The sequence below is a fragment of the Rutidosis leptorrhynchoides genome, chromosome 11 (assembly GCF_046630445.1).
Source record: "Rutidosis leptorrhynchoides isolate AG116_Rl617_1_P2 chromosome 11, CSIRO_AGI_Rlap_v1, whole genome shotgun sequence".
In the NCBI taxonomy this organism is placed as follows: domain Eukaryota; kingdom Viridiplantae; phylum Streptophyta; class Magnoliopsida; order Asterales; family Asteraceae; genus Rutidosis; species Rutidosis leptorrhynchoides.
This window is the reverse complement of record NC_092343.1, coordinates 14616620-14688708: the sequence shown is the minus strand read 5'-3', so window position 1 is coordinate 14688708 and position 72089 is coordinate 14616620.

The following is a 72089-nucleotide window of genomic DNA, read 5'->3' as shown; positions in this document are numbered from 1 at the left end:
AATGGACGTCAGAATGGTGTCACTAACTATTTCATGTATTATTTCTTTAATTATTTCATTGGTTTCTTGAATTGATTCAATGCTTTCAACAAGGATATTTTTTTACAGTTTTAATTTTACTTTCCTAGATATTAAATCTCGCATAAAAGTACTCATTTTAGTGTGTAAAATAAATAGACCTTTCATGTATTTTTTTGTCAAAATACTCTTATTTTTTCTAAATTTTCTGAATGAACCGGTCTAGATGAAATTGTTTAGTTGAAGCGGTTTGACTGTGAATGTGGTTTTGTATAAAATGGTATGTGAAACCTAGTAAGAACGAGTAAAATTAGCCTAATACTAATATTTAAATGGATGTCAGAATAGTTTCATGAATTATTTCATGTAATATTTCTATAATTATTTCATTGGTTTCTCGAATTGATTCAATGCTTTCAACAAGAATATTTTTTTACCGTTTTAATTTTACTTTCCTAGATATTAAATCTCGCGTAAAACTACTCATTTTAGTGTGTGAAATAAATAGACTTTTCATGAATTTTTCTGTCAAAATACTCTTATTTTTTCTAAATTTTCTGAATGAACCGGTCTAGATGAAATTGTTCGATTGAAGCAGTTTGACAGTGAATGTGTTTTTGTATAAAATGGTATGTGAAACCAAGTAAGAACGAGTAAAATTGGTTCAATACTAATATTTAAATGGACGTCAGAATGGTTCCACGAACTATTTCATGTATTATTTCTTTAATTATTTCATTGGTTTCTCGAATTGATTCAATGCTTTCAACAAGAATATTTTTTTACAGTTTTAATTTTACTTTCCTAGATATTAAATCTCGTATAAAAGTACTCATTTTAGGGTGTGAAATAAATAGACTTTTCATGAATTTTTCTGTCAAAATACTCTTATTTTTTCTAAATTTTCTGAATGAACCGGTCTAAATGAAATTGTTCGTTTGAAGCGATTTGACAGTGAATGTGTTTTTGTATAAAATGGTATGTGAAACCAAGTAAGAACGAGTAAAATTGGCTCAATACTAATATTTAAATGGACGTCAGAATGGTTTCACTAACTATTTCATGTATTATTTCTTTAATTTTTTCATTGGTTTCTCGAATTGATTCAATGCTTTCAACAAGAATATTTTTTTACAGTTTTAATTTTACTTTCCCAGATATTAAATCTCGCGTAAAACTACTCATTTTAGTGTGTGAAATAAATAGACTTTTCATGAATTTTTCTGTCAAAATACTCTTATTTTTTCTAAATTTTCTGAATGAACCGGTCTAGATGAAGTTGTTCGGTTGAAGCGGTTTAACAGTAAATGTGTTTTTGTATAAAATGGTATGTGAAACCTAGTAAGAACGAGTAAAATTGGTTCAATACTAATATTTAAATGGACGTCAGAATGGTTTTACGAACTATTTCATGTATTATTTCTTTAATTATTTCATTGGTTTCTCGAATTGATTCAATGCTTTTAACAAGAATATTTATTTACAGTTTTAATTTTACTTTCCTAGAAATTAAATCTCGCATAAAAGTACTCATTTTAGTGTGTGAAATAAATAGACTTTTCATGAATTTTTCTGTCAAAATACTCTTATTTTTTCTAAATTTTCTGAATGAACCGGTCTAGATGAAGTTGTTTGGTTGAAGCGGTTTGACTGTGAATGTGTCTTTGTATAAAATGGTATCTGAAACCTAGTAAGAACGAGTAAAATTAGCCTAATGCTAATATTTAAATGGACGTCAGAATAGTTTCATGAATTATTTCATGTATTATTTATATAATTATTTCATTGGTTTCTCGAATTGATTCAATGCTTTCAACAAGAATATTTTTTACCATTTAATTTTACTTTCTCAGATATTAAATCTCGCGTAAAACTACTCATTTTAGTGTGTGAAATAAATAGACTTTTCTTGAATTTTTCTGTCAAAATACTCTTATTTTTTTTATATTTTCTGAATGAACCGGTCTAGATGAAATTGTTCGGTTGAAGCGGTTTAACAGTGAATGTGTTTTTGTATAAAATGGTATGTGAAACCAAGTAAGAACGAGTAAAATTGGCTCAATAATAATATTTAAATGGACGTCAGAATGGTTTCACTAACTATTTCATGTATTATTTCTTTAATTATTTCATTGGTTTCTTGAATTGATTCAATGCTTTCAACAAGGATATTTTTTTACAGTTTTAATTTTACTTTCCTAGATATTAAATCTCGCATAAAAGTACTCATTTTAGTATGTAAAATAAATAGACCTTTCATGTATTTTTTTTGTCAAAATACTCTTATTTTTTCTAAATTTTCTGAATGAACCGGTCTAGATGAAATTGTTTAGTTGAAGCGGTTTGACTGTGAATGTGTTTTTGTATAAAATGGTATGTGAAACCTAGTAAGAACGAGTAAAATTAGCCTAATACTAATATTTAAATGGACGTCAGAATAGTTTCATGAATTATTTCATGTAATATTTCTATAATTATTTCATTGGTTTCTCGAATTGATTCAATGCTTTCAACAAGAATATTTTTTTACCGTTTTAATTTTACTTTCCTAGATATTAAATCTCGCGTAAAACTACTCATTTTAGTGTGTGAAATAAATAGACTTTTCATTAATTTTTCTGTCAAAATACTCTTATTTTTTCTAAATTTTCTGAATGAACCGGTCAAGATGAAATTGTTCGGTTGAAGCAGTTTGACAGTGAATGTGTTTTTGTATAAAATGGTATGTGAAACCAAGTAAGAACGAGTAAAATTGGTTCAATACTAATATTTAAATGGACGTCAGAATGGTTCCACGAACTATTTCATGTATTATTTCTTTAATTATTTCATTGGTTTCTCGAATTGATTCAATGCTTTCAACAAGAATATTTTTTTACAGTTTTAATTTTACTTTCCTAGATATTAAATCTAGTATAAAAGTACTCATTTTAGGGTGTGAAATAAATAGACTTTTCATGAATTTTTCTGTCAAAATACTCTTATTTTTTCTAAATTTTCTGAATGAACCGGTCTAAATGAAATTGTTCGGTTGAAGCGGTTTGACAGTGAATGTGTTTTTGTATAAAATGGTATGTGAAACCAAGTAAGAACGAGTAAAATTGGCTCAATACTAATATTTAAATGGACGTCAGAATGGTTTCACTAACTATTTTATGTATTATTTCTTTAATTTTTTCATTGGTTTCTCGAATTGATTCAATGCTTTCAACAAGAATATTTTTTTACAGTTTTAATTTTACTTTCCAAGATATTAAATCTCGCGTAAAAGTACTCATTTTAGTGTGTGAAATAAATAGACTTTTCATGAATTTTTCTTTCAAAATACTCTTATTTTTTTCTAAATTTTCTCTATAAACTGGTCTAGATGAAATTGTTTGATTGAAACGGTTTAAATGTGAATATGTTTTTGTATAAAATGGTATGTGAAACCTAGTAAAAACGAGTAATATTGGCTCAATGCTAATATTTCAATGGACGTCAGAATGGTTTCACGAATTATTTCATGTATTATTTCTATAATTATTTCATTGGTTTCTAGAATTGATTCAATGCTTTCAACAAGAATATTTTTTACAGTTTTAATTTTACTTTTCCAGATATTAAATCTCGCGTAAAACTACTCATTTTAATGTGTGAAATAAATAGAGTTTTCATGAATTTTTCTGTCAAAATACTCTTATTTTTTCTAAATTTTCTGAATGAACCGTTCTAGATGAAATTGTTCGGTTGAAGCGGTTTGACAGTGAATGTGTTTTTGTATAAAATGGTATATGAAACATAGTATGAACGAGTAAAATTGGTTCAATACTAATATTTAAATGGACGTCAGAATGGTTTCACGAACAATTTCATGTATTATTTCTTTAATTATTTCATTGGTTTCTCGAATTGATTCAATGCTTTCAACAAGAATATTTTTTACAGTTTTAATTTTACTTTCCTAGATATTAAATTTCGCGTAAAAGTACTCATTTTAATGTGTGAAATAAATAGAGTTTTCATGAATTTTTCTGTCAAAATACTCTTATTTTTTCTAAATTTTCTGAATGAACCGGTCTAGATGAAATTTTTCGGTTGAAGCGGTTTGACAGTGAATTTGTTTTTGTATAAAATGGTATATGAAACATAGTATGAACGAGTAAAATTGATTCAATACTAATATTTAAATGGACGTCAGAATGGTTTCACGAACTATTTCATGTATTATTTCTTTAATTATTTCATTGGTTTCTCGAATTGATTCAATGCTTTCAACAAGAATATTTTTTTATAGTTTTAATTTTACTTTCCTAGATATTAAATTTCGCGTAAATGTACTCATTTTAGTGTGTGAAATAAATAGACTTTTCATGAATTTTTCTTTCAAAATACTCTTATTTTTTCTAAATTTTCTGAATGAACCGGTCCAGATGAAATTGTTCGGTTGAAGCGGTTTATTCTAAATTTTCTGTCAAAATACTCTTATTTTTTCTAAATTTTCTGAATGTGTTTTTGTATAAAATGGTATGTGAAACAAAGTAAGAACAAGTAAAATTGGCTCAATACTAATATTTAAATAGACGTCAGAATGGTTTCACGAACTATTTCATGTATTATTTCTTTAATTATTTCATTTGTTTCTCGAATTGATTCAATGCTTTCAACAAGAATATTTTTTTATAGTTTTAATTTTACTTTCCTAGATATTAAATCTCGCATAAAAGTACTCATTTTAGTGTGTAAAATAAATAGACCTTTCATGTATTTTTCTGTCAAAATACTCTTATTTTTTCTAAATTTTCTGAATGAACCGGTCTAGATAAAATTGTTTGGTTGAAGCGGTTTGACTGTGAATGTGTTTTTGTATAAAATGGTATCTGAAACCTAGTAAGAACGAGTAAAATTAGCCTAATGCTAATATTTAAATGGACGTCAGAATAGTTTCATGAATTATTTCATGTATTATTTATATAATTATTTCATTGGTTTCTCGAATTGATTCAATGCTTTCAACAAGAATATTTTTTACCGTTTTAATTTTACTTTCCCAGATATTAAATCTCGCGTAAAACTACTCATTTTAGTGTGTGAAATAAATAGACTTTTCATGAATTTTTCTGTCAAAATACTCTTATTTTTTTTATATTTTCTGAATGAACCGGTCTAGATGAAATTGTTCGGTTGAAGCAGTTTAACAGTGAATGTGTTTTTGTATAAAATGGTATGTGAAACCAAGTAAGAGCGAGTAAAATTGGCTCAATAATAATATTTAAATGGACGTCAGAATGGTTTCACTAACTATTTCATGTATTATTTCTTTAATTATTTCATTGGTTTCTTGAATTGATTCAATGCTTTCAACAAGGATATTTTTTTACAGTTTTAATTTTACTTTCCTAGATATTAAATCTCGCATAAAAGTACTCATTTTAGTGTGTAAAATAAATAGACCTTTCATGTATTTTTTTGTCAAAATACTCTTATTTTTTCTAAATTTTCTGAATGAACCGGTCTAGATGAAATTGTTTAGTTGAAGCGGTTTGGCTGTGAATGTGTTTTTGTATAAAATGGTATGTGAAACCTAGTAAGAACGAGTAAAATTAGCCTAATACTAATATTTAAATGGACGTCAGAATAGTTTCATGAATTATTTCATGTAATATTTCTATAATTATTTCATTGGTTTCTCGAATTGATTCAATGCTTTCAACAAGAATAATTTTTTACCGTTTTAATTTTACTTTCCCAAATATTAAATCTCGCGTAAAACTACTCATTTTAGTGTGTGAAATAAATAGACTTTTCATGAATTTTCCTGTCAAAATATTCTTATTTTTTCTAAATTTTCTGAATGAAGCGGTCTAGATGAAATTGTTCGGTTGAAGCAGTTTGACAGTGAATGTGTTTTTGTATAAAATGGTATGTGAAACCAAGTAAGAACGAGTAAAATTGGTTCAATACTAATATTTAAATGGACGTCAGAATGGTTCCACGAACTATTTCATGTATTATTTCTTTAATTATTTCATTGGTTTCTCGAATTGATTCAATGCTTTCAACAAGAATATTTTTTTACAGTTTTAATTTTACTTTCCTAGATATTAAATCTCGTATGAAAGTACTCATTTTAGGGTGTGTAATAAATAGACTTTTCATGAATTTTTCTGTCAAAATACTCTTATTTTTTCTAAATTTTCTGAATGAACCGGTCTAAATGAAATTGTTCGGTTGAAGCGGTTTGACAGTGAATGTGTTTTTGTATAAAATGGTATGTGAAACCAAGTAAGAACGAGTAAAATTGGCTCAATACTAATATTTAAATGGACGTCAGAATGGTTTCACTAACTATTTCATGTATTATTTCTTTAATTTTTTCATTGGTTTCTCGAATTGATTCAATGCTTTCACCAAGAATATTTTTTTACAGTTTTAATTTTACTTTCCCAGATATTAAATCTCGCGTAAAACTACTCATTTTAGTGTGTGAAATAAATAGACTTTTCATGAATTTTTCTGTCAAAATACTCTTATTTTTTCTAAATTTTCTGAATGAACCGGTCTAGATGAAGTTGTTCGGTTGAAGCGGTTTAACAGTAAATGTGTTTTTGTATAAAATGGTATGTGAAACCTAGTAAGAACGAGTAAAATTGGTTCAATACTAATATTTAAATGGACGTCAGAATGGTTTCACGAACTATTTCATGTATTATTTCTTTAATTATTTCATTGGTTTCTCGAATTGATTCAATGCTTTTAACAAGAATATTTATTTACAGTTTTAATTTTACTTTCCTAGAAATTAAATCTCGCATAAAAGTTCTCATTTTAGTGTGTGAAATAAATAGACTTTTCATGAATTTTTCTGTCAAAATACTCTTATTTTTTCTAAATTTTCTGAATGAACCGGTCTAGATGAAATTGTTTGGTTGAAGCGGTTTGACTGTGAATGTGTCTTTGTATAAAATGGTATCTGAAACCTAGTAAGAACGAGTAAAATTAGCCTAATGCTAATATTTAAATGGACGTCAGAATAGTTTCATGAATTATTTCATGTATTATTTATATAATTATTTCATTGGTTTCTCGAATTGATTCAATGCTTTCAACAAGAATATTTTTTACCGTTTTAATTTTACTTTCTCAGATATTAAATCTCGCGTAAAACTACTCATTTTAGTGTGTGAAATAAATAGACTTTTCATGAATTTTTCTGTCAAAATACTCTTATTTTTTTATATTTTCTGAATGAACCGGTCTAGATGAAATTGTTCGGTTGAAGCGGTTTAACAGTGAATGTGTTTTTGTATAAAATGGTATGTGAAACCAAGTAAGAACGAGTAAAATTGGCTCAATAATAATATTTAAATGGACGTCAGAATGGTTTCACTAACTATTTCATGTATTATTTCTTTAATTATTTCATTGGTTTCTTGAATTGATTCAATGCTTTCAACAAGGATATTTTTTTACAGTTTTAATTTTACTTACCTAGATATTAAATCTCGCATAAAAGTACTCATTTTAGTGTGTAAAATAAATAGACCTTTCATATATTTTTTTTGTCAAAATACTCTTATTTTTTCTAAATTTTCTGAATGAACCGGTCTAGATGAAATTGTTTAGTTGAAGCGGTTTGACTGTGAATGTGTTTTTTTTATAAAATGGTATGTGAAACCTAGTAAGAACGAGTAAAATTAGCCTAATACTAATATTTAAATGGACGTCAGAATAGTTTCATGAATTATTTCATGTAATATTTCTATAATTATTTCATTAGTTTCTCTAATTGATTCAATGCTTTCAACAAGAATAGTTTTTTACCGTTTTAATTTTACTTTCTCAGATATTAAATCTCACGTAAAACTACTCATTTTAGTGTGTGAAATAAATAGACTTTTCATGAATTTTTCTGTCAAAATACTCTTATTTTTTCTAAATTTTCTGAATGAACCGGTCTAGATGAAATTGTTCGGTTGAAGCAGTTTGACAGTGAATGTGTTTTTGTATAAAATGGTATGTGAAACCAAGTAAGAACGAGTAAAATTGGTTCAATACTAATATTTAAATGGACGTCAGAATGGTTCCACGAACTATTTCATGTATTATTTCTTTAATTATTTCATTGGTTTCTCGAATTGATTCAATGCTTTCAACAAGAATATTTTTTTACAGTTTTAATTTTACTTTCCTAGATATAAAATCTCGTATAAAAGTACTCATTTTAGGGTGTGAAATAAATAGACTTTTCATGAATTTTTCTGTCAAAATACTCTTATTTTTTCTAAATTTTCTGAATGAACCGGTCTAAATGAAATTGTTCGGTTGAAGCGGTTTAACAGTGAATGTGTTTTTGTATAAAATGGTATGTGAAACCAAGTAAGAACGAGTAAAATTGGCTCAATACTAATATTTAAATGGACGTCAGAATGGTTTCACTAACTATTTCATGTATTATTTCTTTAATTTTTTCATTGGTTTCTCGAATTGATTCAATGCTTTCAACAAGAATATTTTTTTACAGTTTTAATTTTACTTTCCCAGATATTAAATTTCGCGTAAAACTACTCATTTTAGTGTGTGAAATAAATAGACTTTTCATGAATTTTTCTGTCAAAATACTCTTATTTTTTCTAAATTTTCTGAATGAACTGGTCTAGATGAAGTTGTTCGGTTGAAGCGGTTTAACAGTAAATGTGTTTTTGTATAAAATGGTATGTGAAACCTAGTAAGAACGAGTAAAATTAGTTCAATTATAATATTTAAATGGACGTCAGAATGGTTCCACGAACTATTTCATGTATTATTTCTTTAATTATTTCATTGGTTTCTCGAATTGATTCAATGCTTTCAACAAGAATATTTTTTTACAGTTTTAATTTTACTTTCCTAGATATTAAATCTCTTATAAAAGTACTCATTTTAGGGTGTGAAATAAATAGACTTTTCATGAATTTTTCTGTCAAAATACTCTTATTTTTTCTAAATTTTCTGAATGAACCGGTCTAAATGAAATTGTTCGGTTGAAGCGGTTTAACAGTGAATGTGTTTTTGTATAAAATGGTATGTGAAACCAAGTAAGAACGAGTAAAATTGGCTCAATACTAATATTTAAATGGACGTCAGAATGGTTTCACGAACTATTTCATGTATTATTTCTTTAATTATTTCATTGGTTTCTCGAATTGATTCAATGCTTTTAACAAGAATATTTATTTACAGTTTTAATTTTACTTTCCTAGAAATTAAATCTCGCATAAAAGTACTCATTTTAGTGTGTGAAATAAATAGACTTTTCATGAATTTTTCTGTCAAAATACTCTTATTTTTTCTAAATTTTCTGAATGAACCGGTCTAGATGAAATTGTTTGGTTGAAGCAGTTTGACTGTGAATGTGGTTTTGTATAAAATGGTATCTGAAACCTAGTAAGAACGAGTAAAATTAGCCTAATGCTAATATTTAAATGGACGTCAGAATGGTTTCACGAATTATTTCATGTATTATTTCTATAATTATTTCATTGGTTTCTAGAATTGATTCAATGCTTTCAACAAGAATATTTTTTACCGTTTTAATTTTACTTTCTCAGATATTAAATCTCGCGTAAAACTACTCATTTTAGTGTGTGAAATAAATAGACTTTTCATGAATTTTTCTGTCAAAATACTCTTATTTTTTCTATATTTTCTGAATGAACAGGTCTAGATGAAATTGTTCGGTTGAAGCGGTTTAACAGTGAATGTGTTTTTGTATAAAATGGTATGTGAAACCAAGTAAGAACGAGTAAAATTGGCTCAATACTAATATTTAAATGGACGTCAGAATGGTTTCACTAACTATTTCATGTATTTTTTCTTTAATTATTTCATTGGTTTCTTGAATTGATTCAATGCTTTCAACAAGGATATTTTTTTACAGTTTAATTTTACTTTCCTAGATACTAAATCTCGCATAAAAGTACTCATTTTAATGTGTAAAATAAATAGACCTTTCATGTATTTTTTTGTCAAAATACTCTTATTTTTTCTAAATTTTCTGAATGAACCGGTCTAGATAAAATTGTTTAGTTGAAGCGGTTTGACTGTGAATGTGTTTTTGTATAAAACGGTATGTGAAACCTAGTAAGAACGAGTAAAATTAGCCTAATACTAATATTTAAATGGACGTCAGAATAGTTTCATGAATTATTTCATGTAATATTTCTATAATTATTTCATTGGTTTCTCGAATTGATTCAATGCTTTCAACAAGAATATTTTTTTACCGTTTTAATTTTACTTTCCCAGATTTTAAATCTCGCGTAAAACTACTCATTTTAGTGTGTGAAATAAATAGACTTTTCATGAATTTTTCTGTCAAAATACTCTTATTTTTTCTAAATTTTCTGAATGAACCGGTCTAGATGAAATTGTTCGGTTGAAGCAGTTTGACAGTGAATGTGTTTTTGTATAAAATGGTATGTGAAACCAAGTAAGAACGAGTAAAATTTGTTCAATACTAATATTTAAATGGACGTCAGAATGGTTTCAAGAACTATTTCATGTATTTTTTCTTTAATTATTTCATTGGTTTCTCGAATTGATTCAATGCTTTCAACAAGAATATTTTTTTACAGTTTTAATTTTACTTTTCTAGATATTAAATCTCGCATAAAAGTACTCATTTTAGGGTGTGAAATAAATAGACTTTTCATGAATTTTTCTGTCAAAATACTCTTATTTTTTCTAAATTTTCTGAATGAACCGGTCTAGATGAAATTGTTCGGTTGAAGCGGTTTGACAGTGAATGTGTTTTTGTATAAAATGGTATGTGAAACCAAGTAAGAACGAGTAAAATTGGCTCAATACTAATATTTAAATGGACGTCAGAATGGTTTCACTAACTATTTCATGTATTATTTCTTTAATTATTTCATTGGTTTCTCGAATTGATTCAATGCTTTTAACAAGAATATTTTTTTACAGTTTTAATTTTACTTTCCCAGATATTAAACCTCGAGTAAAACTACTCATTTTAGTGTGTGAAATAAATAGACTTTTCATGAATTTTTCTGTCAAAATACTCTTATTTTTTCTAAATTTTCTGAATGAACTGGTCTAGATAAAATTGTTCGGTTGAAGCGGTTTAACAGTAAATGTGTTTTTGTATAAAATGGTATGTGAAACCTAGTAAGAACGAGTAAAATTGGTTCAATACTAATATTTAAATGGACGTCAGAATGGTTTCACGAACTATTTATGTATTATTTCTTTAATTATTTCATTGGTTTCTTGAATTGATTCAATGCTTTTAACAAGAATATTTATTTACAGTTTTAATTTTACTTTCCTAGAAATTAAATCTCGCATAAAAGTACTCATTTTAGTGTGTGAAATAAATAGACTTTTCATGAATTTTTCTGTCAAAATACTCTTATTTTTTCTAAATTTTCTGAATGAACCGGTCTAGATGAAATTGTTCGGTTGAAGCGGTTTGACAGTGAATGTGTTTTTGTATAAAATGGTATGTGAAACCAAGTAAGAACGAGTAAAATTGGCTCAATACTAATATTTAAATGGACGTCAGAATAGTTTCATGAATTATTTCATGTATTATTTCTATAATTATTTCATTGGTTTCTCGAATTGATTCAATGCTTTCAACAAGAATATTTTTTTACAGTTTTAATTTTACTTTCCTAGATATTAAATCTCGCATAAAAGTACTCATTTTAGGGTGTGAAATAAATAGGCTTTTCATGAATTTTTCTATCAAAATACTCTTATTTTTTCTAAATTTTCTGAATGAACCGGTCTAGATGAAATTGTTCGGTTGAAGCGGTTTAACAGTAAATGTGTTTTTGTATAAAATGGTATGTGAAACCTAGTAAGAACGAGTAAAATTGGTTCAATACTAATATTTAAATGGACGTCAGAATGGTTTCACGAACTATATCATGTATTATTTCTTTAATTATTTCATTGGTTTCTCGAATTGATTCAATGCTTTTAACAAGAATATTTATTTACAGTTTTAATTTTACTTTCCTAGAAATTAAATCTCGCATAAAAGTACTCATTTTAGTGTGTGAAATAAATAGACTTTTCATGAATTTTTCTGTCAAAATACTCTTATTTTTTCTAAATTTTCTGAATGAACCGGTCTAGATGAAATTGTTCGGTTGAAGCGGTTTGACAGTGAATGTGTTTTTGTATAAAATGATATGTGAAACCAAGTAAGAACGAGTAAAATTGGCTCAATACTAATATTTAAATGGACGTCAGAATAGTTTCATGAATTATTTCATGTATTATTTCTATAATTATTTCATTGGTTTCTCGAATTGATTCAATACTTTCAACAAGAATATTTTTTTACAGTTTTAATTTTACTTTCCTAGATATTAAATCTCGCATAAAAGTACTCATTTTAGTGTGTGAAATAAATAGACTTTTCATGAATTTTTCTGTCAAAATACTCTTATTTTTTCTAAATTTTCTGAATGAACCGGTCTAGATGAAATTGTTCGGTTGAAGCAGTTTGACAGTGAATGTGTTTTTGTATAAAATGGTATGTGAAACCAAGTAAGAACGAGTAAAATTGGCTCAATACTAATATTTAAATGGACGTCAGAATGGTTTCACTAACTATTTCATGTATTATTTCTTTAATTATTTCATTGGTTTCTCGAATTGATTCAATGCTTTCAACAAGAATATTTTTTTACAGTTTTAATTTTACTTTCTCAGATATTAAATCTCGCGTAAAACTACTCATTTTAGTGTGTGAAATAAATATAGACTTTTCATGAATTTTTCTGTCAAAATATTCTTATTTTTTCTAAATTTTCTGAATGAAATGGTCTAGATGAAATTGTTCGGTTGAAGCGGTTTAGCAGTAAATGTGTTTTTGTATAAAATGGTATGTGAAACCTAGTAAGAATGAGTAAAATTGGTTCAATACTAATATTTAAATGGACGTCAGAATGGTTTCACGAACTATTTCATGTATTATTTCTTTAATTATTTCATTGGTTTCTCGAATTGATTCAATGCTTTTAACAAGAATATTTATTTACAGTTTTAATTTTACTTTCCTAGAAATTAAATCTCGCATAAAAGTACTCATTTTAGTGTGTGAAATAAATAGACTTTTCATGAATTTTTTTGTCAAAATACTCTTATTTTTTCTAAATTTTCTGAATGAACCGGTCTAGATGAAATTGTTCGGTTGAAGCGGTTTGACAGTGAATGTGTTTTTGTATAAAATGGTATGTGAAACCAAGTAAGAACGAGTAAAATTGGCTCAATACTAATATTTAAATGGACGTCAGAATGGTTTCACTAACTATTTCATGTATTATTTCTTTAATTATTTCATTGGTTTCTCGAATTGATTCAATGCTTTCAACAAGAATATTTTTTTACAGTTTTAATTTTACTTTCCCAGATATTAAACCTCGCGTAAAACTACTCATTTTAGTGTGTGAAATAAATAGACTTTTCATGAATTTTTCTGTCAAAATACTCTTATTTTTTCTAAATTTTCTGAATGAACCGGTCTAGATAAAATTGTTCGGTTGAAGCGGTTTAACAGTAAATGTGTTTTTGTATAAAATGGTATGTGAAACCTAGTAAGAACGAGTAAAATTGGTTCAATACTAATATTTAAATGGACGTCAGAATGGTTTCACGAACTATTTATGTATTATTTCTTTAATTATTTCATTGGTTTCTCGAATTGATTCAATGCTTTTAACAAGAATATTTATTTACAGTTTTAATTTTACTTTCCTAGAAATTAAATCTCGCATAAAAGTACTCATTTTAGTGTGTGAAATAAATAGACTTTTCATGAATTTTTCTATCAAAATACTCTTATTTTTTCTAAATTTTCTGAATGAACCGGTCTAGATGAAATTGTTCGGTTGAAGCGGTTTGACAGTGAATGTGTTTTTGTATAAAATGGTATGTGAAACCAAGTAAGAACGAGTAAAATTGGCTCAATACTAATATTTAAATGGACGTCAGAATAGTTTCATGAATTATTTCATGTATTATTTCTATAATTATTTCATTGATTTCTCGAATTGATTCAATGCTTTCAACAAGAATATTTTTTTACAGTTTTAATTTTACTTTCCTAGATATTAAATCTCGCATAAAAGTACTCATTTTAGGGTGTGAAATAAATAGGCTTTTCATGAATTTTTCTATCAAAATACTCTTATTTTTTCTAAATTTTCTGAATGAACCGGTCTAGATGAAATTGTTCGGTTGAAGCGGTTTAACAGTAAATGTGTTTTTGTATAAAATGGTATGTGAAACCTAGTAAGAACGAGTAAAATTGGTTCAATACTAATATTTAAATGGACGTCAGAATGGTTTCACGAACTATTTCATGTATTATTTCTTTAATTATTTCATTGGTTTCTCGAATTGATTCAATGCTTTTAACAAGAATATTTATTTACAGTTTTAATTTTACTTTCCTAGAAATTAAATCTCGCATAAAAGTACTCATTTTAGTGTGTGAAATAAATAGACTTTTCATGAATTTTTCTGTCAAAATACTCTTATTTTTTCTAAATTTTCTGAATGAACCGGTCTAGATGAAATTGTTCGGTTGAAGCGGTTTGACAGTGAATGTGTTTTTGTATAAAATGGTATGTGAAACCAAGTAAGAACGAGTAAAATTGGCTCAATACTAATATTTAAATGGACGTCAGAATGGTTTCACTAACTCTTTCATGTATTATTTCTTTAATTATTTCATTGGTTTCTCGAATTGATTCAATGCTTTCAACAAGAATATTTTTTTACAGTTTTAATTTTACTTTCCCAGATATTAAACCTCACGTAAAACTACTCATTTTAGTGTGTGAAATAAATAGACTTTTCATGAATTTTTCTGTCAAAATACTCTTATTTTTTCTAAATTTTCTGAATGAACCGGTCTAGATAAAATTGTTCGGTTGAAGCGGTTTAACAGTAAATGTGTTTTTGTATAAAATGGTATGTGAAACCTAGTAAGAACGAGTAAAATTGGTTCAATACTAATATTTAAATGGACGTCAGAATGGTTTCACGAACTATTTATGTATTATTTCTTTAATTATTTCATTGGTTTCTCGAATTGATTCAATGCTTTTAACAAGAATATTTATTTACAGTTTTAATTTTACTTTCCTAGAAATTAAATCTCGCATAAAAGTACTCATTTTAGTGTGTGAAATAAATAGACTTTTCATGAATTTTTCTGTCAAAATACTCTTATTTTTTCTAAATTTTCTGAATGAACCGGTCTAGATGAAATTGTTCGGTTGAAGCGGTTTGACAGTGAATGTGTTTTTGTATAAAATGGTATGTGAAACCAAGTAAGAACGAGTAAAATTGGCTCAATACTAATATTTAAATGGACGTCAGAATGGTTTCACTAACTATTTCATGTATTATTTCTTTAATTATTTCATTGGTTTCTCGAATTGATTCAATGCTTTCAACAAGAATATTTTTTTACAGTTTTAATTTTACTTTCCCAGATATTAAACCTCGCGTAAAACTACTCATTTTAGTGTGTGAAATAAATAGACTTTTTATGAATTTTTCTGTCAAAATACTCTTATTTTTTCTAAATTTTCTGAATGAACCGGTCTAGATGAAATTGTTCGGTTGAAGCGGTTTAACAGTAAATGTGTTTTTGTATAAAATGGTATGTGAAACCTAGTAAGAACGAGTAAAATTGGTTCAATACTAATATTTAAATGGACGTCAGAATGGTTTCACGAACTATTTATGTATTATTTCTTTAATTATTTCATTGGTTTCTCGAATTGATTCAATGCTTTTAACAAGAATATTTATTTACAGTTTTAATTTTACTTTCCTAGAAATTAAATCTCGCATAAAAGTACTCATTTTAGTGTGTGAAATAAATAGACTTTTCATGAATTTTTCTGTCAAAATACTCTTATTTTTTCTAAATTTTCTGAATGAACCGGTCTAGATGAAATTGTTCGGTTGAAGCGGTTTGACAGTGAATGTGTTTTTGTATAAAATGGTATGTGAAACCAAGTAAGAACGAGTAAAATTGGCTCAATACTAATATTTAAATGGACGTCAGAATAGTTTCATGAATTATTTCATGTATTATTTCTATAATTATTTCATTGATTTCTCGAATTGATTCAATGCTTTCAACAAGAATATTTTTTTACAGTTTTAATTTTACTTTCCTAGATATTAAATCTCGCATAAAAGTACTCATTTTAGGGTGTGAAATAAATAGGCTTTTCATGAATTTTTCTATCAAAATACTCTTATTTTTTCTAAATTTTCTGAATGAACCGGTCTAGATGAAATTGTTCGGTTGAAGCGGTTTAACAGTAAATGTGTTTTTGTATAAAATGGTATGTGAAACCTAGTAAGAACGAGTAAAATTGGTTCAATACTAATATTTAAATGGACGTCAGAATGGTTTCACGAACTATATCATGTATTATTTCTTTAATTATTTCATTGGTTTCTCGAATTGATTCAATGCTTTTAACAAGAATATTTATTTACAGTTTTAATTTTACTTTCCTAGAAATTAAATCTCGCATAAAAGTACTCATTTTAGTGTGTGAAATAAATAGACTTTTCATGAATTTTTCTGTCAAAATACTCTTATTTTTTCTAAATTTTCTGAATGAACCGGTCTAGATGAAATTGTTCGGTTGAAGCGGTTTGACAGTGAATGTGTTTTTGTATAAAATGATATGTGAAACCAAGTAAGAACGAGTAAAATTGGCTCAATACTAATATTTAAATGGACGTCAGAATAGTTTCAAGAATTATTTCATGTATTATTTCTATAATTATTTCATTGGTTTCTCGAATTGATTCAATACTTTCAACAAGAATATTTTTTTACAGTTTTAATTTTACTTTCCTAGATATTAAATCTCGCATAAAAGTACTCATTTTAGTGTGTGAAATAAATAGATTTTTCATGAATTTTTCTGTCAAAATACTCTTATTTTTTCTAAATTTTCTGAATGAACCGGTCTAGATGAAATTGTTCGGTTGAAGCAGTTTGACAGTGAATGTGTTTTTGTATAAAATGGTATGTGAAACCAAGTAAGAACGAGTAAAATTGGCTCAATACTAATATTTAAATGGACGTCAGAATGGTTTCACTAACTATTTCATGTATTATTTCTTTAATTATTTCATTAGTTTCTCGAATTGATTCAATGCTTTCAACAAGAATATTTTTTTACAGTTTTAATTTTACTTTCCCAGATATTAAATCTCGCGTAAAACTACTCATTTTAGTGTGTGAAATAAATATAGACTTTTCATGAATTTTTCTGTCAAAATATTCTTATTTTTTCTAAATTTTCTGAATGAAATGGTCTAGATGAAATTGTTCGGTTGAAGCGGTTTAGCAGTAAATGTGTTTTTGTATAAAATGGTATGTGAAACCTAGTAAGAATGAGTAAAATTGGTTCAATACTAATATTTAAATGGACGTCAGAATGGTTTCACGAACAATTTCATGTATTATTTCTTTAATTATTTCATTGGTTTCTCGAATTGATTCAATGCTTTTAACAAGAATATTTATTTACAGTTTTAATTTTACTTTCCTAGAAATTAAATCTCGCATAAAAGTACTCATTTTAGTGTGTGAAATAAATAGACTTTTCATGAATTTTTTTGTCAAAATACTCTTATTTTTTTTAAATTTTCTGAATGAACCGGTCTAGATGAAATTGTTCGGTTGAAGCGGTTTGACAGTGAATGTGTTTTTGTATAAAATGGTATGTGAAACCAAGTAAGAACGAGTAAAATTGGCTCAATACTAATATTTAAATGGACGTCAGAATGGTTTCACTAACTATTTCATGTATTATTTCTTTAATTATTTCATTGGTTTCTCGAATTGATTCAATGCTTTCAACAAGAATATTTTTTTACAGTTTTAATTTTACTTTCCCAGATATTAAACCTCGCGTAAAACTACTCATTTTAGTGTGTGAAATAAATAGACTTTTCATGAATTTTTCTGTCAAAATACTCTTATTTTTTCTAAATTTTCTGAATGAACCGGTCTAGATAAAATTGTTCGGTTGAAGCGGTTTAACAGTAAATGTGTTTTTGTATAAAATGGTATGTGAAACCTAGTAAGAACGAGTAAAATTGGTTCAATACTAATATTTAAATGGACGTCAGAATGGTTTCACGAACTATTTATGTATTATTTCTTTAATTATTTCATTGGTTTCTCGAATTGATTCAATGCTTTTAACAAGAATATTTATTTACAGTTTTAATTTTACTTTCCTAGAAATTAAATCTCGCATAAAAGTACTCATTTTAGTGTGTGAAATAAATAGACTTTTCATGAATTTTTCTGTCAAAATACTCTTATTTTTTCTAAATTTTCTGAATGAACCGGTCTAGATGAAATTGTTCGGTTGAAGCGGTTTGACAGTGAATGTGTTTTTGTATAAAATGGTATGTGAAACCAAGTAAGAACGAGTAAAATTGGCTCAATACTAATATTTAAATGGACGTCAGAATGGTTTCACTAACTATTTCATGTATTATTTCTTTAATTATTTCATTGGTTTCTCGAATTGATTCAATGCTTTCAACAAGAATATTTTTTTACAGTTTTAATTTTACTTTCCCAGATATTAAACCTCGCGTAAAACTACTCATTTTAGTGTGTGAAATAAATAGACTTTTCATAAATTTTTCTGTCAAAATACTCTTATTTTTTCTAAATTTTCTGAATGAACCGGTCTAGATGAAATTGTTCGGTTGAAGCGGTTTAACAGTAAATGTGTTTTTGTATAAAATGGTATGTGAAACCTAGTAAGAACGAGTAAAATTGGTTCAATACTAATATTTAAATGGACGTCAGAATGGTTTCACGAACTATTTATGTATTATTTCTTTAATTATTTCATTGGTTTCTCGAATTGATTCAATGCTTTTAACAAGAATATTTATTTACAGTTTTAATTTTACTTTCCTAGAAATTAAATCTCGCATAAAAGTACTCATTTTAGTGTGTGAAATAAATAGACTTTTCATGAATTTTTCTGTCAAAATACTCTTATTTTTTCTAAATTTTATGAATGAACCGGTCTAGATGAAATTGTTCGGTTGAAGCGGTTTGACAGTGAATGTGTTTTTGTATAAAATGGTATGTGAAACCAAGTAAGAACGAGTAAAATTGGCTCAATACTAATATTTAAATGGACGTCAGAATAGTTTCATGAATTATTTCATGTATTATTTCTATAATTATTTCATTGATTTCTCGAATTGATTCAATGCTTTCAACAAGAATATTTTTTTACAGTTTTAATTTTACTTTCCTAGATATTAAATCTCGCATAAAAGTACTCATTTTAGGGTGTGAAATAAATAGGCTTTTCATGAATTTTTCTATCAAAATACTCTTATTTTTTCTAAATTTTCTGAATGAACCGGTCTAGATGAAATTGTTCGGTTGAAGCGGTTTAACAGTAAATGTGTTTTTGTATAAAATGGTATGTGAAACCTAGTAAGAACGAGTAAAATTGGTTCAATACTAATATTTAAATGGACGTCAGAATGGTTTCACGAACTATATCATGTATTATTTCTTTAATTATTTCATTGGTTTCTCGAATTGATTCAATGCTTTTAACAAGAATATTTATTTACAGTTTTAATTTTACTTTCCTAGAAATTAAATCTCGCATAAAAGTACTCATTTTAGTGTGTGAAATAAATAGACTTTTCATGAATTTTTCTGTCAAAATACTCTTATTTTTTCTAAATTTTCTGAATGAACCGGTCTAGATGAAATTGTTCGGTTGAAGCGGTTTGACAGTGAATGTGTTTTTGTATAAAATGATATGTGAAACCAAGTAAGAACGAGTAAAATTGGCTCAATACTAATATTTAAATGGACGTCAGAATAGTTTCAAGAATTATTTCATGTATTATTTCTATAATTATTTCATTGTTTTCTCGAATTGATTCAATACTTTCAACAAGAATATTTTTTTACAGTTTTAATTTTACTTTCCTAGATATTAAATCTCGCATAAAAGTACTCATTTTAGTGTGTGAAATAAATAGACTTTTCATGAATTTTTCTGTCAAAATACTCTTATTTTTTCTAAATTTTCTGAATGAACCGGTCTAGATGAAATTGTTCGGTTGAAGCAGTTTGACAGTGAATGTGTTTTTGTATAAAATGGTATGTGAAACCAAGTAAGAACGAGTAAAATTGGCTCAATACTAATATTTAAATGGACGTCAGAATGGTTTCACTAACTATTTCATGTATTATTTCTTTAATTATTTCATTAGTTTCTCGAATTGATTCAATGCTTTCAACAAGAATATTTTTTTACAGTTTTAATTTTACTTTCCCAGATATTAAATCTCGCGTAAAACTACTCATTTTAGTGTGTGAAATAAATATAGACTTTTCATGAATTTTTCTGTCAAAATATTCTTATTTTTTCTAAATTTTCTGAATGAAATGGTCTAGATGAAATTGTTCGGTTGAAGCGGTTTAGCAGTAAATGTGTTTTTGTATAAAATGGTATGTGAAACCTAGTAAGAATGAGTAAAATTGGTTCAATACTAATATTTAAATGGACGTCAGAATGGTTTCACGAACTATTTCATGTATTATTTCTTTAATTATTTCATTGGTTTCTCGAATTGATTCAATGCTTTTAACAAGAATATTTATTTACAGTTTTAATTTTACTTTCCTAGAAATTAAATCTCGCATAAAAGTACTCATTTTAGTGTGTGAAATAAATAGACTTTTCATGAATTTTTTTGTCAAAATACTCTTATTTTTTCTAAATTTTCTGAATGAACCGGTCTAGATGAAATTGTTCGGTTGAAGCGGTTTGACAGTGAATGTGTTTTTGTATAAAATGGTATGTGAAACCAAGTAAGAACGAGTAAAATTGGCTCAATACTAATATTTAAATGGACGTCAGAATGGTTTCACTAACTATTTCATGTATTATTTCTTTAATTATTTCATTGGTTTCTCGAATTGATTCAATGCTTTCAACAAGAATATTTTTTTACAGTTTTAATTTTACTTTCCCAGATATTAAACCTCGCGTAAAACTACTCATTTTAGTGTGTGAAATAAATAGACTTTTCATGAATTTTTCTGTCAAAATACTCTTATTTTTTCTAAATTTTCTGAATGAACCGGTCTAGATAAAATTGTTCGGTTGAAGCGGTTTAACAGTAAATGTGTTTTTGTATAAAATGGTATGTGAAACCTAGTAAGAACGAGTAAAATTGGTTCAATACTAATATTTAAATGGACGTCAGAATGGTTTCACGAACTATTTATGTATTATTTCTTTAATTATTTCATTGGTTTCTCGAATTGATTCAATGCTTTTAACAAGAATATTTATTTACAGTTTTAATTTTACTTTCCTAGAAATTAAATCTCGCATAAAAGTACTCATTTTAGTGTGTGAAATAAATAGACTTTTCATGAATTTTTCTGTCAAAATACTCTTATTTTTTCTAAATTTTCTGAATGAACCGGTCTAGATGAAATTGTTCGGTTGAAGCGGTTTGACAGTGAATGTGTTTTTGTATAAAATGGTATGTGAAACCAAGTAAGAACGAGTAAAATTGGCTCAATACTAATATTTAAATGGACGTCAGAATAGTTTCATGAATTATTTCATGTATTATTTCTATAATTATTTCATTGGTTTCTCGAATTGATTCAATGCTTTCAACAAGAATATTTTTTTACAGTTTTAATTTTACTTTCCTAGATATTAAATCTCGCATAAAAGTACTCATTTTAGGGTGTGAAATAAATAGGCTTTTCATGAATTTTTCTATCAAAATACTCTTATTTTTTCTAAATTTTCTGAATGAACCGGTCTAGATGAAATTGTTCGGTTGAAGCGGTTTAACAGTAAATGTGTTTTTGTATAAAATGGTATGTGAAACCTAGTAAGAACGAGTAAAATTGGTTCAATACTAATATTTAAATGGACGTCAGAATGGTTTCACGAACTATATCATGTATTATTTCTTTAATTATTTCATTGGTTTCTCGAATTGATTCAATGCTTTTAACAAGAATATTTATTTACAGTTTTAATTTTACTTTCCTAGAAATTAAATCTCGCATAAAAGTACTCATTTTAGTGTGTGAAATAAATAGACTTTTCATGAATTTTTCTGTCAAAATACTCTTATTTTTTCTAAATTTTCTGAATGAACCGGTCTAGATGAAATTGTTCGGTTGAAGCGGTTTGACAGTGAATGTGTTTTTGTATAAAATGATATGTGAAACCAAGTAAGAACGAGTAAAATTGGCTCAATACTAATATTTAAATGGACGTCAGAATAGTTTCATGAATTATTTCATGTATTATTTCTATAATTATTTCATTGGTTTCTCGAATTGATTCAATACTTTCAACAAGAATATTTTTTTATAGTTTTAATTTTACTTTCCTAGATATTAAATCTCGCATAAAAGTACTCATTTTAGTGTGTGAAATAAATAGACTTTTCATGAATTTTTCTGTCAAAATACTCTTATTTTTTCTAAATTTTCTGAATGAACCGGTCTAGATGAAATTGTTCGGTTGAAGCAGTTTGACAGTGAATGTGTTTTTGTATAAAATGGTATGTGAAACCAAGTAAGAACGAGTAAAATTGGCTCAATACTAATATTTAAATGGACGTCAGAATGGTTTCACTAACTATTTCATGTATTATTTCTTTAATTATTTCATTGGTTTCTCGAATTGATTCAATGCTTTCAACAAGAATATTTTTTTACAGTTTTAATTTTACTTTCTCAGATATTAAATCTCGTGTAAAACTACTCATTTTAGTGTGTGAAATAAATATAGACTTTTCATGAATTTTTCTGTCAAAATATTCTTATTTTTTCTAAATTTTCTGAATGAAATGGTCTAGATGAAATTGTTCGGTTGAAGCGGTTTAGCAGTAAATGTGTTTTTGTATAAAATGGTATGTGAAACCTAGTAAGAATGAGTAAAATTGGTTCAATACTAATCTTTAAATGGACGTCAGAATGGTTTCACGAACTATTTCATGTATTATTTCTTTAATTATTTCATTGGTTTCTCGAATTGATTCAATGCTTTTAACAAGAATATTTATTTACAGTTTTAATTTTACTTTCCTAGAAATTAAATCTCGCATATAAGTACTCATTTTAGTGTGTGAAATAAATAGACTTTTCATGAATTTTTTTGTCAAAATACTCTTATTTTTTCTAAATTTTCTGAATGAACCGGTCTAGATGAAATTGTTCGGTTGAAGCGGTTTGACAGTGAATGTGTTTTTGTATAAAATGGTATGTGAAACCAAGTAAGAACGAGTAAAATTGGCTCAATACTAATATTTAAATGGACGTCAGAATGGTTTCACTAACTATTTCATGTATTATTTCTTTAATTATTTCATTGGTTTCTCGAATTGATTCAATGCTTTCAACAAGAATATTTTTTTACAGTTTTAATTTTACTTTCCCAGATATTAAACCTCGAGTAAAACTACTCATTTTAGTGTGTGAAATAAATAGACTTTTCATGAATTTTTCTGTCAAAATACTCTTATTTTTTCTAAATTTTCTGAATGAACCGGTCTAGATAAAATTGTTCGGTTGAAGCGGTTTAACAGTAAATGTGTTTTTGCATAAAATGGTATGTGAAACCTAGTAAGAACGAGTAAAATTGGTTCAATACTAATATTTAAATGGACGTCAGAATGGTTTCACGAACTATTTATGTATTATTTCTTTAATTATTTCATTGGTTTCTCGAATTGATTCAATGCTTTTAACAAGAATATTTATTTACAGTTTTAATTTTACTTTCCTAGAAATTAAATCTCGCATAAAAGTACTCATTTTAGTGTGTGAAATAAATAGACTTTTCATGAATTTTTCTGTCAAAATACTCTTATTTTTTCTAAATTTTCTGAATGAACCGGTCTAGATGAAATTGTTCGGTTGAAGCGGTTTGACAGTGAATGTGTTTTTGTATAAAATGGTATGTGAAACCAAGTAAGAACGAGTAAAATTGGCTCAATACTAATATTTAAATGGACGTCAGAATAGTTTCATGAATTATTTCATGTATTATTTCTATAATTATTTCATTGGTTTCTCGAATTGATTCAATGCTTTCAACAAGAATATTTTTTTACAGTTTTAATTTTACTTTCCTAGATATTAAATCTCGCATAAAAGTACTCATTTTAGGGTTTGAAATAAATAGGCTTTTCATGAATTTTTCTATCAAAATACTCTTATTTTTTCTAAATTTTCTGAATGAACCGGTCTAGATGAAATTGTTCGGTTGAAGCGGTTTAACAGTAAATGTGTTTTTGTATAAAATGGTATGTGAAACCTAGTAAGAACGAGTAAAATTTGTTCAATACTAATATTTAAATGGACGTCAGAATGGTTTCACGAACTATATCATGTATTATTTCTTTAATTATTTCATTGGTTTCTCGAATTGATTCAATGCTTTTAACAAGAATATTTATTTACAGTTTTAATTTTACTTTCCTAGAAATTAAATCTCGCATAAAAGTACTCATTTTAGTGTGTGAAATAAATAGACTTTTCATGAATTTTTCTGTCAAAATACTCTTATTTTTTCTAAATTTTCTGAATGAACCGGTCTAGATGAAATTGTTCGGTTGAAGCGGTTTGACAGTGAATGTGTTTTTGTATAAAATGGTATGTGAAACCAAGTAAGAACGAGTAAAATTGGCTCAATACTAATATTTAAATGGACGTCAGAATGGTTTCACTAACTATTTCATGTATTATTTCTTTAATTATTTCATTGGTTTCTCGAATTGATTCAATGCTTTCAACAAGAATATTTTTTTACAGTTTTAATTTTACTTTCCCAGATATTAAACCTCGCGTAAAACTACTCATTTTAGTGTGTGAAATAAATAGACTTTTCATGAATTTTTCTGTCAAAATACTCTTATTTTTTCTAAATTTTCTGAATGAACCGGTCTAGATAAAATTGTTCGGTTGAAGCGGTTTAACAGTAAATGTGTTTTTGTAAAAAATGGTATGTGAAACCTAGTAAGAACGAGTAAAATTGGTTCAATACTAATATTTAAATGGACGTCAGAATGGTTTCACGAACTATTTATGTATTATTTCTTTAATTATTTCATTGGTTTCTCGAATTGATTCAATGCTTTTAACAAGAATATTTATTTACAGTTTTAATTTTACTTTCCTAGAAATTAAATCTCGCATAAAAGTACTCATTTTAGTGTGTGAAATAAATAGACTTTTCATGAATTTTTCTGTCAAAATACTCTTATTTTTTCTAAATTTTCTGAATGAACCGGTCTAGATGAAATTGTTCGGTTGAAGCGGTTTGACAGTGAATGTGTTTTTGTATAAAATGGTATGTGAAACCAAGTAAGAACGAGTAAAATTGGCTCAATACTAATATTTAAATGGACGTCAGAATAGTTTCATGAATTATTTCATGTATTATTTCTATAATTATTTCATTGGTTTCTCGAATTGATTCAATGCTTTCAACAAGAATATTTTTTTACAGTTTTAATTTTACTTTCCCAGATATTAAATCTCGCGAAAAACTACTCATTTTAGTGTGTGAAATAAATATAGACTTTTCATGAATTTTTCTGTCAAAATACTCTTATTTTTTCTAAATTTTCTGAATGAACCGGTCTAGATGAAATTGTTCGGTTGAAGCGGTTTAACAGTAAATGTGTTTTTGTATAAAATGGTATGTGAAACCTAGTAAGAACGAGTAAAATTGGTTCAATACTAATATTTAAATGGACGTCAGAATGGTTTGACGAACTATTTCATGTATTATTTCTTTAATTATTTCATTGGTTTCTCGAATTGATTCAATGCTTTTAACAAGAATATTTATTTACAGTTTTAATTTTACTTTCCTAAAAATTAAATCTCGTATAAAAGTACTCATTTTAGTGTGTGAAATAAATAGACTTTTCATGAATTTTTCTGTCAAAATACTCTTATTTTTTCTAAATTTTCTGAATGAACCGGTCGAGATGAAATTGTTCGGTTGAAGCGGTTTGACAGTGAATGTGTTTTTGTATAAAATTGTATGTGAAACCAAGTAAGAACGAGTAAAATTGGCTCAATACTAATATTTAAATGGACGTCAGAATGGTTTCACTAACTATTTCATGTATTATTTCTTTAATTATTTCATTGGTTTCTCGAATTGATTCAATGCTTTCAACAAGAATATTTTTTTACAGCTTTAATTTTACTTTCCCGGATATTAAATCTCGCGTAAAACTACTCATTTTAGTGTGTGAAATAAATAGACTTTTCATGAATTTTTCTGTCAAAATACTCTTATTTTTTCTAAATTTTCTGAATGAACCGGTCTAGATGAAATTGTTCGGTTGAAGCGGTTTGACAGTAAATGTGTTTTTGTATAAAATGGTATGTGAAACCTAGTAAGAACGAGTAAAATTGGTTCAATACTAATATTTAAATGGACGTCAGAATGGTTTCACGAACTATTTCATGTATTATTTCTTTAATTATTTCATTGGTTTCTCGAATTGATTCAATGCTTTTAACAAGAATATTTATTTACAGTTTTAATTTTACTTTCCTAGAAATTAAATCTCGCATAAAATTACTCATTTTAGTGTGTGAAATAAATAGACTTTTCATGAATTTTTCTGTCAAAATACTCTTATTTTTTCTAAATTTCCTGAATGAAACGGTCAAGATGAAATTGTTTGTTTGAAGCGGTTTGACTATGAATGTGTTTTTGTATAAAATGGTATGTGAAACCTAGTAAGAACGAGTAAAATTAGCTCAATGCTAATATTTAAATGGACGTCAGAATGGTTTCACGAATTATTTCATGTATTATTTCTATAATTATTTCATTAGTTTCTCGAATTGATTCAATGCTTTCAGCAAGAATATTTTTTTACAGTTTTAATTTACTTTCCAAGATATTAAATCTCGCGTAAAAGTACTCATTTTAGTATGTGAAATAAATAGACTTTTCATGAATTTTTCTTTCAAAATACTTTATTTTTTTTCTAAATTATCTCAAAAAACTGGTCTAGATGAAATTGTTTGGTTAAAGCGTTTTAAATGTGAATATGTTTTGTATAAAATGGTATGTGAAACCTAGTAAAAACGAGTAATATTGGCTCAATGCTAATATTTCAATGGACGTCAGAATGGTTTCACGAATTATTTCATGTATTATTTCTATAATTATAATTATTTCATTGGTTTCTAGAATTCATTCAATGCTTTCAACAAGAATATTTTTTTACAGTTTTAATTTTACTTTCCCAGATATTAAATCTCGCGTAAAACTATTCATTTTAGTGTGTGAAATAAATAGACTTTTCATGAATTTTTCTGTCAAAATACTCTTATTTTTTCTAAATTTTCTAAATGAACCGGTCTAGATGAAATTGTTCGGTTGAAGCGGTTTAACAGTAAATGTGTGTTTGTATAAAATGGTATGTGAAACCTAGTAAGAACGAGTAAAATTGGTTCAATACTAATATTTAAATGGACGTCAGAATGGTTTCACGAACTATTTCATGTATTATTTCTTTAATTATTTCATTGGTTTCTCGAATTGATTCAATGCTTTTAACAAGAATATTTTTTTACAGTTTTAATTTTACTTTCCTAGATATTAAATCTCGCATAAAAGTACTCATTTTAGTGTGTGAAATAAATAGACTTTTCATGAATTTTTTTGTCAAAATACTCTTATTTTTTCTAAATTTTCTGAATGAACCGGTCGAGATGAAATTGTTCGGTTGAAGCGGTTTGACAGTGAATGTATTTTTGTATAAAATGGTATGTGAAACCAAGTAAGAACGAGTAAAATTGGCTCAATACTAATATTTAAATGGACGTCAGAATGGTTTCACTAACTATTTCATGTATTATTTCTTTAATTATTTCATTGGTTTCTCGAATTGATTCAATGCTTTCAACAAGAATATTTTTTTACAGTTTTAATTTTACTTTCCCGGATATTAAATCTCGCGTAAAACTACTCATTTTATTGTGTGAAATAAATAGACTTTTCATGAATTTTTCTGTCAAAATACTATTATTTTTTCTAAATTTTCTGAATGAACCGGTCTAGATGAAATTGTTCGGTTGAAGCAGTTTGACAGTAAATGTGTTTTTGTATAAAATGGTATGTGAAACCTAGTAAGAACGAGTAAAATTGGTTCAATACTAATATTTAAATGGACGTCAGAATGGTTTAACGAACTATTTCATGTATTATTTCTTTAATTATTTCATTGGTTTCTCGAATTGATTCAATGCTTTTAACAAGAATATTTATTTACAATTTTAATTTTACTTTCCTAGAAATTAAATCTCGCATAAAAGTACTCATTTTAGTGTGTGAAATAAATAGACTTTTCATGAATTTTTCTGTCAAAATACTCTTATTTTTTCTAAATTTCTTGAATGAACCGGTCAAGATGAAATTGTTTGGTTGAAGCGGTTTGACTGTGAATGTGTTTTTGTATAAAATGGTATGTGAAACCTAGTAAGAACGAGTAAAATTAGCTCAATGCTAATATTTAAATGGACGTCAGAATGGTTTCACGAATTATTTCATGTATTATTTCTATAATTATTTCATTGGTTTCTCGAATTGATTCAATGCTTTCAGCAAGAATATTTTTTTTACAGTTTTAATTTTACTTTCCAAGATATTAAATCTCGCGTAAAAGTACTCATTTTAGTGTGTGAAATAAATAGACTTTTCATGAATTTTTCTTTCAAAATACTCTTATTTTTTTTCTAAATTTTCTCAGTAAACTGGTCTAGATGAAATTGTTTGGTTAAAGCATTTTAAATGTGAATATGTTTTGTATAAAATGGTATGTGAAACCTAGTAAAAACGAGTAATATTGGCTCAATGCTAATATTTCAATGGACGTCAGAATGGTTTCACGAATTATTTCATGTATTATTTCTATAATTATAATTATTTCATTGGTTTCTAGAATTGATTCAATGCTTTCAACAAGAATATTTTTTACAGTTTTAATTTCAATGATTCAATGCTTTCCCAGATATTAAATCTCGCGTAAAACTACTCATTTTAGTGTGTGAAATAAATAGAGTTTTCATGAATTTTTCTTTCAAAATACTCTTATTTTTTCTAAAGTTTCTGAATGAACCGGTCTAGATGAAATTGTTCGGTTGAAGCGGTTTGATAGTGAATGTGTTTTTGAATAAAATAGTATATGAAACATAGTATGAATGAGTAAAATTGGTTCAATACTAATATTTAAATGGACGTCAGAATGGTTTCACGAACTATTTCATGTATTATTTCTTTAATTATTTCATTGGTTTCTCGAATTGATTCAATAATTTCAACAAGAATATTTTTTCCAGTTTTAATTTTACTTTCCAAGATATTAAATCTCGGGTAGAAGTACTCATTTTAGTGTGTGAAATAAATAGATTTTTCAAGAATTTTTCTTTCAAAATACTCTTATTTTTTCTAAATTTTCTCAATAAACTGGTCTAGATGAAATTGTTTGGTTGAAGCGGTATAAATGTGAATGTGTTTTTGTATAAAATGGTATGTGAAGCCTAGTAAAAATGAGTAATATTGGCTCAATGCTAATATTTAAATGGACGTCAGAATGGTTTCACGAATTATTTCATGTATTATTTCTTTAATTATTTCATTGGTTTCTAGAATTGATTCAATGCTTTCAACAAGAATATTTTTTTACAGTTTTAATTTTACTTTCCTAGATATTAAATTTCGCGTAAAAGTACTCATTTTAGTGTGTGAAATAAATAGACTTTTCATGAATTTTTCTGTCAAAATACTCTTATTTTTTCTAAATTTTATGAATGAACCGGTCTAGATGAAATTGTTCGGTTGAAGCGGTTTGACAGTGAATGTGTTTTTGTATAAAATGGTATGTGAAACCAAGTAAGAACGAGTAAAATTAGCTCAATACTAATATTTAAATGGACATCAGAATGGTTTCACTAACTATTTCATGTATTATTTCTTTAATTATTTCATTGGTTTCTCGAATTGATTCAATGCTTTCAACAAGAATATTTTTTTACAGTTTTAATTTTACTATTCTAGATATTAAATCTCGCGTGAAACTACTCATTTTAGTGTGTGAAATAAATAGACTTTTCATGAATTTTTCTGTCAAAATACTCTTATTTTTTCTAAATTTTCTGACTAAACCGGTCTAGATGAAATTGTTTGGTTGAAGCGGCTTGACAATAAATGTGTTTTTATATAAAATGGTATGTGAAACCAAGTAAGAACGAGTAAAATTGGCTCAATACTAATATTTAAATGGACGTCAGAATGGTTTCACGAACTATTTCATGTATTATTTCTTTAATTATTTCATTGGTTTCTCGAATTGATTCAATGCTTTCAACAAGGATATTTTTTTACAGTTTTAATTTTACTTTCCTAGATATTAAATCTCGCATAAAAGTACTCATTTTAGTGTGTAAAATAAATAGACCTTTCATGTATTTTTCTGTCAAAATACTCTTATTTTTTCTAAATTTTCTGAATGAACCGGTCTAGATGAAGTTGTTTGGTTGAAGTGGTTTGACTGTGAATGTGTTTTTGTATAAAATGGTATGTGAAACCTAGTAAGAACGAGTAAAATTAGCCTAATACTAATATTTAAATGGACGTCAGAATAGTTTCATGAATTATTTCATGTAATATTTCTATAATTATTTCATTGGTTTCTCGAATTGATTCAATGCTTTCAACAAGAATATTTTTTTACCGTTTTAATTTTACTTTCCCAGATATTAAATCTCGCGTAAAACTACTCATTTTAGTGGGTGAAATAAATAGACTTTTCATGAATTTTTCTGTCAAAATACTATTATTTTTTCTAAATTTTCTGAATGAACCGGTCTAGATGAAATTGTTCGGTTGAAGCGGTTTGACAGTGAATGTGTTTTTGTATAAAATGGTATGTGAAACCAAGTAAGAATGAGTAAAATTGGTTCAATACTAATATTTAAATGGACGTCAGAATGGTTTCACGAACTATTTCATGTATTATTTCTTTAATTATTTCATTGGTTTCTCGAATTGATTCAATGCTTTCAACAAGAATATTTTTTTACGGTTTTAATTTTACTTTCCTAGATATTAAATCTCGCATAAAAGTACTCATTTTAGTGTGTGAAATAAATAGACTTTTCATGAATTTTTCTGTCAAAATACTCTTATTTTTTCTAAATTTTTTGAATGAACCGGTCTAGATGAAATTGTTCGGTTGAAGCGGTTTGACAGTGAATGTGTTTTTGTATAAAATGGTATGTGAAACCAAGTAAGAACGAGTAAAATTGGCTCAATACTAATATTTAAATGGATGTCAGAATGGTTTCACTAACTATTTCATGTATTATTTCTTTAATTATTTCATTGGTTTCTCGAATTGATTCAATGCTTTCAACAAGAATATTTTTTTACAGTTTTAATTTTACTTTCCCATATATTAAATCTCACGTAAAACTACTCATTTTAGTGTGTGAAATAAATAGACTTTTCATGAATTTTTCTATCAAAATACTCTTATTTTTTCTAAATTTTCTGAATGAACCGGTCTAGATGAAATTGTTCGGTTGAAGCGGTTTGACAGTGAATGTGTTTTTGTATAAAATGGTATGTGAAACCAAGTAAGAACGAGTAAAATTGGCTCAATACTAATATTTAAATGGACGTCAGAATGGTTTCACTAACTATTTCATGTATTATTTCTTTAATTATTTCATTGGTTTCTCGAATTGATTCAATGCTTTCAACAAGAATATTTTTTTTCCAGTTTTAATTTTACTTTTCAAGATATTAAATCTCGCGTAGAAGTACTCATTTTAGTGTGTGAAATAAATAGATTTTTCATGAATTTTTCTTTCAAAATACTCTTATTTTTTCTAAATTTTCTCAATAAACTGGTCTAGATGAAATTGTTTGGTTGAAGCGGTTTAAATGTGAATGTGTTTTTGTATAAAATGGTATGTGAAGCCTAGTAAAAATGAGTAATATTGGTTCAATGCTAATATTTAAATGGACGTCAGAATGGTTTCACGAATTATTTCATGTATTATTTCTATAATTATTTCATTGGTTTCTAGAATTGATTCAATGCTTTCAACAAGAATATTTTTTTACAGTTTTAATTTTACTTTCCTAGATATTAAATCTCGCGTAAAAGTACTCATTTTAGTGTGTGAAATAAATAGACTTTTCATGAATTTTTCTGTCAAAATACTCTTATTTTTTCTAAATTTTCTGAATGAACCGGTCTAGATGAAATTGTTCGGTTGAAGCGGTTTGACAGTGAATGTGTTTTTGTATAAAATGGTATGTGAAACCAAGTAAGAACGAGTAAAATTAGCTCAATACTAATATTTAAATGGACATCAGAATGGTTTCACTAACTATTTATTGTATTATTTCTTTAATTATTTCATTGGTTTCTCGAATTGATTCAATGCTTTCAACAAGAATATTTTTTTACAGTTTTAAATTTACTTTCCCAGATATTAAATCTCGCGTAAAACTACTCATTTTAGTGTGTGAAATAAATAGACTTTTCATGAATTTTTCTGTAAAAATACTCTTATTTTTTCTAAATTTTCTGACTGAACCGGTCTAGATGAAATTGTTCGGTTGAAGCGGTTTGACAGTAAATGTGTTTTTGTATAAAATGGTATGTGAAACCAAGTAAGAACGAGTAAAATTGGCTCAATACTAATATTTTAATGGACGTCAGAATGGTTTCACTAACTATTTCATGTATTATTTCTTTAATTATTTCATTGGTTTCTCGAATTGATTCAATGCTTTCACCAAGGATATTTTTTTACAGTTTTAATTTTACTTTCCTAGATATTAAATCTCGCATAAAAGTACTCATTTTAATGTGTAAAATAAATAGACCTTTCATGTATTTTTCTGACAAAATACTCTTATTTTTTCTAAATTTTCTGAATGAACCGGTCTAGATGAAATTGTTTGGTTGAAGCGGTTTGACTGTAAATGTGTTTTTGTATAAAATGGTATGTGAAACCTAGTAAGAACGAGTAAAATTAGCCTAATACTAATATTTAAATGGACGTCAGAATAGTTTCATGAATTATTTCATGTAATATTTCTATAATTATTTCATTGGTTTCTCGAATTGATTCAATGCTTTCAACAAGAATATTTTTTTACCGTTTTAATTTTACTTTCCCAGATATTAAATCTCGCGTAAAACTACTCATTTTAGTGGGTGAAATAAATAGACTTTTCATGAATTTTTCTGTCAAAATACTCTTATTTTTTCTAAATTTTCTGAATGAACCGGTCTAGATGAAATTGTTCGTTTGAAGCGGTTTGACAGTGAATGTGTTTTTGTATAAAATGGTATGTGAAACCAAGTAAGAACGAGTAAAATTGGTTCAATACTAATATTTAAATGGACGTCAGAATAGTTTCACGAACTATTTCATGTATTATTTCTTTAATTATTTCATTGGTTTCTCGAATTGATTCAATGCTTTCAATAAGAATATTTTTTTACAGTTTTAATTTTACTTTCCTAGATATTAAATCTCGCATAAAAGTACTCATTTTAATGTGTGAAATAAATAGACTTTTCATGAATTTTTCTGTCAAAATACTCTTATTTTTTCTAAATTTTCTGAATGAACCGGTCTAGATAAAATTGTTCGGTTGAAGCGGTTTAACAGTAAATGTGTTTTTGTATAAAATGGTATGTGAAACCTAGTAAGAACGAGTAAAATTGGTTCAATACTAATATTTAAATGGACGTCAGAATGGTTTCACGAACTATTTATGTATTATTTCTTTAATTATTTCATTGGTTTCTCGAATTGATTCAATGCTTTTAACAAGAATATTTATTTACAGTTTTAATTTTACTTTCCTAGAAATTAAATCTCGCATAAAAGTACTCATTTTAGTTTGTGAAATAAATAGACTTTTCATGAATTTTTTTGTCAAAATACTCTTATTTTTTCTAAATTTTCTGAATGAACCGGTCTAGATGAAATTGTTCGGTTGAAGCGGTTTGACAGTGAATGTGTTTTTGTATAAAATGGTATGTGAAACCAAGTAAGAACGAGTAAAATTGGCTCAATACTAATATTTAAATGGACGTCAGAATGGTTTCACTAACTATTTCATGTATTATTTCTTTAATTATTTCATTGGTTTCTCGAATTGATTCAATGCTTTTAACAAGAATATTTTTTTCCAGTTTTAATTTTACTTTTCAAGATATTAAATCTCGCGTAGAAGTACTCATTTTAGTGTGTGAAATAAATAGATTTTTCATGAATTTTTCTTTCAAAATACTCTTATTTTTTCTAAATTTCCTGAATGAACCGCTCAAGATGAAATTGTTTGGTTGAAGCGGTTTGACTGTGAATGTGTTTTTATATAAAATGGTAAGTGAAACCTAGTAAGAACGAGTAAAATTAGCTCAATGCTAATATTTAAATGGACGTCAGAATTTTTTCACGAATTATTTCATGTATTATTTCTATAATTATTTCATTGGTTTCTCGAATTGATTCAATGCTTTCAACAAGAATATTTTTTTACAGTTTTAATTTTACTTTCCAAGATATTAAATCTCGCGTAAAAGTACTCATTTTAGTGTGTGAAATAAATAGACTTTTCATGAATTTTTCTTTCAAAATACTCTTATTTTTTTTTCTAAATTTTCTCAATAAACTGGTCTAGATGAAATTGTTTGGTTAAAGCGGTTTAAATGTGAATATGTTTTTGTATAAAATGGTATGTGAAACCTAGTTAAAACGAGTAATATTGACTCAATGCTAATATTTAAATGGAAGTCAGAATGGTTTCACGAATTAATTCATGTATTATTTCTATAATTATTTCATTGGTTTCTAGAATTGATTCAATGCTTTCAACAAGAATATTTTTTACAGTTTTAATTTTACTTTTCCAGATATTAAATCTCCCGTAAAACTACTCATTTTAGTGTGTGAAATAAATAGAGTTTTCATGAATTTTTCTGTCAAAATACTCTTATTTTTTCTAAATTTTCTTAATGAACCGGTCTAGATGAAATTGTTCGGTTGAAGCGGTTTGACAGTGAATGTGTTTTTGTATAAAATGGTATATGAAACCTAGTATTAATGAGTAAAATTGGTTCAATACTAATATTTAAATGGACGTCAGAATGGTTTCACGAACTATTTCATGTATTATATCTTTAATTATTTCATTGGTTTCTCGAATTGATTCAATGATTTTAACAAGAATATTTTTTTACAGTTTTAATTTTACTTTCCTAGATATTAAATTTCGCGTAAAAGTACTCATTTTAGTGTGTGAAATAAATAAACTTTTCATGAATTTTTCTGTCAAAATACTCTTATTTTTTCTAAATTTTCTGAATGAACCGGTCTAGATGAAATTGTTCGGTTGAAGCGGTTTGACAGTGAATGTGTTTTTGTATAAAATGGTATGTGAAACCAAGTAAGAACGAGTAAAATTGGCTCAATACTAATATTTAAATGGACGTCAGAATGGTTTCACTAACTATTTCATGTATTATTTCTTTAATTATTTCATTGGTTTCTCGAATTGATTCAATGCATTCAACAAGAAATTTTTTTTACAGTTTTAATTTTACTTTCCCAGATATTAAATCTCGTGTAAAACTACTCATTTTATTGTGTGAAATAAATAGACTTTTCATGAATTTTTCTGTCAAAATACTCTTATTTTTTCTAAATTTTCTGAATGAACCGGTCTAGATGACATTGTTCGGTTGAAGCGGTTTGACAGTAAATGTGTTTTTGTATAAAATGGTATGTGAAACCTAGTAAGAACGAGTAAAATTGTTTCAATACTAATATTTAAATGGACGTCATAATGGTTTCACGAACTATTTCATGTATTATTTCTTTAATTATTTCATTTGTTTCTCGAATTGATTCAATGCTTTCAACAAGAATATTTTTTTATAGTTTTAATTTTACTTTCCTAGATATTAAATCTCGCATAAAAGTACTCTTTTTAGTGTGTGAAATAAATAGACTTTTCATGTATTTTTCTGTCAAAATACTCTTGTTTTTTCTAAATTTTCTGAATGAACCGGTCTAGATGAAATTGTTTGGTTGAAGCGATTTGACTGTGAATGTGTTTTTGTATAAAATGGTATGTGAAACCTAGTAAGAACGAGTAAAATTAGCCCAATGCTAATATTTAAATGGACGTCAGAATGGTTTCACGAATTATTTCATGTATTATTTCTATAATTATTTCATTGGTTTCTCGAATTGATTCAATGCTTTCAACAAGAATATTTTTTTACAGTTTTAATTTTACTTTCCAAGATATTAAATCTCGCGTAGAAGTACTCATTTTAGTGTGTGAAATAAATAGACTTTTCATGAATTTTTCTTTCAAAATACTCTTATTTTTTTCTAAATTTTCTCAATAAACTGGTCTAGATGAAATTGTTTGGTTGAAGCGGTTTAAATGTGAATGTGTTTTTGTATAAAATGATATGTGAAGCCTAGTAAAAACGAGTAATATTGGCTCAATGCTAATATTTAAATGGACGTCATAATGGTTTCACGAATTATTTCATGTATTATTTCTATAATTATTTTATTGGTTTTTAGAATTGATTCAATGCTTTCAACAAGTATATTTTTTTACAGTTTTAATTTTACTTTCCTAGATATTAAATCTCGCTTAAAAGTAATCATTTTAGTGTGCGAAATAAATAGACTTTTCATGAATTTTTCTGTCAAAATACTCTTATTTTTTCTAAATTTTCTGAATGAACCGGTCTAGATCTAATTGTTCGGATGAAGCGGTTTGATAGTGAATGTGTTTTTGTATAAAATGGTATGTGAAACCAAGTAAGAACGAGTAAAATTAGGTCAATACTAATATTTAAATGGACGTCAGAATGGTTTCACTAACTATTTCATGTATTATTTCTTTAATTATTTCATTGGTTTCTCGAATTGATTCAATGCTTTCAACAAGAATATTTTTTTACAGTTTTAATTTTACTTTCCCAGATATTAAATCTCGCGTAAAACTACTCATTTTAGTGTGTGAAATAAATAGACTTTTCATGACTTTTTCTGTCAAAATACTCTTATTTTTTCTAAATTTTCTGAATGAACCGGTCTAGAAGAAATTGTTCGATTGAAGCGGTTTGACAGTAAATGTGTTTTTGTATAAAATGGTATGTGAAACCTAGTAAGAACGAGTAAAATTGGTTCAATACTAATATTTAAATGGACGTCAGAATGGTTTCACGAACTATTTCATGTATTATTTCATTGGTTTCTCGAATTGATTCAATGCTTTCAACAAGAATATTTTTTTACAGTTTTAATTTTACTTTCCTAGATATTAAAACTCGCATAAATGTACTCATTTTAGTGTGTGAAATAAATAGACTTTTCATGAATTTTTCTGTCAAAATACTCTTATTTTTTCTAAATTTTCTGAATGAACCGGTCTAGATGAAATTGTTCGGTTGAAGCGGTTTCACAGTGAATGTGTTTTTGTATAAAATGTTATGTGAAACCAAGTAAGAACTGTAGTGACCCGAACTTTTCCATGTTTTTATATATTAAATGAAATTGATATTTACATGATTAAATGTTTCCAACATGTTAAGCAATCAAACTTGTAAAGACTTGATTAATTGAAATAGGTTTCATATAGACAATTGACCACCCAAGTTGACCGGCGATTCACGAACGTTCAAACTTGTAAAAACTATATGATGACATATATATGGATATATATATATATAGTTAACATGATATTATGATAAGTAAACATATCATTAAGTATACTAACAATGAACTACATATGTAAAAACAAGACTACTAACTTAATGATTTTGAAACGAGACATATATGTAACGATTATCGTTGTAACGACATTTAATGTATATATATATCATATTAAGATATATTAATACATCATGATATCATGATAATGTAATAATTTAACATCTCATTTGATTTAATAAACAATGGGTTAACAACATTTAACAAGATCGTTAACCTAAAGGTTTCAAAACAACACTTACACGTAACGACTAACGATGACTTAACGACTCAGTTAAAATGTATATACATGTAGTGTTTTAATATGCATTCATATACTTTTGAAAGACTTCAGGACACTTATCAAAATACTTCTACTTAACAAAAATGCTTACAATTACATCCTCGTTCAGTTTCATCAAAAATTCTACTCGTATGCACCCGTATTCGTACTCGTACAATACACAGCTTTTAGATGTATGTACTATTGGTATATACACTCCAATGATCAGCTCTTAGCAGCCCATGTGAGTCACCTAACACATGTAGGAACCATCATTTGGCAACTAGCATGAAATATCTCATAAAATTACAAAAATATGAGTAATCATTCATGACTTATTTACATGTAAACAAAATTACACATCCTTTATATCTAATCCATATACCAATGACCAAAAACACCTACAAACACTTTCATTCTTCAATTTTCTTCATCTAATTAATCTCTCTCAAGTTCTATCTTCAAGTTCTAAGTGTTCTTCATAAATTCTACAAGTTCTAGTTTCATAAAATCAAGAATACTTCCAAGTTTGCTAGCTTACTTCCAATCTTGTAGAGTGATCATCCAACCTCAAGAAATCTTTCTTATTTACAGTAAGATATCTTTCTAATACAAGGTAATACTCATATTCAAACTTTGATTCAATTTCTATAACTATAACAATCTTATTTCGAGTAAAAATCTTACTTGAACTGTTTTCGTGTCATGATTCTGCTTCAAGAACTTTCAAGCCATCCAAGGATCCTTTGAAGCTAGATCCATTTTTCTCATTTCCAGTAGCTTTATCCAGAAAACTTGAGGTAGTAATGATGTTCATAACATCATTCAATTCATACATATAAAGCTATCTTATTCGAAGGTTTAAACTTGTAATCACTAGAACATAGTTTAGTTAATTCTAAACTTGTTCGCAAACAAAAGTTAATCCTTCTAACTTGACTTTAAAAATCAACTAAACACATTTTATATATCTATATGATATGCTAACTTAATGATTTAAAAACCTGAAAACACGAAGAACACTGTAAAACCGGACATACGCCGCTGTAGTAACACCGCAGGCTGTTTTGGGTTAGTTAATTAAAAAATATGATAAACTTTGATTTAAAAGTTGTTCTTCTGGGAAAATAATTTTTCTTATAAACATGAAACTATATCCAAAAATCATGGTTAAACTCAAAGTGGAAGTATGTTTTCTAAAATGGTCATCTAGACGTCGTTCTTTCGACTAAAATTACTACCTTTACAAAAACAACTTGTAACTTATATTTACGACTATAAACCTATACTTTTTCTATTTAGATTTATAAAATAGAGTTCAATATGAAACCATAGCAATTTTATTCACTCAAAACGGATTTAAAATGAAGAAGTTATGGGTAAAACAAGATTGGATAATTTTTTTTTGTTGTAGCAACGTGAAAATTGGTAACAAATCTATATTAATCATATCCTAGCTAACTTATATTGTATTATACATGTATTCTAATATATTATGTAATCTTGGGATACCATAGATACGTATGTAAATGTTTTGACATATCATATCGACCCATGTGTATATATTATTTGGAACAACCATAGACACTCTATATGCAGTAATGTGGGAGTTAGCTATACAGGGTTGAGGTTGATTCCAAAAATATATATACTTTGAGTTGTGATGTAGCCTGAGACGTGTATACACTGGGTCGTGGATTGATTCAAGATAATATATATCAATTTTTTCTGTACATCTAACGTTGGACAACTAGTTGTAGGTTACTAACGAGGACAACTGACTTAATAAACTTAAAACATCAAAATGTATTAAAAGTGTTGTAAATATATTTTGAATATTCTTTGATATATATGTACATATTTTTTATAGGATCGTGAATCGACCAGTGACCAAGTCTTACTTCCCGACGAAGTAAAAATCTGTGAAAGTGAGTTATAGTCCAACTTTTAAAATCTAATATTTTTGGGATGAGAATACATGCAGGTTTTATAAATGATTTACAAAATAGACACAAGTACGTGAAACTACATTCTATGGTTGAATTATCGAAATCGAATATGCCCCTTTTTATTAAGTCTGGTAATCTAAGAATTAGGGAACAAACACCCTAATTGACGTGAATCCTAAAGATAGATCTATTGGGCCTAACAAACCCCATCCAAAGTACCAGATGCTTTAGCACTTCAAAATTTATATCATATCCGAAGGGTGTCTCGGAATGATGGGGATATTCTTATATATGCATCTTGTTAATGTCGGTTACCAGGTGTTCACCATATGAATGATTTTTATCTCTATGTATGGGATGTATATTGAAATATGAAATCTTGTGGTCTATTGTGACGATTTGATATATATAGGCTAAACCTATAACTCACCAATATTTTTTGTTGACGTTTAAAGCATGTTTATTCTCAGGTGAATACTAAGAGCTTCCGCTGTTGCATACTAATATAAGGACAAGATTTGGAATGATGATGACCCTTAAGACCTTATTTACATACTTTTAAACCTATTCGGATGATTTACTAACTTAGTACTATTTGACTTAGGTTGAGGACCCGTTTGGACAACCTTCATTACTTGCTTACTTTCCGAGTCATACTTTACCGCTACTTTATCATTGTGAGTTATAGCATTCCCTTTTTACTTTAACTATTTTGGGAACTGAGAATACATGCGCATTTTACATTTTACATACTAGGCACGAGTACTTAAACTTATATATGTGTGGGTTATACAATGGCATAAACATTCCCTTTAGCTCGGCAACGTTTAATCATTGGTTTTTGAACCGTGAACGCGAATCTTAGATATGGATCCATAGGGTTTGACATCCCCACTCGGGCTAGTCGCGCTAGCAATTAACGAGTGTTTAATACTTCGTAGACATACGCACTTGCCAAGTGTACTTTCATGTAGTGACCCGAACTTTTCCATGTTTATATATATATTAAATGAAATTGTTATTTACATGATTAAGTGTTTCCAACATATTAAGCAATCAAACTTGTTAAGACTTGATTAATTGAAATAGGTTTCATATAGACAATTGACCACCCAAGTTGACCGGTGATTCACGAACGTTAAAACTTGTAAAAACTATATGATGACATATATATGGTTATATATATAGTTAACATGATATTATGATAAGTAAACATATCATTAAGTATATTAATAATGAACTACATATGTAAAAATAAGACTACTAACTTAATGATTTTGAAACGAGACATATATGTAACGATTATCGTTGTAACGACATTTAATGTATATATATCATATTAAGAGATATTCTTACATCATAATATCATGATAATATAATAATTTAAAATCTCATTTGATATTATAAACATTGGGTTAATAACATTTTACAAGATCGTTAACCTAAAGGTTTCAAAACAACACTTACATGTAACGACTAACGATGACTTAACGACTCAGTTAAAATGTATATACTTAACGACTCAGTTGAAGAAAGAATTAAAGAACAGACTACTGAAGACGCCAATGTGAAGCAATTCAAAAGAAAGTGGGAGGAAAACGGTGATAAGAATCACCAATACAACAACAACAATAGCAATTACAACAATAATCGCAACAACTATCTCAACAATCGCAACATCAATCGCAACTACAACAAACGGCCCACCAACAACAACAACAACAACAACAACAACGACAACAACAGCAACTACAACAATCATCCCAACAACAATAATAACCGCAATAACAACAAAAATCAGAAGCAGCTATGCCAAAGGTGTGAAAAGTATCACTCGGGGTTCTGCACCAAATTTTGCAACAAGTGTAAAAGAAATGGTCATAGCGCGGCGAAGTGTGAGGTCTACGGACCAGGGGTTAACATAACGAAAGGAACAAATGGTGTCGGAACGAGTAATGGCAGAGCAAGTAGTGTCGGAGCAAGTTATGCCAATGTAGTTTGTTATAAATGTGGAAAATCGGGCCACATTATTAGAAATTGCCCGAACCAGGAGAACACGAATGGACAAGGCCGCAGAAGAGTTTTCAATATTAATGCGGCAGAGGCACAGGAAGACCCGGAACTTGTTACGGGTACGTTTCTTATTGACAATAAATCTTCTTACGTTTTATTTGATTCGGGTGCGGATAGAAGCTATATGAGTAGAGATTTTTGTGCTAAATTAAGTTGTCCATTGACGCCTTTGGATAGTAAATTTTTACTCGAATTAGCAAATGGTAAATTAATTTCAGCAGATAATATATGTCGGAATCGAGAAATTAAACTGGTTAGCAAAACATTTAAGATTGACTTGATACCAGTAGATTTAGGGAGTTTTGATGTGATAATCGGTATGGACTGGTTGAAAGAAGTTAAAGCAGAGATCTTTTGTTACAAAAATGCAATTCGCATTATACGAGAAAAAGGAAAACCCTTAATGGTGTACGGAGAAAAGGGCAACACGAAGCTACATCTTATTAGTAATTTGAAGGCACAAAAACTAATAAGAAAAGGTTGCTATGCTGTTCTAGCACACGTCGAGAAAGTACAAACTGAAGAAAAGAGCATCAATGATGTTCCCGTCGCAAAAGAATTTCCCGATGTATTTCCGAAAGAATTACCGGGATTACCCCCACATCGATCAGTTGAATTTCAAATAGATCTTGTACCAGGAGCTGCACCAATAGCTCGTCCTCCTTACAGACTCGCACCCAGCGAGATGAAAGAACTGCAAAGCCAATTATAAGAACTTTTAGAGCGTGGTTTCATTCGACCAAGCACATTACCGTGGGGAGCTCTTGTTTTGTTTGTCAAGAAGAAAGATGGTACATTCAGGTTGTGTATCGACTACCGAGAGTTGAACAAACATACCATCAAGAACCGCTACCCACTACCGAGAATCGACGACTCATTTGATCAACTACAAGGCTCGTCTGTTTATTCAAAGATTGACTTACGTTCCGGTTATCATCAAATGCGGGTGAAAGAAGATGATATTCCAAAGACTGCTTTTAGAACACGTTACGGTCATTACGAGTTTATGGTCATGCCGTTTGGTTTAACTAATGCACCAGCTGTGTTCATGGACCTTATGAACCGAGTGTGTGGACCATACCTTGACAAGTTTGTCATTGTTTTCATTGATGACATACTTATTTACTCAAAGAATGACCAAGAACACGGTGAACATTTAAGAAAGGTGTTAGAAGTATTGAGGAAGGAAGAATTGTACGCTAAGTTTTCAAAATGTGCATTTTGGTTGGAAGAAGTTCAATTCCTCGGTCACATAGTGAACAAAGAAGGTATTAAGGTGGATCCGGCAAAGATAGAAACTGTTGAAAAGTGGGAAACCCCGAAAACTCCGAAACATATACACCAGTTTTTAGGACTAGCTGGTTACTACCGAAGATTCATCCAAGACTTTTCCAGAATAGCAAAACCCTTGACTGCATTAACGCATAAAGGGAAGAAATTTGAATGGAAGGATGAACAAGAGAAAGCGTTTCAGTTATTGAAGAAAAAGCTAACTACGACACCTATATTGTCATTGCCTGAAGGGAATGATGATTTTGTGATTTATTGTGACGCATCAAAGCAAGGTCTCAGTTGTGTATTAATGCAACGAACGAAGGTGATTGCTTATGCGTCTAGACAATTGAAGATTCACGAACAAAATTATACGACGCATGATTTGGAATTAGGCGCGGTTGTTTTTGCATTAAAGACTTGGAGGCACTACTTATATGGGGTCAAAAGTATTATATATACCGACCACAAAAGTCTTCAACACATATTTAATCAGAAACAACTGAATATGAGGCAGCGTAGGTGGATTGAATTGTTGAATGATTACGACTTTGAGATTCGTTACCACTCGGGGAAGGCAAATGTGGTAGCCGACGCCTTGAGCAGGAAGGACAGAGAACCCATTTGAGTAAAATCTATGAATATAATGATTCACAATAACCTTACCACTCAAATAAAGGAGGCGCAACAAGGAGTTTTAAAAGAGGGAAATTTAATGGATGAAATACCCAAAGGATCGGAGAAGCATCTTAATATTCAGGAAGACGGAACCCGATATAGGGATGAAAGGATTTGGTTACCAAAATTTGGAGATATGAAAGAAATGGTACTTAGAGAAGCTCATAAAGCCAGATACTCAATACATCCTGGAACGGGGAAGATGTACAAGGATCTCAAGAAACATTTTTGGTGGCCGGGTATGAAAGCCGATGTTGCTAAATACGTAGGAGAATGTTTGATGTGTTCTAAGGTCAAAGCTGAGCATCAGAAACCATCAGGTCTACTTCAACAACCTGAAATCCCGGAATGGAAATGGGAAAACATTACCATGGATTTCATCACTAAATTGCTAAGGACTGCAAGTGGTTTTGATATTATTTGGGTAATAGATAATCGTCTCACCAAATCAGCACACTTCCTGTTAATAAGAGAAGATGACAAGATGGAGAAGTTAGCACGACTGTATTTGAAAGAAGTCATCTCCAGACATGGAATACCAATCTCTATTATCTCCGATAGGGATGGCAGATTTATTTCAAGATTCTGGCAGACATTACAGCAAGCATTAGGAACTCGTCTAGACATGAGTACTGCCTATCATCCATAAACTGATGGGCAGAGCGAAAGGACGATACAAACACTTGAAGACATGCTACGAGCATGTGTTATTGATTTCGGAAACAGTTGGGATCGATATCTACCGTTAGCAGAATTTTCCTACAACAACAGCTACCATTCAAGCATTGAGATGGCGCCATTTGAAGCACTTTATGGTAGAAAGTGCAGGTCTCCGATTTGTTGGAGTGAAGTGGGGGATAGACAGATTACGGGTTCGGAGATAATACAAGAAACTACCGAGAAGATCATCCAAATTCAACAACGGTTGAAAACCGCCCAAAGTCGACAAAAGAGCTACGCTGACATTAAAAGAAAAGATATAGAATTTGAAATAGGAGAGATGGTCATGCTTAATGTTGCACCTTGGAAAGGTGTTGTCCGATTTGGTAAATGAGGGAAATTAAATCCAAGGTATATCGGACCATTCAAGATTATTGATCGTGTCGGACCAGTAGCTTACTGACTTGAGTTACCTCAACAACTCGCGGCTGTACATAACACTATCCACGTCTCGAATTTGAAGAAATGTTTTGCTAAAGAAGATCTCACTATTCCGTTAGATGAAATCCAAATCAACGAAAAACTTCAATTCATCGAAGAACCCGTCGAAATAATGGATCGTGAGGTTAAAAGACTTAAGCAAAACAAGATACCAATTGTTAAGGTTCGATGGAATGCTCGTAGAGGACCCGAGTTCACCTGGGAACGAGAAGATCAGATGAAGAAGAAATACCCGCATTTATTTCCAGAAGATACGTCAACACCTCCAACTGCTTAAAATTTCGGGACGAAATTTATTTAACTGGTAGGTACTGTAGTGACCCGAACTTTTCCATGTTTACATGATTAAGTGTTTCCAACATAATAAGCAATCAAACTTGTTAAGACTTGATTAATTGAAATAGGTTTCATATAGACAATTGACCACCCAAGTTGACCGGTGATTCACGAACGTTAAAACTTGTAAAAACTATATGATGACATATATATGGTTATATATATAGTTAATGTGATATTATGATAAGTAAACATATCATTAAGTATATTAATAATAAACTACATATGTAAAAACAAGACTACTAACTTAATGATTTTGAAACGAGACATATATGTAACGATTATCGTTGTAACGACATTTAATGTATATATATCATATTAAGAGATATTCGTACATCATAATATCATGATAATATAATAATTTAAAATCTCATTTGATATTATAAACATTGGGTTAATAACATTTAACAAGATCGTTAACCTAAAGGTTTCAAAACAACACTTACATGTAACGACTAACGATGACTTAACGACTCAGTTAAAATGTATATACATGTAGTGTTTTAATATGTATTCATACACTTTTGAAAGACTTCAAGACACTTATCAAAATACTTCTACTTAACAAAAATGCTTACAATTACATCCTCGTTCAGTTTCATCAACAATTCTACTCGTATGCACCCGTATTCGTACTCGTACAATATACAGCTTTTAGATGTATGTACTATTGGTATATACACTCCAATGATCAGCTTTTAGCAGCCCAAGTGAGTCACCTAACACATGTGGTAACCATCATTTGGCAACTAGCATGAAATATCTCATAAAATTACAAAAATATGAGTAATCATTCATGACTTATTTACATGAAATCAAAATTACATATCCTTTATATCTAATCCATACACCAATGACCAAAAACACCTAAAAACACTTTCATTCTTCAATTTTCTTCATCTAATTGATCTCTCTCAAGTTCTATCTTCAAGTTCTAAGTGTTCTTCATAAATTCTACAAGTTCTAGTTTCATAAAATCAAGAATACTTCCAAGTTTGCTAGCTTACTTCCAATCTTGTAGAGTGATCATCCAACCTCAAGAAATCTTTCTTATTTACAGTAAGATATCTTTCTAATACAAGGTAATACTCATATTCAAACTTTGATTCAATTTCTATAACTATAACAATCTTATTTCGAGTAAAAATCTTACTTGAACTGTTTTCGTGTCATGATTCTTCTTCAAGAACTTTCAAGCCATCCAAGGATCCTTTGAAGCTAGATCTATTTTTCTCATTTCCAGTAGCTTTATCCAGAAAACTTGAGGTAGTAATGATGTTCATAACATCATTCGATTCATACATATAAAGCTATCTTATTCGAAGGTTTAAACTTGTAATCACTAGAACATAGTTTAGTTAATTCTAAACTTGTTCGCAAACAAAAGTTAATCCTTCTAACTTGACTTTTAAAATCAACTAAACACATGTTCTAAATCTATATGATATGCTTACTTAATGATTTAAAACCTGGAAACACGAAAAACACCGTAAAATCGGATTTACGCCGTCGTAGTAACACCGCTGGCTGTTTTGGGTTAGTTAATTAAAAACTATGATAAACTTTGATTTAAAAGTTATTCTTCTGGGAAAATAATTTTTCTTATGAACATGAAACTATATCCAAAAATCATGGTTAAACTCAAAGTGGAAGTATGTTTTCTAAAATGATCTTCTGGACGTCGTTCTTTCGACTGAAATGACTACCTTTACAAAAACGACTTGTAACTTATATTTCTGACTATAAACCTATACTTTTTATGTTTAGATTCATAAAATAGAGTTCAATATGAAACCATAGCAATTTGATTCACTCAAAACGGATTTAAAATGAAGAAGTTATGGGTAAAACAAGATTGGATAATTTTTCTTGTTGTAGCAACGTGAAAATTGGTAACAAATCTATATTAATCATATCCTAGCTAACTTATATTGTATTATACATGTATTCTAATATATTATGTAATCTTGGGATACCATAGACACGTATGCAAATGTTTTGACATATCATATCGACCCATGTGTATATATTATTTGGAACAACCATAGACACTCTATATGCAGTAATGTGGGAGTTAACTATACAGGGTTGAGGTTGATTCCAAAAATATATATACTTTGAGTTGTGATCTAGCCTGAGACGTGTATACACTGGGTCGTGGATTGATTCAAGATAATATATATCAATTTTTTTCTGTACATCTAACGTTGGACAACTAGTTGTAGGTTACTAACGAGGACAGCTCACTTAATAGACTTAAAACATCAAAATGTATTAAAAGTGTTGTAAATTTATTTTGAATATACTTTGATATATATGTACATATTTGTTATAGGTTTGTGAATCGACCAGTGGCCAAGTCTTACTTCCCGACGAAGTAAAAATCTGTGAAAGTGAGTTATAGTCCCACTTTTAAAATCTAATATTTTTGGGATGAGAATACATGCAGGTTTTATAAATGATTTACAAAATAGACACAAGTACGTGAAACTAAATTCTATGGTTGAATTATCGAAATCAAATATGCCCCTTTTTATTAAGTCTGGTAATCTAAGAATTAGGGAACAGACACCCTAATTGACGCGAATCCTAAAGATATATCTATTGCGCCTAACAAACCCCATCCAAAGTACCGGATGCTTTAGTACTTCGAAATTTATATCATATCCGAAGGGTGTCCCGGAATGATGGGGATATTCTTATATATGCATCTTGTTAATGTCGGTTACCAGGTGTTCACCATATGAATGATTTTTTATCTCTATGTATGGGATGTATATTGAAATATGAAATCTTGTGGTCTATTGTTACGATTTGATATATATAGGTTAAACCTATAATTCACCAACATTTTTGTTGACGTTTAAAGCATGTTTATTCTCAGGTGAATATTAAGAGCTTCCGCTGTTTCATACTAAAATAAGGACAAGATTTGGAGTCCATGTTTGTATGATATTATGTAAAAACTGCATTCAAGAAACATATGTCGATGTAATATATTTCTATTGTAAACCATTATGTAATGGTCGTGTGTAAACAGTATATTTTAGATTATCATTATTTAATAATCTACGTAATGCTTTTGAAACCTTTATTGATAAAATAAAGGTTATGGTTGTTTTAAAAATGAATGCAGTCTTTGAAAAACGTCTCATATAGAGGTCAAAACCTCGCAACGAAATCAATTAATATGGAACGTTTATAATCAATATGAACGGGACATTTCATTTCAAGGGGTATAAACGTTAAGTTAGTTACCAAGTGCCCACGGTTAACATATACTTTATCATACTGTTTTGAAACGTTCTTTGTAGCACTGAAATCTCGTGGCCTACCTTACATACTGTTATACTTAAACTATAGCTCACCAACCTTTGTGTTGACATTATTAAGTATGTTTTTCTCACCTACTTAAGGTTATTTACTTCCACTGTCGTGCTAGTCTTACCATAGACACCCGCTGCTCTAGTGTTATCACCGCATGAATTGTTTATCTTGCATTCAAACTTTAATACATTTGAAACTATGTTTTCTAATGACCTAAGGGTCACATACATTTATTCATGATTGCTATTCGTAGAAGCATACCGTTGGTGTAAAACAATTGACGTCGGTTATGACGTCATCTTTTTAACGTGAATGCAACTTCTTTTATTACAGCATATAGTACTTAACCTTGTAATGATCATATTGTTGATGATTCGTACACGATGGTTTTGTACGGGGCATCACATTTGGTATCAGAGCATTGGTTGTAGGGAATTAGGTTGCATTAGTGAGTCTACGACCGACCCGAGTAGGATTCACTAATAGGACTAATCTACAACTTGCTAGTCTACATGTTTCTGCTGAACTTACTGCATGATGCTGCTTACTTTTACTGCTACATGCCGTATGAGACTACATGATTTCACTACTGTATGATATTACTTGCTTTCGATTGCATGCTACTTCTGTACGTTTCGTTATTATTGCCATGCTACTTATTGTTATACATGATTTAAACTGTTGGCCTAATACGTGCTTGCTTTATGACTTACTAACATGGAAAAATTTATTTTTCCTTATTCAGATGTCGGATACTCCACCTGCTATCATTTTGGGCAGTTCAGACTCGTCAGCCACCCCACCTGCTGCTGCTGCCGACACACTGATCCCGCTACCCACGAGTGACCCCGGCGCTTCATCTTCCGGGACTAGTAGCCAGGCGCCTGCACCATTGGTTACATCTAGCGGAGCCCAGGACCCTTCGGAGATTCTGGCTCCATCTGCCCCCGGACCCTCAGGATCACAGCCCCGCTCCGGTGAGATTGTGATTCCTGCGGAATTCGGGGAAAGGTCCGTTCCGTAACCGGTATCGCCATTGGTGCCGACGCGCCCCTGATGGACAACTCATTTCGATCGGACCTGCTAGGTACAAACAGATGATGGCCGCTCAAGGAAGGCCAGTTCAGCCACCCGTACAGCCACCACATGATTCGGATGACCCGTCATCGACTGATGCTTCATCCGACGACACCTCCTCAGATGACTCCAGTGATGATGAGGACCCTGCTGATGTACCTATACAGGCACCCTCCACCCCGCTGAAGAAGCGGTACCATTTTGATGGCACCGTCATTCCAGGGGTGAATGGAGGTCGTGCTTTCACTGAAGCATTTGGTCGGCGTCGTAGGGTTACTGCTCGTAAGTGGCTTGTCCCATACCCTGCCGACCCACAAGTGTGTAAGGCACCCCGTTACGTACTGACTATTTCTGGAGCCGGAACATCTGCACCCCATTATGTGATGTCTGCACCACCGGCACCACCCGCACCACCGGCACCACCTACACCGCCAGCACCGCCTGCTCCACCATCTGCCACTGTCGAGGAATTGACAAGGGAGGTGGGGATCCTCCGAGCTCGAGTTGCCGAGCTAGAGGACCAGATGGCCCATGTTATGGACATCCTACACCCATCTTCACCGTAGGGCTTTTGTATTTAGATTTCGTTATGTAATCTAGTTGTAGTTTTATGTTTCACTTATGTATTGTACGAACTTATTCAGATGTATGAAACTTATTATTATTAATGGAACTTTGCGTTATTTAATTCTTGCACGATGTTCTATTTACATTACTGTACGATGATTCTGTGGTATTTGTACCTAGATGCGTTATTTAATAACATGTGATGTTTTGATTCCATGTTGGTTACTATATACTGTATTATTACTATTTGAATACTGGATTTTGACTTGAGTCAAAAAAATTTTTTAGAACATCATGGCAAACGGTCGATCCACACCTACTACTGCTCAAATTGAAGAGATGATCCAAGAACGTGTAGCCGCAGCCATTGCGGAAATGCAACCCCAAGCTCCACCGCCACCGCCACCACCACCGGTTATTCAGCCCATTCGAAATGGGTGTACTTACAAGGAATTCCAGAGCTGTAAACCACATAACTTCAGCGGCACTGAGGGACCGGTTGGTCTCACTAGATGGTTTGAGAAACTTGAATCAGTATTCCGAGTTAGCAACTATTCGGAGGATAACAAAACCAAATTTGCTTCTTGCGTGCTGTCTGACGGCGCGCTCACATGGTGGAACACAATGGCATAGGCACAAGGCATTGATGAGGCGTATGCTACGCCATGAGAAGAATTTAAGTGTGCCATGATTGAGGAGTATTGTCCGAGAACCGAGATACAAAAGATGGAAATAGAGTTCATGCAGTTAAAGGTCGTTGGGAACGACCTTGATGGTTACAACAGGAGATTTTTGGAACTAGCCCTGATGTGTTTGACAATGGTCACCCCAGAATTCAAGCGAATGGAAAGGTACTTCTGGGGACTCCCTAAGAGCATTAAGGGAAACGTCACCTCGTCCAAACCACCAAATGTCCCAGAAGCGATGCGCATGGCGCATACTTTAATGAATCAAATAACCATCGATGAACCGGAGAAAACTAAGACTGAAGCGAGTACTAGTGAGAAGCGCAAATGGGATAACCACAACAACAACAACAACAACAACAGGGGAAGGAACTATGATCAAAACTCAGCGAAACGACCTGAGGGTTTCAGAGGAAACAACAACGGTGGAAACCTCAACCCCAACAACAACACCAACTCCAACCCAAACTACAAGGGAACCTTACCACAATGCAAGAGGTGTTACAAACACCACACTGGGTATTGCAATGTTTTCTGTGAGAAGTGCCAACGGTCTGGGCATATCGGGAAAGACTGCAAGGTCACCACTTTGAATGGGAAGCCGAACCCCACAGGGCCAAGGAAGTGTTACGAATGCGGACAGACGGGCCATTTCAGAAATGCGTGTCCAAACAAGCAAAAAGACGGCGGACCACCCCGTGGGAGAGCTTTTAATGTTAATGCAAGGGACGCCCGAGAAAACCCCGACTTGGTGACAGGTATATTCAAAATCAACAATCTTTTAGCTTCTGTCTTGTTTGATACTGGTGCGGATAGAAGTTATGTATGTAGACATTTTTGCGATATGATTAATTGGTTATTAGTCCCGTTAAAATAGAGTATGCTTGTCGAGGTCGCCAATGGAAATCTTGAGAAAGTTGACCATATTAGTCGAGGAGCTATTATCAACCTAGCTGGTGCAGATTTCGAAATTGATTTGATACCCATCAATTTGGGAAGTTTTGACGTAATCGTCGGTATGGATTGGTTGAGCAAGATAAGGGCCGATATTATCTGTGGAGATAAAGCTCTTCGTATACCACACGGAGACGGTGAGCCACTGATCATCTACGAAGAGAGATGTACCTCGAAGCTGAACCTCATTAGTTGCGTGAAAGCGCAAAAGATTATGAAGAAGGGACGTCTTGCTATCCTAGCGCATGTGAAAACAGTAGAAACTGAGGTGAAGAGTGTGAATGACGTTCGAATTGTGAACGAATTTTCCGATGCCTTTCCTGAAGAATTGCCTGGATTACCGCCGCTGAGAGCAGTAGAGTTTCAAATCGACTTAGTGCCAGGAGCTGCACCTGTAGCTCGCGCATCTTATAGACTCGCACCTTCCGAGATGCAAGAATTATAGAGTCAACTACAAGAAATACTTGACCGTGGATTTATCCAACCAAGTTTCTCGCCTTGGGGCGCACCTGTGTTGTTTGTGAAGAAGAAGGATGGATCCTTTCGTATGTGTATCGACTACCCTGAACTCAACAAATTGACAATCAAGAATCGGTATCCTCTTCCTAGAATTGACGATCTTTTTGATCAACTACAAGGATCGAGCGTTTACTCAAAGATCGATTTGCGATCCGGTTATCACCAGTTGAGGGTGAAAGAAAGTGACGTGATGAAAAATGCATTCAGGACCCGTTATGGTCATTATGAGTTTCTCGTGATGCCATTCGGTTTGACAAATGCACCTGTCGTGTTCATGGACCTCATGAATCGTGTCTTCAAGCCGTACTTGGATAAGTTTGTTATCGTCTTCATAGATGATATCCTCATCTACTCTAAGAACGAAGAAGAGCATGAGCAATACCTCTGACTAGTACTTGAACTCTTGAGGCAAGAGCAACTTTACGCCAAATTCTCTAAGTGTGAATTTTGGTTGAAGGAAGTCCATTTTCTGGGTCATGTTGTGAGCGACCAGGGTATCAAAGTTGATCCCGCCAAGATTGAAGCCATTAGCAAGTAGGAGACCCCCACTACTCCAACTCATATTCGCCAATTCCTAGGTCTCGCCGGTTACTACCGAAGGTTCATTGAAGGATTTTCTCTGATCGCGCGTCCTTTGACCGTGCTAACTCACAAGGGCAAGAAGTTCATTTGGGAACCCACACATGAATCAGCATTCCAAACTTTAAAGAAGAAGTTAACCACCGCACCTATCCTATCACTTCCTGAGGGCAGTGACGATTTCGTTGTTTATTATGATGCATCGAAGAGTGGTTTTGGTTGTGTACTGATGCAACGATCAAAGGTTATTTCCTATGCTTCACGTCAACTGAATATTCATGAACGGAATTACACTACTCATGACCTTGGACTTGGAGCCGTTGTATTTGCACTCAAATTGTGGAGACACTATTTGTATGGGACTAAGAGTACTATCTTCACCGATGACAAGAGTCTCCAGCACATCTTTGATCAGAAGCAATTGAATATGAGATAGCTTCGATGGATCGAGACGCTCAACGACTACGATTGTGAACTCTGTTATCATCCTGGCAAGGCCAATGTTGTAGCTGACGCTTTAAGCCGAAAGGAGAGGACGACACCTCTTCGTGTTAGGGCTCTGAACATCACCATCTATTCGAACCTCAACAGTCAGATCCAAGTAGCCCAAGATGAGGCTCTCAAGGAGGAGAATATATCTCACGAACATTTGAATATACTTGTCTCTCGATTCGAGGTTAGGGAGTCTGGACTCCGATGTTATGCCGGAAGAATTTGGGTACCTTATTATGGAGATCTACGGAACCTTATACTTGATGAAGCACACAAATCGAGATATTTGATTCATCCCGGAGCGGGCAAGATGTACCATGATCTTAAAGAACAGTATTGGTGGCCGAATCTTAAGAAAGACGTTGCAACTTATCTTGGGAAGTGTTTGACTTGTTCGAAGGTTAAAGCCGAGCATCAAAGGCCCTATGGATTGCTTCAACAACTAGAAATCCCACAATGGAAGTGGGAACGGATAACAATGGATTTCATTACCAAGCTGCCAAAGACGGTGGGCGGATACGATACTATTTGGGTTATTGTTGACCGCCTTACCAAATCTGCACACTTCTTGGCTATGAAGGAAACGGATACAATGGAGAGACTTGCTCAATTATACATCAAGGAGGTTGTATCTCGTCATGGTATACCTTTATCGATCATCTCGGATCGCGATCCCCGTTTTGCTTCTAGATTTTGGCGTTCTTTGCAAGAAGCCATGGGAACTCGTCTTGACATGAGTACTGCTTATCACCCTCAGACTGACGGGCAAAGTGAACGAACGATTCTGTGACGACCCGGAAATTTCCGACCAAATTTAAACTTTAATCTTTATACTATTCCGACATGATAAGCAAAGTTTGTTAAATTAAATCTATAGAATTTTAAACTGTGTTCATACATTCATTATAACCTCGACCAAATTCTGACGATTCACGAACCGTTATATATAAATAGATATGTATATGTATATATATATTATAACTTGAGAATATTAATAAAGTATTAAACGTATAATACTTTACACGAACGTATTTGTTTCAATATGATTTTTGACGAAATTAAAAAAAATATATATTAAATGATTGAATTATCAGAAACATTGAATTATGATTACAAGTCTCTGTTGAGAGGTCCACTACGATTTGAGAAAAGCTATTCCTCTTAACGATATTCAGAATAATTTGTAAAGCTATTTACGAAAGTTAGACAAAAGTTAGTGGAGATTTGGTTTCCATAATATTCTATTAATCTATTTTCAAACGTACAAAGACGTTTTAAGTTTAAAAAGAACTTTATTATTAAAACGTATATAACTTTTATAAATATCTAAAATCACTTTTGACAACTCATCACTTAACCAGTATAATAAATATAACGATATTTATATTTTATTTCATTAAATATATATAACGATTTAAATTAATATTATATATATTTATACGCGTATTATATATACATAGTTTTTATACTTTTACTATACTTTAACTTTACCGTTACTTTACTTTTACTTTACTTTAACTTTAATAATTCACTTTAATAATTCACTTTAATAATTCATACTTTAATAATTCACTTTAATAATTCATACTTAAATAATTCACTTTAATAATTCATACTTTAATAATTCACTTTAATAATTTATACTTTAATAATTCACTTTAATAATTCACTTTAATAATTCATACTTTAATAATTCACTTTAATAATTCATACTTTAATAATTCACTTTAATAATTCATACTTTAATAATTCACTTTAATAATTCATACTTTCATAATTCACTTTAATAATTCATACTTTAATAATTCACTTTAATAATTCAAAAATCTATTATAAATAGAATTCAATAGGTTTCATTATTTCATAGAAACTTGAAAATATATTTCTCTAAACTCTCTCAATCAATTTATATATATATATATATATATATATATATATATATATATATATATATATATATATATATATATATATATATATATATATATATATATATATATATATATATATATGCTCTGTATTATTTCAAGATATTATTAGTATACATAAAATATTACGACGGAGTGCTGTCCGAGTGATTTCAAAATAGTTTTTTTGAATGAGTCGAAGCTAAGAAAATTATGGGTTATAGCTATGGAGGTGATGGGTATGGTTCATGGGTATGCTCGTGAGGTCAATCTAGTGTTTATCATCTCTGTTGCGTCTACGTACTTTCCTGCAATATTGAATCTCAATATTGATATGTTCGTGAATCCGAGGCCAACCTTACACTTGTTAAATGACGTTATATGTATTTTTACTACGAAATACAGTATGGTGAGTTTCATTTGCTCCCTTTTATATATATTTTTGGGACTAAGAATACATGCGCTGTTTTTATAAATGTTTTACGAAATAGGCACAAGTACTAAAACTAATTCTACGTGGGTTTAAACCAGAAATATACCCTTAGCTTGGTAACATTAAACTACTTGTCTATGTACGGTAGGCGCGAATCCTAAAGATAGATCTATTGGGCCTGACAAACCCCATCCTGACTATGGGATGCTTTAGTACTTCGAGGTTATTTTAAACACACCTGATCTGGTGTACTTCAGAGGGTAAAACATGAACCTTAAGGTTTGTTACCGGGTGCCTATGTAGTGACCCGAACTTTTCCATGTTTATATATATTAATTGAAATTGATATTTACATGATTAAATGTTTCCAACATGTTAAGCAATCAAACTTGTTAAGACTTGATTAATTGAAATATGTTTCATATAGACAATTGACCACCCAAGTTGACCGGCGATTCACGAACGTTAAAACTTGTAAAAACGACTTGACGATATATATATGGATATACATATGGTTAACATGAGATTATCATAAGTAAGTATCTCCATAAGTATATTAACAATGAGTTATATACATATAAACAAGACTACTAACTTAAGGATTTCGAAACGAGACATATATGTAACGATTATCGTTGTAACGACATTTAAATGTATATATATCATATTAAGATATATTAATATATCATAATATCATGATAATATAATAATTTAATATCTCATTAGATATAATAAACAATGGGTTAACAACATTAATTGAGATCGTTAACTTAAAGGTTTCAAAACAACACTTACATGTAACGACTAACGATGACTTAACGACTCCGTTAAAATGTATATACATGTAGTGTATTTATATGTATTAAAATACTTTTGGAAGACTTAAAGACATATATCAAAACACTCATACTTAACGAAAATGGTTACAGTTACTTTCCCATTCTTTTCTTTCATCAAGAATTCTAGTCGTATTCTTACCCGTATTATACACAGCTTCAAAACGTACTTACTATGGGTATATACCAATAGGAACTAGCATGGGATTCCACTCTTGATTATGTCATGTATGACTAATCAATTTTAACTTCTACCATGAGCTAGTCAACTAACTAGAACTCCTTTTAACCCCACTCACCACTCACCAATTAACACTCATCATTCACTCCATTTCACTTCCAAATCTCTTTCTAATTCTCTCTCAACACACCCACACTATTATGAACGTATTTTTCCAGTAGTTAATCATCATCTTCATCAAAAATCACTTCAAGAATCAAACTATAATCATCATAGGAAGAACACTTCAAGAATACTTCAAAAATCCCTTCAAGTTTACTAATTTACTTCCAAGCTTCCTAATCCATTCCAAGTAATCATCTAAGATCAAGAAACCTTTGTTATATACAGTAGGTTATCTTTCTTATTCAAGGTAATATTCATATTCAAACTTTGATTCAATTTCTATAACTATAAACTATCTTAATTCGAGCAAAAATCTTACTTGAACTTGTTTTTGTGTCATGATCCTACTTCAAGAACTTTCAAGCCATCCAAGATCCTTTGAAGCTAGATCATTTCTTGTCACTTCCAGTAGGTTTACCTACTAAACTTGAGGTAGTAATGATGTTCATAACATCATTCGATTCATATATATAAAACTATCTTATTCGAAGGTTTAAACTCGTAATCACTAGAACATAGTTTAGTTAATTCTAAACTTGTTCGCAAACAAAAGTTAATCCTTCTAACTTGACTTTTAAAATTAACTAAACACATGTTCTATATCTATATGATATGCTAACTTAATGATTTAAAACCTGGAAACACGAAAAACACCGTAAAACCGGATTTACGCCGTCGTAGTAACACCGCGGGCTGTTTTGGGTTAGTTAATTAAAAACTATGATAAACTTTGATTTAAAAGTTGTTATTCTGAGAAAATGATTTTTATTATGAACATGAAACTATATCCAAAAATTATGGTTAAACTCAAAGTGGAAGTATGTTTTCTAAAATGGTCATCTAGACGTCGTTCTTTCGACTGAAATGACTACCTTTACAAAAACGACTTGTAACTTATTTTTCCGACTATAAACCTATACTTTTTCTGTTTAGATTCATAAAATACAGTTCAATATGAAACCATAGCAATTTGATTCATTCAAAACGGATTTAAAATGAAGAAGTTATGGGTAAAACAAGATTGGATAATTTTTCTCATTTTAGCTACGTGAAAATTGGTAACAAATCTATTCCAACCATAACTTAATCAACTTGTATTGTATATTATGTAATCTTGAGATACCATAGACACGTATACAATGTTTCGACCTATCATGTTGACACATCTATATATATTTCGGAACAACCATAGACACTCTATATGTGAATGTTGGAGTTAGCTATACAGGGTTGAGGTTGATTCCAAAATATATATAGTTTGAGTTGTGATCAATACTGAGATACGTATACACTGGGTCGTGGATTGATTCAAGATAATATTTATTGATTTATTTCTGTACATCTAACTGTGAACAACTAGTTGTAGGTTACTAACGAGGACAGCTGACTTAATAAACTTAAAACATCAAAATATATTAAAAGTGTTGTAAATATATTTTGAACATACTTTAATATATATGTATATATTGTTATAGGTTCGTGAATCAACAGTGGCCAAGTCTTACTTCTCGACGAAGTAAAAATCTGTGAAAGTGAGTTATAGTCCCACTTTTAAAATCTAATATTTTTGGGATGAGAATACATGCAGGTTTTATAAATGATTTACAAAATAGACACAAGTACGTGAAACTACATTCTATGGTTGAATTATCGAAATCGAATATGCCCCTTTTTATTAAGTCTGGTAATCTAAGAATTAGGGAACAGACACCCTAATTGACGCGAATCCTAAAGATAGATCTATTGGGCCTAACAAACCCCATCCAAAGTACCGGATGCTTTAGTACTTCGAAATTTATATCATATCCGAAGGGTGTCCCGGAATGATGGGGATATTCTTATATATGCATCTTGTTATTGTCGGTTACCAGGTGTTCACCATATGAATGATTTTTATCTCTATGTATGGGATGTGTATTGAAATATGAAATCTTGTGGTCTATTATTATGATTTGATATATATAGGTTAAACCTATAACTCACCAACATTTTTGTTGACGTTTTAAGCATGTTTATTCTCAGGTGATTATTAAGAGCTTCCGCTGTTGCATACTTAAATAAGGACAAGATTTGGAGTCCATGCTTGTATGATATTGTGTAAAAACTGCATTCGAGAAACTTATTTTTTTTTGTAACATATTTGTATTGTAAACCATTATGTAATGGTCGTGTGTAAACAGGATATTTTAGATTATCATTATTTGATAATCTACGTAAAGCTTTTTAAACCTTTATTGATGAAATAAAGGTTATGGTTTGTTTAAAAATGAATGCAGTCTTTGAAAAATGTCTCATATAGAGGTCAAAACCTCGCAACGAAATCAATTAATATGGAACGTTTTTAATCAATAAGAACGGGACATTTCAGTTGGTATCCGAGCGATGGTCTTAGAGAACCAGAATTTTGCATTAGTGTGTCTTATCTAGTTTGTTAGGATGCATTAGTGAGTCTGGACTTCGACCGTGTTTACTTGAAAAATGATTGCTTAACAAATTTTGTTGGAAACTATATATTTTTAACATGTGAATATTATGTGATATATTAATCTCTTAACGCGTTTGATATTATGTGATAGATGTTTACCTCTAGAACAAGTCTCATTGACTCACCTAATAATAATGAAGAGTCAAATGTAAATTGGAATGATTCGTGGACTGATTCACAAGTTCCCGAAGAGGAACCGGAAGAAGAGTCGGAACCAGAAGAAGAATCGGAATCGGAAGAAGAATCGGAACCGGATGAAGAAATAGAACCGGTGGGGGAAATAATAAAACGGTTAAGTAAAAGAAAATCCTCAACCAACCGACCAAGGTTAATTATGGTCAATGGTGTTTCCGCTAAGGAAGCAAAATATTGGGAGGATTACCAATTCTCCGATGAATCGGATTCCGACGAGAATTCCGATGATGTTATAGAAATTACCCCAACTGAATTTAAAAAGGCAAAAGAAAATAATAAGGGAAAGGGCATAAAAATAGAGAAATCTAATTCCAACCCCGATGAACTTTATATGTATCGTCAACCCCCGAAGTCCTTAAGTTGTAACAATGACCCGGGAACCTCTAAACCACCAGGTTTTTCTAAACCAATGTGGAAAATAACGGCTCGTATTAGGGGAACATCATATATCCCTAGAAACTTGGGAAAACGAACCAAAACCAAAGAAGAAGAAACAAGCGAGTCGGAATAAGATAGTTGTATTCGTGTGGTGTAATATATGTAATATAGTGTGCTTATGCTTTATGATATATGTAAAAATTGCTTGTATTAATAAGTATTTTTTTTATGAATCTAACTCTTGTCTATTTTACAGTATAAAAACACAAAATGGATAGACAACCCAATATTTTAAGAGACCTACCCGGAGACATGATTGATGAAATCTTGTCTAGAGTCGGTCAGAATTCCTCGGCACAACTATTTAAGGCGAGATCAGTTTGTAAGACATTCGAAGAACGTTCCAAGAATGATTTGGTTTATAAAAGGCTTTCGTTCGGAAGATGGGGGATATCACATTGGGAAATCCATAAGTTACGGTGTGTTTACTTTGACGCATATATTGCGGGGAACCCAAATGCTATTTTACGCAACGGGTTAAGAAATTATTTTGACTCAGTATATCCAAATATAGGACTTCGTGATTTAGAAAAAGCGGCTAACATGCAACATAAAGAAGCATGTTATGCTTACGGGTTAGTAATGTTCGCTTCTCACCAAAGTGAGAACAAGAACATCGGGCTACAACTATTAAACAAAACGTTCCCTCAAGTGACGGAGTCGGTAATTGGGGTAAGAAATGAGGTTTTTAGGTTATTACGAGACTGTTGGTCATTACGTAACCCTCGTCCCTTTGACGACGTTACAACACGCTGTCTTATCAACGGCCATAACGGTTATGTTCCACAAGACCAAGGATGGGAAGTAATCCTAGTAAAACCAGAATGCATGACTTGTTTCTGGACGTATGAATTACGTGTCTTTATTGCCTTTGCTGAACGACTTGTGTACTAGCTAGAATTATCTTCACAACCATCTTGTATCAAATTTATTGTGTGCTATATTTCATGCTATATGTAAAATAAGCGGTATTGTAAGTTTGTAAAATATTGTGTAAAAGTTTGAACGCGAAATATTATTACAATCAGTTTTTCATATAGAATTGTAGTAGTTGAATTGTATATTAGCTACTAAGTATGAACTTAACGGGTAGGTACTACCCGAATTTAAACTTATAAAACGCTAATATGAAGAAAAAGCTTTTATAAATGAGTTCATATTATGCTACGAAATACTATTAACTACTCTTAATATTCTGTATGATTAACTTGTTCCATTTAACTATTTTGAAGGAAATGGCACCGACTACTCGACACACCGTGAATATGAATGAAGAGGAATTCCGTACTTTTCTAGCTTCAAACATAGCCGCAGTACAGGCTGCGCTATATACCAACAATAACCTTGGATCTGGCAGTACAGGAAATCGTGTAGGATGCACCTACAAAGAATTCACTGCCTGCAAACCTTTGGAATTTGATGGAACCGAAGGACCGATCGGATTGAAACGGTGGACCGAGAAGGTCGAATCGGTGTTTGCCATAAGTAAGTGTACTGAAGAGGACAAAGTGAAGTACGCTACGCATACCTTTACAGGTTCTGCGTTAACATGGTGGAATACCTATCTAGAGCAAGTGGGACAAGATGATGCGTACGCACTACCGTGGTCAGCATTCAAGCACTTGATGAACGAGAAGTACCGTCCCAGAACCGAGGTCAATAAGCTCAAGACAGAACTTAGAGGGTTACGAACCCAAGGATTTGATATTACCACGTATGAAAGACGATTCACAGAATTGTGCCTATTGTGTCCGGGAGCATTCGAAGATGAGGAAGAGAAGATCGACGCGTTTGTGAAAGGATTACCAGAAAGAATCCAAGAAGATATAAGTTCACACGAGCCCGCCTCCATACAACAGGCATGTAGAATGGCTCACAAACTAGTGAACCAGATCGAAGAAAGAATTAAAGAACAGACTGCTGAAGAGGCCAATGTGAAGCAAGTCAAAAGAAAGTGGGAGGAAAATGGTGATAAGAATCACCAATACAACAACAACAACAATCGCAACATCAATCGCAACTACAACAAACGGCTCAACAACAACAATAACAACAACAACAACAACAACAACAACAGCAACAACAACTACAACAATCATCCCAACAACAATAATAACCGCAACAACAACAACAATCAGAAACAGCTATGCCAAAGGTGTGAAAAGTATCACTCGGGGTTCTGCACCAAATTTTGCAACAAGTGTAAAAGAAATGGTCATAGCGCGGCGAAGTGTGAGGTCTACGGACCAGGGGTTAATAGAACAAAAGGAACAAATGGTGTCGGAACGAGTAATGGCAGAGCAAGTAGTGTCGGAGCAAGCTATGCCAATGTAGTTTGTTATAAATGTGGAAAACCGGGCCACATTATTAGAAATTGCCCGAACCAGGAGAACACGAATGGACAAGGCCGCGGAAGAGTTTTCAATATTAATGCGGCAGAGGCACAGGAAGACCCGGAGCTTGTTACGGGTACGTTTCTTATTGACAATAAATCTGCTTACGTTTTATTTGATTCGGGTGCGGATAGAAGCTATATGAGTAGAGATTTTTGTGCTAAATTAAGTTGTCCATTGACGCCTTTGGATAGTAAATTTTTACTCGAATTAGCAAATGGTAAATTAATTTCAGCAGATAATATATGTCGGAATCGAGAAATTAAACTGGTTAGCGAAACATTTAAGATTGATTTGATACCAGTAGAGTTAGGGAGTTTTGATGTGATAATCGGTATGGACTGGTTGAAAGAAGTGAAAGCAGAGATCGTTTGTTACAAAAATGCAATTCGCATTATACGAGAAAAAGGAAAACCCTTAATGGTGTACGGAGAAAAGGGCAACACGAAGCTACATCTTATTAGTAATTTGAAGGCACAAAAACTAATAAGAAAAGGTTGCTATGCTGTTCTAGCACACGTCGAGAAAGTACAAACTGAAGAAAAGAGCATCAATGATGTTCCCATTGCAAAAGAATTTCCCGATGTATTTCCGAAAGAATTACCGGGATTACCCCCACAGCGATCCGTTGAATTTCAAATAGATCTTGTACCAGGAGCTGCACCAATAGCTCGTGCTCCTTACAGACTCGCACCCAGCGAGATGAAAGAACTGCAAAGCCAATTACAAGAACTTTTAGAGCGTGGTTTCATTCGACCAAGCACATCACCGTGGGGAGCTCCTGTTTTGTTTGTTAAGAAGAAAGATGGTACATTCAGGTTGTGTATCGACTACCGAGAGTTGAACAAACTTACCATCAAGAACCGCTACCCACTACCGAGAATCGACGACTTATTTGATCAACTACAAGGCTCGTCTGTTTATTCAAAGATTGACTTACGTTCCGGGTATCATCAAATGCGGGTGAAAGAAGATGATATTCCAAAGACTGCTTTCAGAACACGTTACGGTCATTACGAGTTTATGGTCATGCCGTTTGGTTTAACTAATGCACCAGCTGTGTTCATGGACCTTATGAACCGAGTGTGTGGACCATACCTTGACAAGTTTGTCATTGTTTTCATTGATGACATACTTATTTACTCAAAGAATGACCAAGAACACGGTGAACATTTGAGAAAGGTGTTAGAAGTATTGAGGAAGGAAGAATTGTACGCTAAGTTTTCAAAGTGTGCATTTTGGTTGGAAGAAGTTCAATTCCTCGGTCACATAGTGAACAAAGAAGGTATTAAGGTGGATCCGGCAAAGATAGAAACTGTTGAAAAGTGGGAAACCCCGAAAACTCCGAAACACATACGCCAGTTTTTAGGACTAGCTGGTTACTACAGAAGGTTCATCCAAGACTTTTCCAGAATAGCAAAACCCTTGACTGCATTAACGCATAAAGGGAAGAAATTTGAATGGAATGATGAACAAGAGAAAGCGTTTCAGTTATTGAAGAAAAAGCTAACTACGGCACCTATATTGTCATTGCCTGAAGGGAATGATGATTTTGTGATTTATTGTGACGCATCAAAGCAAGGTCTCGGTTGTGTATTAATGCAACGAACGAAGGTGATTGCTTATGCGTCTAGACAATTGAAGATTCACGAACAAAATTATACGACGCATGATTTGGAATTAGGCGCGGTTGTTTTTGCATTAAAGACTTGGAGGCACTACTTATATGGGGTCAAAAGTATTATATATACCGACCACAAAAGTCTTCAACACATATTTAATCAGAAACAACTGAATATGAGGCAGCGTAGGTGGATTGAATTGTTGAATGATTACGACTTTGAGATTCGTTACCACCCGGGGAAGGCAAATGTGGTAGCCGATGCCTTGAGCAGGAAGGACAGAGAACCCATTCGAGTAAAATCTATGAATATAATGATTCATAATAACATTACTACTCAAATAAAGGAGGCGCAACAAGGAGTTTTAAAAGAGGGAAATTTAAAGGATGAAATACCCAAAGGATCGGAGAAGCATCTTAATATTCGGGAAGACGGAACCCGGTATAGGGCTGAAAGGATTTGGGTACCAAGATTTGGAGATATGAGAGAAATGGTACTTAGAGAAGCTCATAAAACCAGATACTCAATACATCCTGGAACGGGGAAGATGTACAAGGATCTCAAGAAACATTTTTGGTGGCCGGGTATGAAAGCCGATATTGCTAAATATGTAGGAGAATGTTTGACGTGTTCTAAGGTAAAAGCTGAGCATCAGAAACCATCAGGTCTACTTCAACAACCCGAAATCCCGGAATGGAAATGGGAAAACATTACCATGGATTTCATCACTAAATTGCCAAGGACTGCAAGTGGTTTTGATACTATTTGGGTAATAGTTGATCGTCTCACCAAATCAGCACACTTCCTACCAATAAGAGAAGATGACAAGATGGAGAAGTTAGCACGACTGTATTTGAAGGAAGTCGTCTCCAGACATGGAATACCAATCTCTATTATCTCTGATAGGGATGGCAGATTTATTTCAAGATTCTGGCAGACATTACAGCAAGCATTAGGAACTCGTCTAGACATGAGTACTGCCTATCATCCACAAACTGATGGGCAGAGCGAAAGGACGATACGAACGCTTGAAGACATGCTACGAGCATGTGTTATTGATTTCGGAAACGGTTGGGATCGACATCTACCGTTAGCAGAATTTTCCTACAACAACAGCTACCATTCAAGCATTGAGATGGCGCCGTTTGAAGCACTTTATGGTAGAAAGTGCAGGTCTCCGATTTGTTGGAGTGAAGTGGGGGATAGACAGATTACGGGTCCGGAGATTATACAAGAAACTACCGAGAAGATCATCCAAATTCAACAACGGTTGAAAACCGCCCAAAGTCGACAAAAGAGCTACGCTGACATTAAAAGAAAAGATATAGAATTTGAAATTGGAGAGATGGTCATGCTTAAAGTTGCACCTTGGAAAGGCGTTGTTCGATTTGGTAAGCGAGGGAAATTAAATCCAAGGTATATTGGACCATTCAAGATTATTGATCGTGTCGGACCAGTAGCTTACCGACTTGAGTTACCTCAACAACTCGCGGCTGTACATAACACTTTCCACGTCTCGAATTTGAAGAAATGTTTTGCTAAAGAAGATCTCACTATTCCGTTAGATGAAATCCAAATCAATGAAAAACTCCAATTCATCGAAGAACCCGTCGAAATAATGGATCGTGAGGTTAAAAGACTTAAGCAAAACAAGATACCAATTGTTAAGGTTCGATGGAATGCTCGTAGAGGACCCGAGTTCACCTGGGAGCGTGAAGATCAGATGAAGAAGAAATACCCGCATCTATTTCCAGAAGATTCATCAACACCTTCAACAGCTTAAAATTTCGGGACGAAATTTATTTAACGGGTAGGTACTGTAGTGACCCGAACTTTTCCATGTTTATATATATTAATTGAAATTGATATTTACATGATTAAATGTTTCCAACATGTTAAGCAATCAAACTTGTTAAGACTTGATTAATTGAAATATGTTTCATATAGACAATTGACCACCCAAGTTGACCGGCGATTCACGAACGTTAAAACTTGTAAAAACGACTTGACGATATATATATGGATATACATATGGTTAACATGAGATTATGATAAGTAATTATCTCCATAAGTATATTAACAATGAGTTATATACATATAAACAAGACTACTAACTTAAGGATTTCGAAACGAGACATATATGTAACGATTATCGTTGTAACGACATTTAAATGTATATATATCATATTAAGATATATTAATATATCATAATATCATGATAATATAATAATTTAATATCTCATTAGATATAATAAACAATGGGTTAACAACATTAATTGAGATCGTTAACTTAAAGGTTTCAAAACAACACTTACATGTAACGACTAACGATGACTTAACGACTCCGTTAAAATGTATACACATGTAGTGTATTTATATGTATTAAAATACTTTTGGAAGACTTAAAGACATATATCAAAACACTCATACTTAACGAAAATGGTTACAGTTACTTTCCCATTCTTTTCTTTCATCAAGAATTCTAGTCGTATTCTTACCCGTATTATACACAGCTTCAAAACGTACTTACTATGGGTATATACCAATAGGAACTAGCATGGGATTCCACTCTTGATTATGTCATGTATGACTAATCAATTTTAACTTCTACCATGAGCTAGTCAACTAACTAGAACTCCTTTTAACCCCACTCACCACTCACCAATTAACACTCATCATTCACTCCATTTCACTTCCAAATCTCTTTCTAATTCTCTCTCAACACACCCACACTATTATGAACGTATTTTTCCAGTAGTTAATCATCATCTTCATCAAAAATCACTTCAAGAATCAAACTATAATCATCATAGGAAGAACACTTCAAGAATACTTCAAAAATCCCTTCAAGTTTACTAATTTACTTCCAAGCTTCCTAATCCATTCCAAGTAATCATCTAAGATCAAGAAACCTTTGTTATATACAGTAGGTTATCTTTCTTATTCAAGGTAATATTCATATTCAAACTTTGATTCAATTTCTATAACTATAAACTATCTTAATTCGAGCAAAAATCTTACTTGAACTTGTTTTTGTGTCATGATCCTACTTCAAGAAATTTCAAGCCATCCAAGATCCTTTGAAGCTAGATCATTTCTTGTCACTTCCAGTAGGTTTACCTACTAAACTTGAGGTAGTAATGATGTTCATAACATCATTCGATTCATATATATAAAACTATCTTATTCGAAGGTTTAAACTCGTAATCACTAGAACATAGTTTAGTTAATTCTAAACTTGTTCGCAAACAAAAGTTAATCCTTCTAACTTGACTTTTAAAATTAACTAAACACATGTTCTATATCTATATGATATGCTAACTTAATGATTTAAAACCTGGAAACACGAAAAACACCGTAAAACCGGATTTACGCCGTCGTAGTAACACCGCGGGCTGTTTTGGGTTAGTTAATTAAAAACTATGATAAACTTTGATTTAAAAGTTGTTATTCTGAGAAAATGATTTTTATTATGAACATGAAACTATATCCAAAAATTATGGTTAAACTCAAAGTGGAAGTATGTTTTCTAAAATGGTCATCTAGACGTCGTTCTTTCGACTGAAATGACTACCTTTACAAAAACGACTTGTAACTTATTTTTCCGACTATAAACCTATACTTTTTCTGTTTAGATTCATAAAATACAGTTCAATATGAAACCATAGCAATTTGATTCATTCAAAACGGATTTAAAATGAAGAAGTTATGGGTAAAACAAGATTGGATAATTTTTCTCATTTTAGCTACGTGAAAATTGGTAACAAATCTATTCCAACCATAACTTAATCAACTTGTATTGTATATTATGTAATCTTGAGATACCATAGACACGTATACAATGTTTCGACCTATCATGTTGACACATCTATATATATTTCGGAACAACCATAGACACTCTATATGTGAATGTTGGAGTTAGCTATACAGGGTTGAGGTTGATTCCAAAATATATATAGTTTGAGTTGTGATCAATACTGAGATACGTATACACTGGGTCGTGGATTGATTCAAGATAATATTTATTGATTTATTTCTGTACATCTAACTGTGGACAACTAGTTGTAGGTTACTAACGAGGACAGCTGACTTAATAAACTTAAAACATCAAAATATATTAAAAGTGTTGTAAATATATTTTGAACATACTTTAATATATATGTATATATGTATATATTGTTATAGGTTCGTGAATCAACAGTGGCCAAGTCTTACTTCTCGACGAAGTAAAAATCTGTGAAAGTGAGTTATAGTCCCACTTTTAAAATCTAATATTTTTGGGATGAGAATACATGCAGGTTTTATAAATGATTTACAAAATAGACACAAGTACGTGAAACTACATTCTATGGTTGAATTATCGAAATCGAATATGCCCCTTTTTATTAAGTCTGGTAATCTAAGAATTAGGGAACAGACACCCTAATTGACGCGAATCCTAAAGATAGATCTATTGGGCCTAACAAACCCCATCCAAAGTACCGGATGCTTTAGTACTTCGAAATTTATATCATATCCGAAGGGTGTCCCGGAATGATGGGGATATTCTTATATATGCATCTTGTTATTGTCGGTTACCAGGTGTTCACCATATGAATGATTTTTATCTCTATGTATGGGATGTGTATTGAAATATGAAATCTTGTGGTCTATTATTATGATTTGATATATATAGGTTAAACCTATAACTCACCAACATTTTTGTTGACGTTTTAAGCATGTTTATTCTCAGGTGATTATTAAGAGCTTCCGCTGTTGCATACTTAAATAAGGACAAGATTTGGAGTCCATGCTTGTATGATATTGTGTAAAAACTGCATTCGAGAAACTTATTTTTTTTTGTAACATATTTGTATTGTAAACCATTATGTAATGGTCGTGTGTAAACAGGATATTTTAGATTATCATTATTTGATAATCTACGTAAAGCTTTTTAAACCTTTATTGATGAAATAAAGGTTATGGTTTGTTTAAAAATGAATGCAGTCTTTGAAAAATGTCTCATATAGAGGTCAAAACCTCGCAACGAAATCAATTAATATGGAACGTTTTTAATCAATAAGAACGGGACATTTCAGCCTACAACTTATAGAATACTTTTATATACTTGCGATTGTACATATATTTATAAACGAAAATCTTGTGGTCTATTAATATATTGAAATAATTGTTATGATAGACCTATGAACTCACCAACCTTTTGGTTGACACTTTAAAGCATGTTTATTATTCTCAGGTATTAAAGAAATCTTCCGCTGTGCATTAGCACATTTTAAGGATAATACTTGGAGTCATTCATGGCATATTTTGAAAGACGTTGCATTTGAGTCATTGAGTTCATCAAGATTATTATTAAGCCAATTATAGTTGGATATATTATGAAATGGTGTGCATGCCGTCAACTTTCGTTGTAAAGAAAGTTTGTCTTTTAAAAACGAATGCAATGTTTGTAAAATGTATCATATAGAGGTCAAATACCTCGCGATGTAATCAACTATTGTGAATCGTTTATAATGTATATGAACGGGTCCTTTCAGTTGGTATCAGAGCGGTGGTCTTAGCGAACCAGGCCTGCATTAGTGTGTCTAACTGATAGTCGTTAGGGTGCATTAGTGAGTCTGGACTTCGACCGTGTCTGCATGTCAATAGTTTTGCTCATCATTTTTGTCAGAAATTACCTGCTTATCATTCTTAGTCTAGACACATCTTATTGCATTGATTGCATAAATAGTGTATAGACAAAATTCATATCTTAGCGTATCTGCTAATTATATCTTAGCGTATCTGTTACTGTAAACTTTGTCTGACATATTCCGTAAATTCCTCCGTAATCTACGAAACCTTTTGCTCTATATAATTAGAATACCACCCGATAGCCGAAAAATCATTTCATATGGAAAAATTCTTTATTCAATGGTAAGAAATGGATTCGTCATTAGTTCAAGTCCCTCTGATTCCGAAATGGAATCCCACTCAAGTTCCGAAAGCAGTGTGACCGGAATGGATCAACAAATTAGTCATCATCTATTCTGGATGAATTGGGGATGGGTTCGTAGCCTCCTTAATCATTGGAGACAAGAAGAAGGTGATCCCTTCCATCCACCACATTGCCCTCTTGGCAAAGAACCTGAAGCACTTACCGGCGAACCTATCCGAAACACCATTTTCTCTCTTATTTCTAGAGTATCTCGTCACGATTACATACTACACCAATTTCTAGATTTTATTTATCCGCTCGTCCGAACCGACAATCACCCCGGTGTAATAGAAGAAGTCAACGAGCTTTGCGCTCGGGTAGTGGTTTTGGAGAATATGGTGCAAAGGTTACAAACACCAGCAGCAGCATTAGCAGCATAAACAGTACCACCATCAGCAACACCAACAGTACCATCACCACCACCAACAACAACATCCACATCCCACACCACAACATCACAATCTGTATCTCAAACATCAACGTCATACGCCCTGTAAATATCCAGGAATATCAACAACAACAAACGATGAAGTATTAATTCATAAACTTCATTGAAGAGATATCTCTGCGGCAGTTATGTAATCTCCAAAATCTTAGAGATTATTTAATTCTGACAGTAAATCGGATGAGTGAACGGAGATGTAGAGTAGAAACTTTGATCAAAAATGGTGTACGATTTACAAGCTAGAATTGTTTTACCAACAGCATCAACAGGACCGTAGCATCATCAACACAGTCAGTGCCATCAGTATCGTCAGAATCAACAGCACCTGTAACATCACAAACTCTGTCAGTTCAAGAATCATTGTGGACATCATTACGAATCAACAAAAAATATATTGTATCAACGAGTTATGAAGTATTAACTCATTTCCAATCGAAAGATTTATATGTATATTTTATATGTATAAATTTTTAAACCATAATAAATCTTCCCGTACTAAGCTATTATGTGTGAATCTTAACTACTCAGTTAATTCATATTACAAATATGCAATGATGTACGTCCTTCGTCCGCAACTTAACCATCGTTAATTACAATCTCTGTCTCAATTCAATAAAATTCCAATTCATAATAAATCAAGTGTATTATTCGAATATATGTTTGATTTTACACTTTCATCATCGATGTACTCTAAACTTTTCAAATAACATCATTCGTACCTTGCGAAGTTCACAAGAATTTCACGAAAACCAACAAATAACAAAGTAATGATTCATAATTTCAATATTATTGAAGAAATACTTATGCAATTTATAAAGTTTTAGGGATTACTCAATTCTAGTTCCAACCATAAAACAAATGAGTTTAATTTAATATTAACTCATTAAATCTATATTACATCTAAAGAAAATATACACATATATTTTCATAAAGACTGTAATAAACTTCTTTTGTACAAAATATTAATTGTGAAAAAAAAATTTAACGGTTAGGTAATACCCGAGAGATATATAAATTCACAATTAATATATTACATTTTTCGAAACTGATTCAGCAATCATCAACTATACTCCCTACTTTCACAACAATATCCATTCTTTCATATAAA